We start from the raw sequence: 71,942 nt of genomic DNA on the forward strand, positions 1-71,942 counted from the left end.
GTCCCGCCGGGGCTCGGGTCCCGTTCTCGCTGTGGCCGCGGGGAGCCGGGGCTGCGTCGGGGCCGGGACCCCATCGGCACCGCCGCTCCCGCAGCGCCGCCTCCGGCCCCGCGGGCGGACACGGAGCCGCCCCGCAGCCCCCGCGGGATGCCGAGCCCCCCCGCCCCGGTAGCCCCGTGGCCACCGCGCTCCCCTGCGAGCAGCAGCGCCCGCCTCCCCCGCCCCGTGTCCGCATCCCCGGGGGAGCCCCGCCGGACGAGCGGGGCTGCGGCGCCGCGGCCGGGAGCGGCCGCTCCGCCGGGGCCGCTGCTCCCGCTCCGGCTGTGCCCGGTGCGGGGCTGGAGGAGCCGGAGCTCCGAAGGGCAGAGAGCACCTCCTGTCCTTGGCTCTGCGGGGCGGGAGCTGCCGTGCCCTGCCCGTGGCTCGCAGCGTGCCGAGCGCACGTCCCGGCACGGGCACCGGCGCACGGGACAGCGCTGGCACGGACACGGCTGAAGGGCTGCCCGCGGCTCCTCGGCCAGGGGCTGCTCCCCACAGGCACGCAGGGATGCTTCAGCCCGGACAGACGCCACCGACAGCCCACAGGGACCCCAGGGAACGGCTGGCATTACCTGGGAATGGAGGCACGGCCGTTTGCAGAGGGGCTCTGACAGCAATCCCTGTTTCTGACCTCCCACACAGCTGCCAGGTATGTTCCAGCCACCCCAAATCTCCTCCCTCTTTTCCAGCCGGAGGCTATCATTCACCAGCAGCATTTGAGCCAAGGCAATCTTCCTTCACAGGTACTAAATGCCAAGCAAGAGCCTTGGAGATGCCTTGAAATCAGAGGTTGGAGTGCAATTACGTTTGGAGATTTCCAGGGAGCCAGCTGGAGGTGCAGAAGGGATGGAAAACTCTCACAGGTGGGTCCCACTGGAGATGTGCTGCAGGCAGGGATGTGCATCCCTTTCCTGAGGGGAAAGGACATGCAGAGGCCACTGCCGAGGCTCTGAAAGGAGCTGAGCTTCTGCAGGAGAGATGTTCTGCCTCAGCACAGGCCGGGAGCTCATCCAGCCACTGCCTTGTCCTGCTTTAAAACATCAACTGGAGCCTGAGCTCCGGGGAGTGAAATCAGTTGAATTCCAGGGAACTCTGTCAAGTGATCCCAGACACATCCCTGGGGCTGGGGGATGAGGGTTTTAAATAGCAAGTTCTGTGGAATAGAGACCTGTCCTTGTCCTGATCCCACTGAGCTTCCCTGGAACCTCTGCTGGTTCCTGACACAGCTGGTGCTAAAGTGGCAGCTCTGCATGGGAATTTCCAATCTCCACGAGGCACTGTCAGGTTATTCCAGCAGGAATTCAGCAGGGAACCTGGGGCTGTGGGTATAATTCATCTGAACTAGCAAAGCTGATACTGAACCCCAAATCCAGGCACCATACAAAGAACAATCTTTGTGCTAAAGCCCCTGGGCTGGGAAATTTCAGCAGCCAAATGTATGGAATGATCTAAATCCCAGCAGGCAGCATCCCCCAGCGGGACAATCCAAGTGCCAGGGTGGGAGCTCTTGTCCTTCCCCTGCTGCTGGTGGGACAAATTCCCTTGGCACAGCTGGTGGGGCAGGAGCTGAGAGCAGGAGGGGCAGGAACAGGGATGGGAGATGAGGCTGCTGGAATGTCACCTGGAGCACCTGAACACGTTCTGTCCCTGCAGGAGCCAAAGCAGATCCCTCCTGGCCGGGCTGGAGGGCAGCTGCTGGATCTGCTCTGGGGGAAAACTCCCTGCCCCTGCCAGGAGCACTGGCTCTGCTCTTCCTCCAGCTTCTGAGCGGTGTCAGGGCCACCGTGAGGGAGTTCAAACCCGAAAAATCCCCACAGCCCACGGAGTGAATGATCCCAGGAGAGAAATGCAGCATTGAAATAAAAATCTTACAGCTCTGTCAAAAAGGCTGTGACAACACTGCAACGGGATTCCCAGGAACCTTCTGGTTTGCTCTCGGAATGCTCTTGGTTCTCTTTTATGTATTTTTAGTCCCTCAGTGGGCAGCTTGTAGGATTTATTCTGGGACTTAGAGGTTGAGCAGGGTTGGCTCAGGATTGACCTTCACCTCTGGTGCCTCTTTGTGCAAACACAACGTGGCCGGGCTGGGTGAACTCGTGACCTCAGCTTTCCCCTCCAAAATGTCCCTCACTAATTTCCCTGGGGTGAGCTGGGATTTTGGCCCAGACTGTCACTCCTCGCCTCCCCGTGCCCGCGCAGTGTCCGTTCTGTCCCCACGGTGCCCTGGGGACACCGGGGGGTCCCTTTGCCTTTCTCCTGCCCCTTTCCAGCCCGAGGCTCCTCTGCCCGTGTCCCACACAGCACAGGGGCACCGAAGGGGAAAGGCTCCAGAAAACATTTCTGCAATTCCTCAGCAATTATTTATTTATTTATTTATTTATTTACTTATTTATTTATTTACTTATTTAATCACATTCTTCTCCTCTTCCCCAGGGAGAAGAACATGAACTCACAGCCACCGAGGCCTGACGGGTTCCTGCAGCGAGAGCTCGGTGCATGTCCGCAGAGGTGAGTGCAGCACCTGAAAGGAAAAAGCACAGGGGAAAATGGGATTTATTTTGCTTCAAAGTTATTGCAAGTTCTTAAAGCCCAACCAACTTTTGCTCTTGCTTTTGGTCGGGTGGAGCAGGAGCAGTGGGCAGAGGTGGTGCCATCGATGTGGACGTGCCCGATGCTTTCTGGGGCAGAAAAAGGAGATTAAGCTCACCTTACATCAAGCAGGTATTTAAAAAGATTTATAGCTCTTCAAACGTAGCACCCTTTAATTACCATAATGTTTCTTCCATGATTTTAACTAATTCTCAGTGTATTTTATAAAACTTAAAATAACACCTCCTCCCCATAAAACAGACTCATCAAGCATTAGATAAAAAGTCCTTGTGCCAGTCTCAGGCTTCCACATCTAACAGGAGACCCTCCCCGTAAGCAAACAAAAAAAATCAAAATAACGTACCAAAACTAGTCCTTGCTAACACTAAAAATACAGCTCGACCGTATCCAAAAAAACCCCGATTTTATTTATTCCAAACACCAAATATTCTTAAAATTCTAAATCAATAACTCTTAAAAAAAAACCCCATCAAAACTTACTTCAAATATAGAAAAGCCTAACTGTATAGATAAATATTTGTCCAAGCCCACAAAAAATATAAAACAATCTAATCAATATCCTACATTTAACAAAACCCACTACACAAATTAGTACCATTTAAAATGTAACATAAATAAAAATCTATTACTGAGAAACATATTTCCCAATAAATAAAACCACCCTGTAAAGATATAAGTAATAATCTTAACTCAACAAGCTAAAATGTCTCCAAAACCAAAAGACTTAAAATACCTTCAATATTTATAAATAACAACATTCAATATGTTAAGTGTTAATAAAATCAAACAAAATTAAATGTCAATACATTTAAATAAATACATTAAGTTTCTTTTTATCTATTAAAATTAAGTTTATTATTCCTTACTATCAAAATTCATTCAATCTAAATTTAAATGTTATTTAATATAACCTATCCTAAGTTTCATTAAAAATCACTTCTCTAAACTATACAGTATATGGTTAATATTCTTAAAAAAAATAAAACAACTCAAATTAAAACAACTAAAAGAAAACACTACCAAACACCTATTCAGAAGTAAAAAAAATACAGTGTATTGTATCATCAATTTCATCAAAAATTCTGTTCTTCATTACAATCTCTACTCTTACATAAAATTTCTAATTCCTACTTTTTTTTTCTCTACTTTTACAGCTCTTAAAACAAGTTAACTCTCTAATCTCTACACTAACTCTATAATTTAACCTAAATTTATCTCATAGTTTTAAATATTTTTCAAGACTAAAAAAAATATATTTCATTAAAAACCTCCTCCAAACTGTTAATCTGATCACTTTCCTCAGTTATTATTACAAAATCACTTCAATATAAAACTCAACTACAACATTAATTTCTTTTTCTAAGTTTCACACTAAGTAATCGCTCTCTCATACATTTCCTCCACCTTCACACTCTCAATATCCAAATCCAAACTCACAATCCTGTCCATAACCACTTTCAAATCTTTAAAAAAAAGTTTACTATATTCAAATATATTCTAAAAACACTTCTAAAAAATCCAATTATTAAATAATGTGATTCATCTTTAATCCTAACATTTTTACTCTTAACTACTATTTTTAAAAACATTATATAAAAATATATTAAGTAACATACACCAATTAAAATTTAAACTATAACCTAACCCTATATCTACCTAAATAAAATAATTAACAGGAAACCCAAATATTTTCTACGTCAAAAATAAAATTCAAATAATTTTAACTTAACAATTTAACTTTATCAATATAACAAATAAACTTATTATTTTAAACTTAAAAAATCATTATCCACACATAATTATTTAACTTACTACTAATTTAACATTTATCAATTGTTAAAAACTCTAAAATAATGTACCATCTTTTAATACTTACTAATGATATAATTTCACCTATGTTACTAATTATAGATATTATCTAAGTAATTCCTAATTATTATTAATTTCTTCTTTACTACATACATTATTTTATTCTTATATTTCTTCATGCTTATAACTGAAAAATTATAACAACTTATACCATTATCTTGCAAGTCTATACAATTTTATAAAACAAAACTTAACAATACTTATTTCTTATATCAAAACATAAAGTTTACTTATATCTCAACAAGTACAAAAACCCAAGTAAATTTCAATAAGGAACATAAAACCAGATCACACAAAAAACACACTCACCACTCCACAAAACACCAATGTAAATACACAGATATATTACACTATGTAAATACAAATGTAGATTATGCAAGAATTGCAACTTACACCTGACGTCTTGTACTGCACCCACCAAAATATATAAACTTTAGGTTTCTTTATAAATATAAAAATCAATATTATAAAAATCTTATTTAATAACTTTCAAAGTATAAAATTCTATCAAATATTATACTTCTACTCTATTTACTTTATTTACTTTTAATTATATCACTTTACCAATTAACCAACCTAAAACAAACATTTAAGTAACTTTCACTAAAGTTTCAAGTTTAAATACTTTGTATTTATCTAGCACTTCTCAAAAAAATCCATTTTTTACCTACTTACTTAATATACCAATAAAAAACATTACAAATAATCCATATAATTAAAAAGCCCTTACATTATTAACTCTTAATATAAAAATAGTTACCAATTTAAAACAAAAACCTCATTTATCCAAGGCGGGAGATGGGCATGCAAGGCAGTGAAGTGCCAGGGAGTGGTAAGAGGCCAAGGCAAGTCTAGGGTTGGCTTTGTCAGGAAAGCCAAGGGAATAAAAGCTGGCGGGAAAACACCAGAAAATTGTGAGAAAGGAAGAAAAGGGGTGTTCCTCTGGGAAGGTGACACGGCTGACAGGCAGGCTGAGGCGCCTTCCATCAACACCTGCAGCACGGGCAAGAAACAGGAGGAGCTGGAAGCTGCTGTGCTGCAGGAAAGTTACGGCCTTTTGCATCTCTGGGATGTGGTGGGATGAATCCCATGACTGCAGTGTCACTACTGAGAGCTCCAGCCTGGTCAGAAGATACAGGGGAGGAAGGGGAGATGGAGGGATTGCCCTCTGCACCAAGAAGTGGATTCCACGTGAGGAGCCGTGTTTGAAGAACAGCCACGAGCAAGTCCAAAGCCTGTAGGCAAGAACCCGTGACCAAGGCAGCCAAGGAGCCCTGTGGATAGTATCTACTCCAGGCTGCCTGATGAAGGGGATCCTGCTGACAAAGGCTTCTTTCTAAAGCTACAGGAAGCATTGTGCTCGTTGGCTTTCGTCCTGCTGGAGGGCTTCAACCACTGCGCAGTGCAGATCCTTTCTTGACAGGTGACTGAAACAGAGTTCCAGTGACCTTCTCAGTTAAGGTCTGTCACATGCAAAGAAATGCTGCTTTTAGCATCACTAGAAATTAATGCCAGCTGTAGATATGACAAAACCACAAGTGTCTTGCCCACTGAAAATTTTGAAAGAAAGCAGACTGTCTTCAGCAAGATTTAGGATCAAATGCAAAGAGCCACATATCTCTTACCTGATTAATTTCATAGCCACGATTTCGTGTCTTTTGGCTCTTAACATGGATAGTCTTAAGCTGTACTTTGTCATCATTTGGTCAGCTCATGAGGTTTTTTAGTTTTAAAAAAGGCAGAGAAACTGCAACTATCTATCTTTGAGTAGAGGAGCACATACAAAATGTCAGGGTGAAAGATTACTCATACCAGTGTGAAAAACGCTAATCACTTGGTTTTTAAAAGTTTAAAAGTTTAATAATAATAAAATGGTTATAAAAATAATAATATCACTAGAGTACTAAAGTTTAGAGTTAGGACAATTACAAGACAATAAAAAAGTAAAGAATTACGGACGTCCGGATGTTCTCGGACATTAAGTTACGAAAAGCATGACTTGTGAATAAAGGAATCACCCTTAAACTAATATACTTGTTGCATATTTATATATCTTTTATGGTTACGAATGCATTCTATTTTAAACAAGAAACTCTGTTTGTTGTATGTTAATTGTTTCCTTTAATCCCCTGGCATCTTTGAGTCTGAGTAAGGCCTGAAGAAATTAACTTCTTCTGATAAAAGCCATAAATTCCTCTGCTTTGGAAGATTTAGGTGTTCTTTGAAGTAAGTATCTCATTCCTAAAAAAAAACTTCCCCACATACATAGTCTCTATTTTAACATTAGGTTAGAACCTAAAACTGTATTTAACACACTACTTAAGTGAATTAACACAGCATAACGTTCTAACATTACACATAGAATATTCATTATAGCCTTTGCGAAAAGCCAATCATAAAATATGCATTTTTCACACCAGCAAGGACAAGGAGGTATTGAAGGAGACTGTTGAAGGAGAGGTAAAGTCTTAAATGCTAAAACTGAAGACAGAGCATCACTAAGTTAAAGATTTGTCTATTTGCTTTTAAACTGATACAAAGCAAGACAAAGTAAATTATTATAACTACTTCAAATCTAGTTGAAAATGTGCTGAGGTGTGCATTAAGACCAAGGTGGAAGTTTACAAGTTACAAATGCTTAAGACAATTCTTGCTAGGGATAGATAGCATTGCATCAGGCAGTTTACTATTCCAACCATTCCTGAAAGATGTGCATCTCAAAAAGATATGGCATATGAATTCTTAAATTAGACCAATAATGACATGCACCCAAAAAAGAAAAACATTCTCTCTTCTCCCTTTCTTTTCTGCTTTCTTGTCATAGTGTGACTAAGGAGAAACTGAAAGAATCCATGAGTGACAGAGCTGATTCCAATCAGTCCTCCCCGATGGAGGGATCAAAGGCCAACTGTAGTGGACCAAACAGGGCTTTCCCCTTGGAAGTGTATTCCATCCCGTCGAGATCAGCACAAACACAAGGGATGAAACCGACTTCCCACGGCTGCCATCCAAGCTATGACACTGTAACTCAGTACCACCTGCACATTTTTTTTGCTTGAATCCTTAAAGTAATGATTCTCTCCATCTCCATCCCTTAAAATCCAATTCTGTCAGCTTTTCAGTGTTCAAAAATGAACTAGTTAAGATAGCACTGAGGAAAGAAAGAAGAAAATAAGCATATTTTATTGTGTAAGTAATTAGATTTGAGATGGAATTACTAAAAGGTAAGCATACATGGACCCCCCACACACACAGTTGTCTTTTTGCAGTTGCACTTAAGGATTGTACTTCAAATATGGTTACACAGATATCTTCCCCCCTCCACATTGACTGCCTCTTAATATTAGAACTAATCTGCCACAAAATTACATGAAATAAAACAGTGAGAAATATACTTGAGAATGACTGTTGTTTACGAAATGGGTAATTTATAGTATACAATTACTGATAAGGTAGAACAAGAGTTCAAAAACTGGACTGCATTACAAAGCACTTCTTCAAACATCAATTTTGGATTATTGCTGGAAGGTACTAACTGGTCTGTTATAGACTAATTTACAGACATTCATAAAATAGTGAAAAATGCATGCTTTAGAAACCTGGGACATTTCATGCCTTTGTGCTAGCAGAACATGAAAATGGAAGTGATTGGCATTTTTCAATGTAGGTTAGTAGCATTTAGAGTTTTTATTCTGGTGTACTAACTGATTCTTTGTATTTTTTCTCTTTTTCTTCAGGTGATTTTTCATCTTCAGGTTTAGTCCATGGAGGGCTGCGAAACTTCTGTAAAGGTAAAAATATGGTGTATAGAATACATATATACATAAACAGAAATAAAAAAGTCTGTTAAAATTGGAATTGTCCCTAGAAAAGGGTCCTGATCTCTAAGTGCAAAACCATACAAGTCTGATGCTACATACAGCTTCATATCACTGCATATTATATATATATATATAAACAACCACATAGGTATTTAATATTTAATTATTTTGGAAAACTCTCCTTACTCCTGCTTCCAGGGCTATACACATGACACTGTCAAATTAAGTAATTTGACTACCAGCTTTCCAAATATTTAATAGTTTGCAAATTGTTACCAGCCAGAAATAATTTTGAACAGATCAATTACAATCAGACACAGTCAAAGTCTGAATTAAGTAGTCTTCTCTTTTGAGACAGAACTTGGTGAAGAATGTGTAAGTCTACTTTAAGTAACTGAATCTCATGAGACCTTTTAGTAAAACCCCAAAAATTACTCTGGAAGAGAATACCTGAAAGCTTGTCTCTGTTTCTGCTGCTTCCAAACGAGATGTTGAATCATTACGATTCCCCAGACATGTCTTGGCCACCTGTCAATAGAAATGTCAGAGATAACTACTTCATATTTTTTCCAAAAATATTCAGTTTAAAAAAAAAAAAAAACAACAAAAAAAAACCCAACAACAACAGCAAAAAAAAACAACCCAATTTGGGTCTTCTTTTAAGCCTCCTTGATGAAATGGAACTAAGTTTTCATAGCTAAACTTATCCCAGACTCCCATCATCCCTGTAACAGTCTTCAACAATACAGTCTCGTGACAGCGAGTTTAACAACTTCATACTTACCCAGCTTTTTTTCTTCGTGTTTAAATCTCATCACCAATAGTGAAGTTTACTTCTACAGGTGGTCCTAGGGAACAGAAAATTAATTACAAGTGCCTTTTATGGGTGAGGAAATAGTAACAAACAGTAGAAAATCAGCATTACAGTTAGAACTTCTCTATTACTATTCTCTTGGCTATACTCTGGATCTCTTAGGTATAATAATCCCTGAATAGGAATATAAAGTCACTGAATGGAGAAGTCAGGTGACTCTCAAGGCAGAAAATCTTGCTGCATTACTTCCTGTCATTTTATTCAAGAAATAATGTCATATTCTTTGCCAATATGCTTTTTAATATCTGGGAAAGCAGAGTTGCACAGCATAAATAAAATTAATTACAAAGTGGATTTTTGAACTAAGGAGATCTTCAGGTATGAAACCAGAGATTTGCTCAACACTGGAAATTCTACTGTATTTAAATCCAAGTCCCTTCAGGAGTAGGGTTAAGGATGCAATAAGAAAAGGAGCTGAAAGATTAAATACAGTCAAATATTCATAATACTTGGTCATTGCTCTAAAATGAGTTCACATTGGAATTTCTCTACTTGTTTTGCTATTAAAAGTGACACATTTAAATGGAGTGAAAACGACAAGGTTTTTTTAAAGTTTTGAGTCATCAAGACTCTTTCCAGTGTAACAGTGGGAGGGGTTTAGTCATGTTTAAGCTACTGAAGGCAGCCTCTGAGATGATGCAGATGGATTTGATGTGGGGAACTCTTTCTCATATTTTCCCACTCTAGACAGTAGAAATAAAAATTGGATTCATGTAGGGAATAATCGAGGCAGTATTGATTAAAATAAAGTCTATTGATAAAGCACCTACTCCTTTTATGACAAAAAATCAAACATCAAACAAACATGTGGTTTATGTCTTAGATAAAGACTAAAAAGTCAGATGACAGGGTAGCAATTTTTCGTAGTCTTGAAATACTTCAAAACCTTATACGTGTGGTCCTGTCAAAACTTCCATTTAAATTATTTACTCTTAATCTAGATTTAAAAAAATTATTCCAAGCTGAATTATCCTCAGAAAAAATGAAGATTTAGGTGACTTCTAGGTGTGTGGCTTGAGGACAAAAGATACTCTAGGTCCAACAATCAATAGTATTGCAAAATGTGTAATAAAGAGGATAGAAATAATGCTAATTAAATATGATAATTTACATATCCAGAATTTTCTCTGACTGTACCTACTAGAACATGAAATCAGGTGACCTATTTCACCAACATCATTTATAGGAGATAGGAAGCAAAAACTATTAATTGCATTAGTAAAGCTAAAGGTCAACTTCTTAAGACATATGCAAAGGAAAAAGAAAAAAACAACCCCGGTCTGCTTTAGAGAAAATAAAAGTGAACAATAAAACAATGCTGTATGAGTGAGTAGTCTTGCAGTGTCTTCATAGGCCAGACAACAAAGGCTATCTTGATAGGAAAAGAGCAATAAAGATTAAGTCTGTATTATTTCACATTTGTTCACTCAGAGATCTTCTCCTTTTAGTAGCACACCATATGGATCACTGTTGGAGAAAGACAGGGACTTTTTCCTAAGGATGTCTTTATGATGTTAAAGCATAACATATTCATTATTGACTCCTTATCACTGTGAAACATTGTATATCATTACCAAATAAATTACAGCTTGAAAACAACAACAGTTCAATAGCCAGCACTGTAACCAGCTCCTGTGGACGAGGTGCAAACACACACACACAGAGGGCTGGGTTTAACAGAACACAAACTGAATCCCACACACATATGACCTCAGGCATATATATATATATATAAATACATACATATACATACACCCCCACCTGTGTGTATTTATGTGTTTTTATATGTCTATATCTACATGCATATATAAACACATAAATATGCAAACACGCATAACACATATATCTTTGTGTCCCTCAGCTAAAGATCAGCGGCAGAATATAAACTCAATGAACTAGAATACCTTTCACACCCTTAGGTGACAAAGAAAGCAAAATATTAAACTTCGGCTATTGTTGTTAGTTCCCTCTATGCCAAATAGTGGATTGTTTTGTATGTTTGTCCGTCAGATTTCCTCCCATGAGAGGTACAATCATTACCAATGGACAGAATGGGAGCTCAACATGGCAGAAACTATCAAAAAAGCAAAAACTATTTGCTGTGTTGCTTTCCTCAGCTTAGCGTGCAGCCCGATTAACAAATTATCTGTGTGTGAAATTATGGCTATAAAATCTGCATATTGATTGGTCACGTACACAAAATTTGGGAAGTTATGGTATTCAATTGTCCTAGTAAACAGCACTGCAAAGCTGGAGAGCTTCACAGCTGGATGTATAAATGACAAAGGTGGATAAACAAAGGGTGCATCTTTATTACTGTGAGAACCCCGGCCTTGCTCTGGGGTCTCATGTGGTGGTGAAATTCCTCCTCCAACCCGTGCTTCCAAAGAAAAACTCCGCAGGCTTTAGCTGTTCGGTCTCAAGGCAGTTTATCGCTAGTTATCTAACAGATTATGTTCTTGGACTGCGGCTGTTTGATCAGCGGCCTGGGTAGAGGCACACACACCCCCTGACATCCTCTCGATCTGCTGCCTTCTTCGTCTCCCTCTCCGCCCAGGGCTGCTGCTATCTTTTATAAGATATATTACGTATAACATGTTTACAATTATTCCCCAATACCTACTACCTAGTTGCCAAGTGTTTTTCTACTCTAAACCGATCTGTCAGTGCCAACATCACCAAGAACATGGAGGTAAGGAAAAAGAAGGAGGAAGAACAGGATCAGCCCACTTTCCTCCATCTTAGAACTTCTGACCCCCATCTACAAAGTGAAAACCCCCCTGTACAATACTAAAAAAATTTCCCCTCTACTTTGTAACTACTTTTACTATACTATCTAACCTTTTGTGATTGCTTGTTCCACCTCCAAAGTTGGCAATTCATTCCATGGCTCAAACTCAAAATCACAGCTGTTTTTCAGCTGTCTGCCAGGGTCTAGAATGCCTCTGACCAAGGCCTGGAACCTCTAAAAATGTCTGAGAGACATTTTGAGTTCCCACATATTAGAAAAATTTTAACACGCCAGTCAGAACTCAGCATGTCCAGTGGCTATTGAATCATGCAACTTTACCTGCGAACAGCTGAACAATGTAAATATAAGTATTTTCTACTGCATCAACTCAGCAAATCAGAACTGGCTTTATGGTCAAAAAAACATAACAATTTAAGGTCAAATAATCAATTCACAAGTGAACAGGAAATCAAGTTTAAATAAGTGGTATTATAACAGTTTTTGCAGTTAGAAAAATCATTCTGCTGCTCCTAAAGAGCATCATCCAGATTTAGTTGACCAGACATTGGAGTTTCAGTGTTCCTGTGCATCACTGCTCCTCTTGGCTTCATAGGGCACAAAAAGCAGATAGGGAGGTTGTTTGTAAAGCACGATGGGGGAGAAAGTACTGGGTTAATTCTGAAGAAAAGAAACCAGATACAGGAGAAAAGAATGGTGTGGTTAGATCAACTGACAAACTATTTATCTTAGTTGTCAGGTTAGGTTCGCAGTTTACTCAAAGACACGTTTTATCAGATTTGCTCATGAATTTGTTACAGATCTGTACTGGGAGCTGCTTTAATCACTGTTTAGAAGAAAGATACAGAACAAGAAGTATGTGAAATGTGCATATACCTTCTCAGAAGACACCTCTGCAGTTTTTCATACGCTTTTCCTGTTTTAGATCAGTGTGCTAAGGGGATGGTTAAACTCCGATGATGTAACTTCTTATGACCTTCCTCTTCCTAGTCCTCATTTACAGAATCAAATTTCCTTTAAGGATTTTATTTGCTTGAAATTTCGTTATAAAAATGGTTATTTTTTTTCTCTTATTACACCCTTTGGAAAACAATTGGAGAGTGCAATTTGATCAAAGCTCTGAAACAGATTTAAGAAAATAAAGCAAAATGCTGTAGTTGCTTAGAAATGTATACAATTTTGGCTCCAATACAGAATATCCTTTGTCGTTGAATGATTAATGAACATAGAGTGTTTTTTTACTGCAGGAAATTAAGGCGGTAAATAAAAAGCACTACCACTTCTATTTATCAGAGAAGATTCTGTAAGGACAAAGCAAAAAATCTAATAAGAGAACAAAGAATAATTTTATAAATTCTTTGATGTTGTAGCAATACCAAGCAGGTAGTTAAAAATGAGATGTTATATGCATAAGAATTATCTGACACGAAAAGGCAATTAAGTAAATTATGGTGTAAAAGCCAAAATCCCAAAAGCTTTTGGGAAGACAGAAAAGGGAAGGAATACAGGGGAAAAAGCTCTGCAGAACTCTGGTTCTGCACAGAGGCTTTCAGGAGTCAGACATAAGAAAGCATCTCCGGATAAGGCTAAGAAAAAGTAGTACTGACAAGATGCCTCTAATAAAGTACAAATAATAAAAAGAATGGAAACTTTTACAATACTGAAGGTAATTTGGAGGGGGGTTTTGATGAATTTCAGATGCTGTATCACAGGATATTCTACCTACTTCTGGCTATTGCTGGTCCTATGCCAAATTTCATTACAGATAAATATCAGCAGCGTCTAATTTCCAGATTTGCTACTCTGTATCCCATTTGCCAATAACTTTTCATTTTTTGTATTTCAGTATTTGTTCTAATGTAAACAACACTAATTACTCTGAACAGGCATAAACCCCATAAATACAAAATTGCAGAAAGATCACAAATATAAGATAGAGATGCTTAGCCGTACAGACTTAAAAATACCAGTTGGAACCAGCAACTAACCATTTTGCTTTATTTTTTGCCTCAGTATCTATAAGGTTGCATGTTCTTCTCTAGTTAGTCTTCACTACCTTAATTCTTTCTAAATAGAAATCACATTTTATTTATCAGAGACACAATAAAAGGACCTTTGTGAAGTTCTGAGAAAGGATTATTGAAATAATAGGTTTCTAAGCAATGCAGTTTCTAGTACATCTTCACTAATATTACTTTGAAATGCTGCATTACAACCTTAACCATCCAGCCTTAATCTTCCTTCATTTGAATGCAAGAAGCTGTAAAAACTTCAGAAAAAAATGACAGAGTCAAGTAATGAAAAAAACAATTAAAACTCTTCCTAAGTGTTGCATTTTCTCCAAGTGATACTGTTCACAGGTACAAATGGCAGCTTTGACTTACCAAAGAATTAGGATCCTTTGGGTATAAATTCCTTCCAGTACTTTCAGAACTTAAAGTGGTATTTCTAATGCCACTATATGTAGGCTAATTGTGGAAAGAAGATTTTTATTTCAGTTCTCAAAGCTAATAATTTGAATTCCTTGTGCCTTTCGTCTCTCTTTGTTAATCTGAGATGATGATGATGAAGAAGAAAAGGTTGCTAACCAATGTCATCACCTGCACTATTTTTATGGCCATCTTAGCCTATGTTAAGATGGACAGGGTGTCTGTCTGCTGATGGACTGAACAGTTAAAAATACAAGCTGTTAGAAGGACAAAAAACAACCACCTAAATAAGTAAACCACCATCTCACTAACTAAAACCTTGATTTTATGGAAAGGTGAATCTTTTAGGTGTCTTTGATTGCAATACTTGATGCAGAAATTAAATACTGGTTTGACTTTTGAAATATATTACCAGTTATTTTCTTTTCCTTTCTCTTTTAATGTATTCACTTCTGTATAAAAGACCTGTTTAAAATGTCTGATACAAGTATTTAGCCTAAGAGGAAGAAGAAGAGGAGAGAGGAGGAGAGAGTAAGAGGAAGAAAAAGAGAAGGGAGGAAGAAGAAGAAGAAAGAGGAGAGAGTGAGAAGAAAGAGGAGAGAGTGAGAAGAAAGAGGAGAGAGTGAGAAAAAAAAAATGAAGAGGAGAGAGTAAGAAGAAAACAGAGCAAGAAAAATAAGAGTCAGAGATAAAAAGAAAAACCAAAAAAGTCAGATTAGAAAGAGAAAGGCAGAGAAAGAGGAAAGAAAGGTGGGGTAAAGAGAAAAAGAGTGAAAGACAAACAGAAAAGGAAGCACTTGAAATGAAAGAGAAAAGCAAATAGAGAGACAAGAAAAAGAAGAAATAGAGCTGAAAACCTACAGGAAAACAAATGGAGAGACTGAACACAAGGTAGGGTTCAAGAGAGAAAGAAATAGAGAGTTAGACAAAAAAGTTAAAGTTGGACAGAAAAGGAAAAAGGGTCAGAGACAAAGACAATGATAGCAAGTGTTAGAAAGACAAAGGCTGACAAAGAAAAAAAAAAGAAGAAAACATAGTGAAACCTAGATTGAAAGAGACAGACATAGAGACATGGGGAAATACATGTAGAGGAATGGAAGAAAATAGGGTGAGAAGGAAATAGGGTTAGAGAAACATAGAGATGTGTTAGAAATGGAAACAAAGGAAAACACAGGCAGAGACAAAGAGTTACACATGGAAGGATAAAGTGAGGAATAGACTAAAGAGGAAAGTAAGAGGCAAAGGGAGAAAAAGGGTGAAAATGATAGGACTCAACCACACCAAAGAAAGACAGGAGATGAATGGTGGGCAGGGCAGAGGGTAAGAGGCATCATTATTAGGGCTGATTAATCTTTATTCCCTTAAACTTCAGCAATACACAGGGAAACAATGCATACAAATGCAAGTACAGAGACAAATACAACAAAGAATACATCATACCTAGGCACACAAGTACAAGTCCAATTTACATACAGCAAAATACATCAAAAGACAGGAACAACTGCAAAGACAGAACAATATAATGTACTACAAGCCAAATAGATATTGACACAATATAACCGTGTCTCCATTTCAGAAAAGTCCACAACGCTTTTATTGTTATGACGCACCCGGAACAAAAACGGCGCAAAACGCTCCGCCGACGTGCACGCCCCCTTCGCGTTACGCACAAACTCACATTCACGGCAACTCGCTCCAGAGACTCCCAAAAAATCCTCCTGCCTGATGAAAACCCCCCCTGAAAGGCAAAGGCCATACACACAAGGTTGTATCTGCTCCACACACAAACTCTCACAGACAGACACAGACAGTCACACTCTCACACATTCTTCTGCTGACACGCTGGCTGCCACCCTTACGTGAAACGCTGCACTGAAGAATATGCTTAAACGCTTCTTCTGACCGCAGGACCTCCATGTCAAATGGTAGATTCCAGGAAATTCTGTAGGCACCCGGGGACCTACGAGACAAGGGGAGGCGGTCAGTGACTGACTATCTGAGAGCTAGGAGCTATACCAACTCTGGGCCCATCAGTGTTGTACCCCAAACCCCGTAGAGAACAGATGAACGGCAAAGCTTTATAACTGCTCTACCTGAGCGTGACTACTTGCCCGGGCAAGGCAGCTCCGATCATAATTGCCACAACAGAGGTGCATACAACATAAGCCAACGTAGGTACATACAGTATAAGCACAAACAACATAAGCCAACGTAGGTACATACAGTATAAGCACAAACAACATAAGCCAACGTAGGTACATACAGTGTAAGCACAAACAATATAAGCTAACATAGGTAGGCGCAACATACGCACATACAATAGAAGCCGACACAGGTAGGTGCATCATAAGTGCATACAACGTAAGCTGACAGAGATACAAGATAAGTGAGGACTTGATATAATTCTCCAGAAGACTAATTTTTGAGCCCTATATCCTTTGAGAAGGCAGATGCTACGGAACTACTGTGGTCAGGTGATGAGGGGCTAATAAGCTCCGTACGGAAGTCCATGAGAAGGGCTACCAAAACTGAGAATGAAGACGGATGAGAACATCTCGTGTACATCGTCCGGACCCAAAAAGTAAATATGTAAAAATGCCAGAATAATTGATATCCGGGAAGGTACGTGAGCAAAATATGGCCAATACGGCACAAAATGATGTTGCTAAAGCATGGAGATGTAACAAAGGCCTATGACACAGACAACGTGACACGGACACAGACAACGTGACACGGACACAAGTGGAAACTGCCTGGCAATTTCACCTTATGGACCCAAGATTCCTAGCCCAAGATGAGCCATGGGCTGATGATGCCAAAGAAAAGAAAGCCCTAGGGCAGTAGCACTTGATGATGACATGCAACTCCTTTCAAGATGTTAGTGCCAAAGCACTTAAGAGGAAGCCTAAGAAGCTCAGTAGGCCTAGAGAAGGAAGAAATGACTACAGGGTGACTGTAGCTATAGCTCCAGACATGAAGGCAGGCTCCTATGGTGAAAAGATCCACGACAACGTCAAGAGTCAAAGAAGGCCGCCGATGCGAACGTCACGAGAACCAGAGAGGGATCGGAACTGCCCTGCCCGGCGAAGACTCTGTGGGGGGCTGAGGAGAAACCCTCTCCCTTTGCTCCCGAGGGGCCCGTCCCACTATGGGCCTATTCTCCAAGCTAACATCAAATAGCCTCCTGTGATAGTAAAGGTTTTCCCCCCATCTCCCACCTACTGGCCCCAGCACTTGGCTTTTGCAAGACAACCGGATGGAATCCAATGTCAGTTGGATGTGGACGGCGAGACGTTCTCTGCATCAGCTTCGGTGCTGCCGTTTCCAAACTTCAGCTACGCTCCTCCTCAGGGTACCTAAGACAAAACAGAAAATGCAACTAGTGCCCACGAAAAGAGGAATCCCCGAAACTCCGACACACCGCTGCCCCGGCTCACCTGAAGTCTTAATTTGACTCCACAAGCTGCCTGGAGGATACCTGAAAAACAAAAAGGTACACACTTAGCATGCTGCTGCATAAGGGTCACCTGTGAGTCACTGTGCCAAAATGCCAACTCACCCGCTCGCCTCTGTTCCTTCACACAGCTAGGGCAGCGACAGCACCTGCAAAAAAACAAAGCAAAACAACCCACACTGAGATACTGTGAAAACAACATCCCCCTGACCTGAAAAGCACACCCACCCAGACCTTATGCTTGCACCCACCTGGCCTTGGACATCCAGACATCCGGACCAGAGACATCTTGCAAGATGACTGCCTAAAATAAAACAAAGTAACCAAGAGTGGATGCTTACAATTGCACCAAAACCTGAAACCTGAGCAAGAACAACTCCTTCTGTCCACTGCTCACCTGGCACACAGGGCCTTGACTGCTGCTATCTGCCTGGACCTCCTAAAAATAAAGGCAAAGAACACTGCTCTAACACGGTCACCCTTTAGGCTTCCCCTGCAAATGCAAACAATGACTGACCTGATCATGGCAGCACCCTCACCCAGGACTGGGGCTCTCTGCCACAGATTTGAACTGTCTGCATCTGAAAGGAAGTTAGGACTAGTGTGAAATGGCTGAGGGAATGAAGCCCCTTGGCAAAGGCTGGGGTTAATATACCCTGATTGGGCCCGCCGCTCATTCCCGTGGCACCCAGGAAAAGGGAAGGGGCAAACCCCACCGAGTAGAAAAGCCCTCAGAGCAGCTGCAGCTGTTCGGCTCCTCTGGCTTGAATTCAAGGGGAATAAAGGGCTGGATATAGAAGGAAACTCTTCAGGGAAATGACAGCTCTTTTTTCTACAACTACTTGGAGCGAAAGGGCAAAAAAACTGGTAAGAAATAAAACTTTGTTTTTAGGCAGCATATCTAGATAAGTTGGGTAATTTGCTGTTAACTTACATAATTATTCCTCAGTGACTACTAAGTAGTGCTCAACATGAGACTAAGGGTGGAGAAAAATACTAATTATATGAACAGTCTAAGTCTTCTTCTTGGGGTTACTAATTAGGACTAACTACATTATAAATAAGAAAAATAATAGGCTCCTGGGCAGCATAAAGGTTAAGTATGTGCTAGGCTTGCCTTTCTCTGAGGTACTTAGTCCTAGGGCACAGAAAGAAGTGCCCTGAAAGGTAGTTTTAAATGCTGAAAAATCATTTTAAAAGAGCCTCCTTCAAGTGAATCCCTTAAAATGAGGAAATGGGGAATTTACCTCCACTGAAATGGATACCGTGGCAAATAAATGGCTTCTGCCCTTTCATTTAATCCCTTGAATACTGGGAAAAGAGAGGCTTTCCTCACTTTAAATCTCTCCAGTGATGAAGACAGAGGGATTTTCCCCTCAATCCAAACCCTTAAGAAAGAGAGATAGCTGGGCTTCCCCCTCAATTTAAGCCTTAGGACAACAAAAATGGTTACTCTTAATTCAAACCCATAAACGACACTGTCAAGGTTTTCCCCCTCTATTTAAACTGGAAAAAAATGGAATATGGGGATTCCCTGTCAATTAGCACCCCTAACAGCATAGAAAAGGCAGGGACTCTTTCAAATGAGACCATTAAAATTGCAGGGGAAGTGCGTTTCCTCATTATTTGAACGCAAGAAATGACGGAAAAGGAAGCTTTTTCCCATACTTGAAACCCCTTTTCTCTCCATAACCCCTCTTTTTTCTGGGAGTGCTGTGGAAGGTCTGGGGGTTCTAGGGGAGGACTGACATAATAAAAGGGGAAAGTTGAAAGCTCTCCCATGGAACCCCACATGCTGCCTGGCCTGCTCAGGTGCTGCCCCTTGGCAAGAGGGCTCTTCCCTTGGCATTTTCTCCAAGGGATGCTCCGTGCCTGGGTGGGTCCGGCTGCTCCCTGGTCCCTGCTGGATGTTCCGACCATAGCTCCTGGCAGGTGTGCCCAGGTAGCTGCACTGAAAGCAGCTGCTCACGCAGGGAGCTGCTACACCTAGGAGTGAGGGATGAGGTGAAGAAAGGTCCTGTGGGGTGTTCCCTCCCCTACACAGCCCCTTGCCAGACCCTTAAACAATGGGGTGCCAGATTTTCATTTCAAAGATAATTAACAGTCTTTCCCCTGGCCAAATAGGAATTGCGCTTCCAAAATTGCAAACAGCGAATGATTTCTCACAGACCACACCTGCCGACACCAGAAACTCCCGCAGCCCTTGGAGAGCAGCACGCCTTGAGTGAACAGACATCAACACACAGGGAGGGTGAGGTTGGTTTTACAGGGAAAAAGGGCAGAGGTCAGGTCACGAGGTCTGTGGCCCCAAGTGACTTTCAACATCTTTTCGTTCTGAATGGCACAGGATTAATCCTGGAGCAAAACTGCTGCCAGCAAGAGTTCTGCCTGCCCTGGAAGAGACAAGCACCTCCTCGAAACCAACATCAGGAAGTGTAGAGGGTGAGCCGTGTTTCACAGAGAATAGGGCCAGCAACAGAGTCCAAGAGCCAGGGGCCCCGAAAGAAGGGCCACCCCCTGAAAATCTGAATGAAGAAGGAGGTGTTGTGGACCCAAGCTGCCCTCATGTCGATGAGGAGTTGCCTTGAAGATCCCAAGTACAACTTGCAAATTGACATCAGGAACCAGGACTGGTGAGTTTTCTTTCCCATGGAAAAGGGCCAGAGTATGTGCCCAGGTGCCCCTGGCCCTCAGCTGGCCCCTGACTTCACAAAATCCAAATATCAAAGAACGTATCCCAGACCAAAGCTGTCCCCGCCTCAAACTTGTGCTGCCCTGAGAGTCCCAAGGGAGCCCTACAAACTGACATCAGGAACCTGGACTGGCGAGTTTTCTTTCCCAGGTAAAAGGACCGCTGTCTGTGCTCATGGCCCTGTGCCCACCACTGGGCCTCCTGAAATTCCGAATGGGATGCCAGATGCCTCCCACACCAAAGCTGCCCCTGGCTCTTGGCCTGGCTGCCCTTGCCGTGGTCCTGGGTGGCCCCGGGGTCTCAGTATGGAATATCCTGTGGCTCTGGGATGACATCAGCTCCCTTTGTCTCCTTTTCCATGGCAGATCGCTTCCAGGAGTCCCCGAGTCCTCCCAGCTGCCCCAGTTCCCTCCCAGTGTGCTACCCAATGTTCCCGCTTCCCTCCTGATTTTCCCAGTGTCCCTCCCAGTGTTCCCAGTGCAGGTACTGGACACAGTAGAAGTGGTTCTGTAACTGCTTTGAGCCTTTATTGCCACTATGGGAAGGCTCTGAGGGTTCTCGGGGAGGGCGGGAAGGGATGTGGGGGTCCCAGGGGTGCCACTCTGGGGGTTGGAGGTCCCAGATGGATTCCGGAAGGGGGGCATGGAGTGCTTGAGGGGGTCTCTCAATTGTCACACCGGGAGGGGCCCCAGCGGGTCTGGGGAGGCGGCCCAGGGTGTCCTGGGGGCCACTGGGGATTCTCAGGGATCCCTGGGGACTATTCAGGGGGTCCAAGAGAGTTCAAGGTGGATCCCTGGGGACTATTCAGGGGGTCCCAGAGAGTTCAAGGTGGATCCCTGGGGGATCGTTTTGGGGGGTCGCAGGGGTCAGGGGGATTTCCCAATGAAGATCTGGGGGGGAAGGGGGAGTCCTTCAGGGCCTGGCAGAAGGAGGACAACTAAGCATCACCAAACATGTTACGTCAATCTCCTGATACAATCTAGAGCCCAACTACACCCTGCATTACAAATTTCAAGTCCCCAGGACTTGTGCTATTACAGGCTATGCAGCAGGGCAGAGCAGTTGTGGGACAAATACGTGCAGACACCCGTGACACAGGACAGGGAGAGAGAGCTTTTGAGGAGAAGAAAGGACCGAGAGACCCAAAGAACACAGAGTGCACCAGAGACAAGTGACAGGACACACACCAGAACTGCTCTGCCCTGAGCACCTCAGCACTGTGATCAAAACAGACACTTTCCCTTTAGCTGGTCTAAGGAGACACTTCTTGCACATCCCCACCCCCAAAGCTGATCCTAAAGGCCCTCCCAGCACCCCGCTTTCACCCCCAATGTGGGCCTTAGCCCTCCACTTATCTCTCTGGCATCTGGGGATGAGAATCCATGTCGCGTGCCAATGGAGGCTGCCTCGCCTGCGGGGAATGTCCTATGGTCACCGGGCTGTGGTCCCGTGCTCAGCTACAATCGAGAACACCAAACATCACTGCATGATCTTAGCTGCACAATGGACAAAACCCAGCAATCCTGCTACTCACCATTCTCCAGAGAATGCTCGGGTCACACACTTTGGCCAGGCTCGGAGGCTGCCACCGTCATCGCAGGGTCTGCCTGGGTTAAGAAGAGACAAAGTGACTCGGCATTGCTGAAACACGAGTGGACCTTGGCTCCCCCTCCCTACCTCGGCGACTCACTGCAACTTCTCAGCCATTGCCAAAGGCAACCCTGATGCAATCTTGAAATACAAAATTTCAAGGCTTCATCACAGAGTCCTGCAATACTTCCCAAGAGCTCACAAGCACAGAAAATCCAGGCCATCAGCTGTTGGTGACAAGGGCTTGGCATACGCTGAGTGGATTCCCTAAAGCACACAAACAACAATGGATGCTTACAATTGCACCAAAACCTGAAACCTGAGCAAGAACAACTGCTTTTGTCCACTGCTCACCTGGCACACTTGGCCTTGACTGCTGCTAACTGCCTGGAGCTCCTAAAAATAAAGGCAAAGAACACAGCTGTAACACGGTCACCCTTTAAGCTGCCCCTGCAAATGCAAACAATGACTGACCTGATCATGGGAAAACCCTCACCCAGGACTGGGGCTCTCTGCCACTGATTGGAGTTGTCAGCACCTGAAAGGAAGTTAGGACTAGTGTCAAAAGGCTGCAGGACAACTTAACAGCACCAAACATATTATGTCAATCTCCCCATATAATCCAGAGCCCAACTACACCCTGCATTACAAATTTCAAGTCCCCAGGACTTGTGCTATTACAGGCTATGCAGCAGGGCAGAGCAGTTGTGGGACAAATACGTGCAGACACCCGTGACACAGGACAGGGAGAGAGAGCTTTTGAGGAGAAGAAAGGACCGAGAGACCCAAAGAACACAGAGTGCACCAGAGACAAGTGACAGGACACACACCAGAACTTCTCTGCCCTGCACACCTCAGCACTTTGATCAAAACAGACACTTTCCCTTTAGGTGGCCTTAGGAGACACTTCTTGGACATCCCCATCTCCAAAACTGACTCAAAAACCCCTCCTGGGGAGTCCCAACCCGGCACCTCTCTTCCATCCCCTCTGTGGGTGGTAGCCCTCCACTTATCTTGCACATATCTGGGGATGCAAATCCCCATCAGGTGCAGAACGAGGCCTCCTGCCTGTCTGGGAAGTTCCAGTTGTCACCAGGCTGTTATCTCTTGCTCTGCCAAGAGAAAGAAAACCAAATGTCAGTGCACTACCTTAACAGCACATGGGGCAGAACCTGACAATTCTGCTACTCACCGTCTCCCAAGAAGTATCGGGCCACACACCTCAGGCACGCTTGGATTCTGACACAGTCATCTCAAGGCACACCTAGGTTAAGGGCAGACAAGGTGACATGGCATTGCTGCAACTTAAGTGTACCCTCGCTCCTCTTCCCTGCCTCACCGCAACTCCTTGCCCATTCCTGTGGGTTACCAGGAGGGGACCTTGAAATGCAAAATTGGAAGGCTCTGTCACAGGGTCCTGTAATGCTTCTGGCAAGACCACACGTGCATGAAACCCGGTCCATCAGCCAGGTGGAGACAGAGGTATGAGTACTCTGAGTGGATTCCCTAAAGCACACAAACAACAGTGGATGCTTATAGTTCCACCAAAAACTAAAAGCTGAGCAAAAACAACTGCTTTGGTCCACTGCTCACCTAGCACAATGGGCCTTGACTGCTGCTATCTGCCTGGACCTTCTAAAAATAAAGGCAAAGAACACTGCTGTAACACGGTCACCATTTAGGCTGCTCCTGCAAGTGCAAACAATGACTGACCTGATCATGGCAACACCCTCACCCAGGACTGGGGCTCTCTGCCACTGATTGGAGTTGTCAGCACCTGAAAGGAAGTTAGGACTAGTGTCAAATGGCTGCAGGACAACTTAACAGCACCAAACATGTTATGTCAATCTCCTCATACAATCTAGAGCCCAACTACACCCTGCAAATTACAAATTCCAAGTCCCCAGGACTTGTGCTATTACAGGCTGTGCAGCAGGGCAGAGCAGCTGTGGGAAAAATATGTGCAGACACCCGTGACACAGGACAGGATGTGACAAACCAGGGGACAGGACAGGGAGAGAGAGCTCTTGATGAGAAGAATATCTGCAAGGACCGAGAGACCCAAACAACACAGAGGACACCAGAGACATGTGACAGGACACACATCAGAACTGCTCTGCCCTGCATGCCTCAGCACTAAGATCAAAACAGACACTTTTCACCTTTAGATGGTCTAAGGAGACACTTCTTGGACATCCCCAATTCCAAACTGACTGAAAAACCCCTCCTGGGGAGTCCCAACCTGGCACCTCGCTTATCACGCCTCTCTGTGGGTCATAACCCTCCACTTATCTTGCACATATCTGGGGATGCAAATCCCTGTTGGGTGCAGAAGAACACCATCTCCCTGTCTGGTAAGTTCCAGCTGTCACCTCTTGGTCTGCCAAGGGAAAGAAAACTAAACATCAGTGCACAATCTGAACAGCACATCGGCCAAAACCTGGTAAATCTGCTACTCACCATCCTCCTCAGAATGCCCGGGTTCTTGGCCCTCACGCTTTGGGCGTGCTTGGATTCTGACACCGTCATCGCAGGGGACACCTGGGTTAAGGGCAGACAAGGTGACATGGCATTGCTGAAACACCAGTGGAATCTCATTCCTCCCCGACTCACCGCAACACCTTGGCCGTTCCTCAGGGCTACCAGGATGGGACCTTGAAATGCAGGATTGGAAGGCTCCATCACAGGGTCCTGCAATGCTTCCAGCGAGATCCAAAGTGCATGAAACCTGGTCCATCAGCCAGTTAGTAACGGAGGTATGCACACTCCGAGTTGATTCCCTAAAGCACACAATCAAGAATGAATGCTTAGAATTGCACCAAAAATTGAGACCTGAGCAAAACCAACTGTTTCTGTCCACTGCTCACCTGGCACACTTGGCCTTGACTGCTGCTACCTGTCTGGACCTCCTAAAAATAAAGGCAAAGAACACTGCTGTAACACAGTCACCATTTAGGCTGCCCCTGCAAATGCAAACAATGACTGACCTGATCATGGGAAAATCCTCACACAAGACTGGGGCTCTCTGCCACTGATTGGAGTTGTCAGCAACTTGAAAGGAAGTTAGGACTAGTGTCAAATGGCTGCAGGACAAATAAGCATCACAAAACATATTAAGGCAATCTCCTGATACAATCTAGAGCCCAACTACACCCTGCATTACAAATTTCAAGTCCCCAGGACTTGTGCTATTACAGGCTATGCAGCGGGGCAGAGCAGTTGTGGGACAGATACGTGCAGACACCCATGACACAGGACAGGGAGAGAGAGCTTTTGAGGAGAAGAAAGGACCGAGAGACCCAAAGAACACAGAGTGCACCAGAGACAAGTGACAGGACACACACCAGAACTGCTCTGCCCTGAGCACCTCAGCACTTTGATCAAAACAGACACTTTCCCTTTAGGTGGCCTTAGGAGACACTTCTTAGATATCCCCATCTCCAAAACTGACTCAAAAACCCCTCCTGGGGAGTCCCAACCCGGCACCTCTCTTCCATCCCCTCTGTGGGTGGTAGCCCTCCACTTATCTTGCACATATCAGGGGATACAAATCCCCATCAGGTGCAGAATGAGGCCTCCTGCCTGTCTGGGAAGTTCCAGTTGTCACCAGGTTGTTATCTCTTGCTCTGCCAAGAGAAAGAATGTGGGAACCCCAGCCTTGTTTTGGGGCCACATGTGGTGGTGAAATTCCTCCTCCAACCCGTGCTTCCAAAGAAAAACTCCGCAGGCTTAGCTGTTCGGTCTCAAGGCAGTTTATTGCTAGTTATCTAACAGATTATGTTCTTGGACTGCAGCTATTTGATCAGTGGCCTGGGTAGAGGCACACACACACACTGACATCCTCTCTATCTGCTGTCTTCTTCGTCTCTCCCTCCGCCCAGGGTTGCTGCTATCTTTTATAAGATATATTACGTATAACATGTTTACAATTATTCCCCAATACCTACTACCTACGTTGCCAAGTGTTTTTCTACTCTAAACCAATCTATGAGTGCCAACATCACCAAGAACATGGAGGTAAGGAAGAAGAAGGAAGAAGGATGGGATCAGCCCACTTTCCTCCATCTTAGAACTTCTGACCCTCATGTACAAAGTGAAAACCCCCCTGTACATGTGCTAAAACCCCCCTGTACAATACTAAAAAAATTTCCCCTCTACTTTGTGACTACTTATACTATACTATCTAACCTTTTGTGATTGCTTGTTCCACCTCCAAAGTTGGTAATTCATTCCATGGCTCAAACTCAAAATCACAGTTGTTTTTCAGCTGTCTGCCAGGGTCTAGAATGCTTCTGACCAAGGCCTGGAACCTCTAAAAATGTCTGAGAGACATTTTGAGTTCCCACATCTCCCCTCCCTGTTTGAACCAGAAACACCTGCTTTGCCATGTTGTTCAAGGCTCTTTGAATGCACATGAAAATGCATGGCAGAACAAGTAGAACTACAAATGCTATAAGAATATATAACACTATTTTTAAAAGTTTTTCCACAATGGTGAAAGATTAAAAAAGCCAATGAAATCATTTCACCAGAATCTTGTTTCTTTTTTCTCAATTTGCTGATACTACTTTGCATTTGTTTCATATTTTCATGAATAGATTTTGAATGATCAAGCAAGTTCATGCAGCATGTCCCCTCAAATTTTTCACATCTGTGCCCATGTGACAGCAGCAAATAACCAACTGCTGCCTTGTTCTGAAGCACCGCTTGTCTTGCACTGCTGATATTTGTTAACATGTCACTCAGTGCAGATGAAATGGCACGATTATGTTTATTCAATCCAGCATGCTATGTGGTCCAATTGTGTCAAGGTCACCCCCAACGCTGTTTTTGGGGTGAGAAAATTGCAACTGCAATTCTCCGAGCCTTGTCCCAAATACAGACATCATTATCACAATTTGGCTATATTGTTCAAAGGACCTTTTCTCTTTCCTGTGTGTCTGCTCCTTTAAAGTTTTCAAATCAGGTGTTATCAATGAGAACTCCTCAATGCTGCATGGACTGCTTTTGACTTTTGCAGGGATAGCAGGCCAAATTCTGTCCCCGCAAATGAAAAAACACTCCCTTCGGTAAAGTGGCTGGGTGTTGAAGGGATAGTTTGCTTGTCACTTTGGTGTGATTGCACCAGGCATTTCTATGAAAGAACTGATTTGGAATGATATCTACTATCTGATTATCTATCTTTGCCACTCTCAATGGATTGAATTCGGTACCAAATCCCATTTTTGTCGATCCAAAAATTTGCCAACTTTGGAGGTTCAAAGTGAGCCACAGGAAGGAACAGTGTCCAGACACGCCATCCCTCCATAGGATCCGAAAAGGACTTCAGAACCTTTTTGGAAGGGTGTCCCCTGGAATTGGACATTCCTTCACTGGCACACCTACCAAGCATGTCAAAAATTGTTTCCCCAGTTCTGAATGGGTCAGGCAAATGCTGTCCAGACCCGCTGCCTTTGCCAAAGTCTCCCACACCTTTTCCCTTGGTTGTCTCATGGGAAAGCCTGTCCCATTGCCCAAGGCAACAAGCAAAGGAATGAAGCACATGAACACTATCTGTCTGAACCCCATGTCCATGTCCCCAACCTCTGTGAGAAACCCCGCAATGCAGCAACATCCAAACAACACTTGATTCCCCAGAAAAACCCCAAGTCTCTGAGTTCCCAATCGTTGTCTGACGAGACGTCTGCAGCGTTGCTGTCCATCTTTGTCTGCGTGCTTGCTTCTCTGCTTCTCTGGTCCACGTTCACTGGCATCTGTACCCGATGAGGTTTCACGTGCCTTGCCGACACCCACTTCGATCCTCGTTCTATAGAAACACAAACAAAACCCTTGCCCCAAGTTATTAATGTAAATGAACTTTCAATTTGTCCTGACTCTGGGTTTTTGACCAAAACTGAAGAATTTTCCCTTAGCACTGCTCGTGCACTGTTTGTAAAATGTCTGACAATTCACATACAAAACTTTGTTCAACTGCATGTGAGATGTTGCTCCTGTCTCCTCCTTTTCTGTTTATCCAAATGGATTTCAAGGTATGATATATTCTGTGGTTTCTCCTGTATGTCATGATCCAAAAATTGCTCCTGAAAATGTGTGAACTGAAACATAAATGTGAAAACATATCAACTGAAACACAAATGTTTTCAAGCTTCTCAAAAAATGCATATTTTGTGACATCAGTTTGCCACAGCTGAAGACTTTTTTCAAACCTCTCAAATTGGTCACTCCTGTAAATACAGGACGCTGTACAAACTGACACTCTGACAAGCGTTGATGATTTCCTTTGCCTGACCTTTAGAAAGCGAAAGGATTCCATCAATGTTTGTATACTTTTGTGAAAAAATGCATTGCTCAATTTTTCTTGCTCAAAAATGTCTGGCAGTGTTTGTGAGATGGACACTGTGAATCTGTCTACATGAACATTTACTTTTACTAAAAACCTCAGAAATGAAGAATGCATTCTGATGTGCATAACAAAATATTTATGTTCTCTGTCTATCAGGATTATTTTCATACATAATAGATACGAATATAAAACTTCATTGTCCGTATGTTTTAAAAGTGATTCCTCTAATTGTTTGGCCACATTTGCAATATACACTGAATCTGTGATCAGATTGATGGCTTCTGAAATAACTGAAAAACCCTGACTATTACTACTAATTTTACAATTTGTGGTGAGTCTTTTACCATTTTTTACATCTGATTCCCATTTCTCTATTTTTGGAATTTTCCATGTGATTTGTGAGTTTTCCTTGAACTATCAGTAAACACTGTCATCTTTTCTATTAATTCTTAACTTATTTTTGATTTTTCTCTAAAACTTATTTTTGCATTTAACGTATTGTGAGCTAAAAAATGAACTGTGCAAACTTCTGGGTATTCTAACAACGTGATTGAAAAATCTTGTGACTTTGGATTGTCCACTCAAAATATTTTTTCTTTCTTTAAATGTAAATGAATGATTAGGAAATCTCTGCCTGACATTGTCAGCAATCCAGTGTTTGCCTTAACAATGATCTGAGCCATTATCTCTATAAGAACACTTTTTGAGGGCCTGTAAGATAAAAACAAAGATCTATTTTAAACTTTATGAAAACATTACCACGATCCTTGCTCAAAGTTATTAACTTGACTGATTTTTTCAATTTGATCCGTCCAGTGTCTGGCACTCTCCTCATATTTTCCTCGACAATCAGTGAAATCAAATCTACAAAAGAACAATCTCAAAAGATTAAAATATACAAAATTTTCATTACTTATTCCAGCCTTATTTCAGGCACTTCTTCACTTCTTTTCTCTCTTTACACCTTTTTTCTTTTTTCTCTCTTTCTCTTCTTCTCTTTTGAAACAAGAAGGTTAAAATATAAAACATAATATAGAACAAGACAAAATATCGTAATAATAAAATGCAGAAAACCTATCAAAATCAATAACGATTCAAAAGAGTTCAAAAGAAAGATTCTAAATAACATATATAAAATTGAACAAAGCATAATTATCAGAAACATTGTGCCAGTGGTTCAGAGTCTGCAAACAGCTGAACATTTGTTTCAGTGAAAATTGACATTCCCTTCCCGGGCAGGGCTGACAAGTCTCACCCCAAAGCTGTGTCAGCTGTCAAATTTGTAGGATCGAATTGATGGATCAAAATGATCTATACAACATTCATTTTTGTGCAAAAACCTCTGAATTTTGCTGGCAAACTCATCCGTCCAAGTTAAAATCAGGGCCTGGCCAAAACCCAAACTTTAAATTGGAGTGATGCTCTTTATCATACTATCTTAAACAAAGCTTATACTAACATTACATATATGATACCTAAAACATAACTTATTATAACATTTTCATATAAAATAAACACTCAAAGTTCAAACTGATAAATTGATCAAATGACACGAGGATTCATTCTTCTTGAAACTCCTTTGAAGGAAACAGATGTTTTTTCAATTGAAAGAAACCATAAAATAAACATTGATAAAACATTGTCAGAATGCTTCAGGCATTTGTCTCTGAGATTTTCTGAAAAACATTCAAGAATGTTAAAAAATAGAAATGCAATGATTCCACTCACAAGAAATATAAAAACAAACCAGAGTTCACCTAGAAAAATGCACAACATAGTTAAAATCCAAAATGAAACTTCAGAATGACATGTAACCTGGATGAGATTACAAAAACAACAATAAAACATACGAAAATTCGCTATGAAAGAACAAAGCACAGAACTTCACCTGATAACATGATAAAATTTCTTAACAATAACATTTATAAAACACTTAAATAGTTAAACACAAAAGAAAGAATTTGGAAACAAACACTCTTTGTATCATTACACAAAGAAATAACAAAATAAACAAGTGATCATTAAACAATGAAATCGATCTCAGAAAAACTCAGAATAAATTTCTCCAAGACTCTTATACACTGATAAACTTACAATAAAACAGAAAAGACTAAAATAAAACCAAAAATCCGATAGACTGTTTTCCCTTTAACTTAATATTCATTATCATCTCATAAACTCTTTCAGTCAAAACCTTATTATTCTTAAAGAAAAACAACTAAACTTTGTTAATTAAACAAACTTAACCTTTGAAAAACTTAAAATAATTTTTTGAATTAAACACTACTTAAACTTAACATATAAAATATTGGTAAAAAATCCCTAAATTATATTAACTTTATGAAACCTATATATATATATATATCAAATTAACAATATATAAATTCATTATCAATTAAATGCTTATAAACTTAACTTTTCAGGGCCCAAACTAAGATAAACTTAAAGTGATATACTCTAATTAAACAATACTTAAACTTAACTTAAACTATATATAAAATTTAATTCTATTATTAATAAAATGCTAAAATACAACTTAACTTAAACCTTAACATAATAAATTACTAAAGTTTCATGCTATTCAATTCTCTATCTCAATTCTCATTATACTATCTCTTTTTCACATTATGTTCTATAAACAATATCACTTCACCACACCGGATGGGTGCATGTGCTGATCAATTCTGTCACCTAACTAAAAAATCTGGGGTTAGCATTTAGAAACATTGGAGAAGTTTGAAGAAGGTCCTTATAATTTCAAGTGGCGACTTAGCTGTATCTTATTTTTTGGGTGAATGTTGGAATTCCAGCTCATCATTGCTGTGGGACATTTGGTGTAATAGATGTGATTGCAAAAAGTTATTTACTTTGACTGCTGTGGTTTCTGGGCTGTGCCGTGTATTTGTTGTTAATGTTTTGATGTGCACTGCAGTGGAAAAAGCCTCGGCATCTGTCACACCGCAGCTCTGCTGTGGAAAGGCAGCAACCGAGGAGATCCCTGCCTTGGCTCTGCCCAGTCCCCGCTTGCACGAGCCCGAGCGGAGCGCAGGGGAGCAGTTCTGGCACAGTCACACCCCGCTTCTGCCCGCATTGGGGTGACTGTGTCTCTCTCCTGCTCTCAGCTCTCGCTCACACCCAGTGTCGGCTGCGCTGGACCCATTCCTGCAATCTGTCCCTCTCTGACACTTCTGCGTTCGCTTTAACTTCTGCAAACACAGAGTGCATCCTGGATTCACCCATCTCTGTCTGTGTCGCCATGGGAACGAGAGAAGGAACACCAGCCCCGACTGCACCCCGCCGCGCCGACCCCGGCCACGGCCGTGGGCTCGGGAATGTCCCCTCTCACGCCCGACTGAACCTGGCACCATTCCAGTCCAAGTCTGGGTCGTCCCGCCCGGCCCCGGTGTCTGTCCCTGCTCAGCGTGGTTCGGCGCTCTGCTGACGTCATCAGCGCGCGACCGCCGCTCCCCGCTGCGCCCCGCGCCGCGCCCCGCGCTCGGGATTCCCCCCCCGCGCGGTCACCGCGCAGCCTGTGGGCACTTGGCTGGCTGGCGGCCGCCGCCGCCGCTGACGCTGTCAGTGCCCGTGCCGCGCTCGAGATGCGAAAGACCCCGCGCCACGGTTCCATGCACTTCGCTCTCCAATATGTACTTCCGACAATTGATTTACATTCGCAAACCCCGTACTAATTCCTGATAAACTTTCAGTCTAACATTTCTTCTAACAACCGATCTATGTGTAACTAATTTTTGATGCAATAACTATTCTGTTCTGGCCGTCTGAAACTCACAGGGGTAGCTGTGGGTTTGTGCTGGCTGTTGCCATGGGAACCGCGACGGACCCGTGCCCTGAGTCATCCTGGCCACGCTCCGTCCCTGCCTGTGTCACCCCGGGGGTGAGGACGCTCCTGCTCTGGTCCCGGCCGTGCTTTCGCCTCGCTCCGGCTCGCAGCGCCCGGTTCAGAGCCACTGCCATCCCTCCCCAGGCTGACGCAATCACACTCTCTGTTCCCATTCCGGTCCCGATGTTTCCCATCTCGCTTTGCCCCTCTCCTGACTGTCCCAGCACCCACAGCCCGCGCGCACCGGCCCCGCCCCGCCTGCGCCCGTCCCACGCGTTCCAGATGCGAGAAATTCCTTGCACCCGTGGCTGTCAGGCTTTGCTCGACCTTCACGCGCGTGCCCGCCGCCTGAGCTGCAGCAAGGGACGCCTCTCGCTGTCCCTCTGCTATTTCCTCAGCGGGACTGGCTGCCGCGATCCGGGAGCTGCCCCCGCCTCTTGGGTGGCCGCTCTTGCGGCTTCACGGATTCTCGACACCGAACGCGCCACGGGACGCTCGGGACACCTGGCCGCTGCACCCGCGCCCCTGCCGCCCCGTGTCTGCGCTGTTCCCGCTGTCCCCTCTCGCCTGCACCGCGGGCTGTTTTGAACTCCCAGCCCGAGCAGCCACGAGAGATTTCTCCTCTCCCCTCCTCTTCCCTCTCTGCTCTGCACTCCCTCTGCACCCTCCCCCACCGGAGACGCCGCCGCCGCCGCTGCCCCTCTCACCGCAGGTTTGGACTCGAGCAGTGCTGGTCCCTTCCCCCACCGGGGGCTGCGGCTGTGCTTGGCTTATCTCTCTGTCTGGGGGATTTGCATTGGAGGAGCTCAGGGATTGAGGTTCGAGGGAAACTGAGGAACAGTGGGAAGCCGGACACACAGGGCATGATGACAGACCATCCCCTGATTGTCCATGGAAGGCAGTCCTGCTTTCCCTGGATCTGTGGTGAGGAAAACCGCCCCAAGCTGCTGGCTGGACGATCTTCCCCCTTTGTGCTCTCATAAAAACCCCAGCTGTCCGGCTGGACGTGCCGTGCTGTAGAGCTGGCTATAATATTGTCCTTGTTAAAAACAAAAGTTTTGCGGCAGTCTTATCTTTTTGTCCTTTTGTGGCTCAGTAATAAAGTTACTTATTGATCTTTTGCCAAAAATTCAATCCCAAGAAAAATATATATCTGTGTGCGAGTGACTACACCGCACCTATGATAACAAAGCTTTCATTTCATTTGGGCTGTCTCTACCTGATGGGTAGAAGTTTCGCCCTATAGGGCTAAAAAAAAGTCTTTGGTGTGTCCTTGGGAAAAATTCCTTCCCTCCCCATGTTCTTAATTTCAACCATTCTCACCAAAAGCTGAGTCAGCATGAAGTCAGTCCGGAGATGGCACTGTCCATTGTCCAGCAGGTCACAGGCGAGGAATCCCAGGCGCGCTTCTGGTTTCTCTCCTCCTGGCTGTCCTCCAGACGAAATGCCTTGGTGAAGGTCGAGTTCTTATCTTGAGCTTTCCGCTCCCTCTCTTCTTGAAAATGCGGAGAGTGTGTACTGCTCTTCTTTTTTTTTTTTTTCTTCTTTCTTTTTCTGCCGATGAAGGTTGGAGGTTGTTTGATGTTTCTTTTTCTTCTTTTTGTTGATGCCCGACCAGGGACGCCAGATGTGGGAACCCCAGCCTTGTTTTGGGGCCACATGTGGTGGTGAAATTCCTCCTCCAACCCGTGCTTCCAAAGAAAAACTCCGCAGGCTTAGCTGTTCGGTCTCAAGGCAGTTTATTGCTAGTTATCTAACAGATTATGTTCTTGGACTGCAGCTATTTGATCAGTGGCCTGGGTAGAGGCACACACACACACTGACATCCTCTCTATCTGCTGTCTTCTTCGTCTCTCCCTCCGCCCAGGGTTGCTGCTATCTTTTATAAGATATATTACGTATAACATGTTTACAATTATTCCCCAATACCTACTACCTACGTTGCCAAGTGTTTTTCTACTCTAAACCAATCTATGAGTGCCAACATCACCAAGAACATGGAGGTAAGGAAGAAGAAGGAAGAAGGATGGGATCAGCCCACTTTCCTCCATCTTAGAACTTCTGACCCTCATGTACAAAGTGAAAACCCCCCTGTACATGTGCTAAAACCCCCCTGTACAATACTAAAAAAATTTCCCCTCTACTTTGTGACTACTTATACTATACTATCTAACCTTTTGTGATTGCTTGTTCCACCTCCAAAGTTGGTAATTCATTCCATGGCTCAAACTCAAAATCACAGTTGTTTTTCAGCTGTCTGCCAGGGTCTAGAATGCTTCTGACCAAGGCCTGGAACCTCTAAAAATGTCTGAGAGACATTTTGAGTTCCCACAAAAGAAAACCAAATGTCAGTGCACTACCTTAACAGCACATGGGGCAGAACCTGACAATTCTGCTACTCACCGTCTCCCAAGAAGTCTTGGGCCACACACCTCAGGCGTACTTGGATTCTGACACAGTCATCTCAAGGCACACCTAGGTTAAGGGCAGACAAGGTGACATGGCACTGCTGCAACTTAAGTGTACCCTCGCTCCTCTTCCCTGCCTCACCGCAACTCCTTGCCCATTCCTGTGGGTTACCAGGAGGGGACCTTGAAATGCAAAATTGGAAGGCTCTGTCACAGGGTCCTGTAATGCTTCTGGCAAGACCACACGTGCATGAAACCCGGTCCATCAGCCAGGTGGAGACAGAGGTATGAGTACTCTGAGTGGATTCCCTAAAGCACACAAACAACAGTGGATGCTTATAGTTCCACCAAAAACTAAAAGCTGAGCAAAAACAACTGCTTTGGTCCACTGCTCACCTAGCACAATGGGCCTTGACTGCTGCTATCTGCCTGGACCTTCTAAAAATAAAGGCAAAGAACACTGCTGTAACACGGTCACCATTTAGGCTGCTCCTGCAAGTGCAAACAATGACTGACCTGATCATGGCAACACCCTCACCCAGGACTGGGGCTCTCTGCCACTGATTGGAGTTGTCAGCACCTGAAAGGAAGTTAGGACTAGTGTCAAATGGCTGCAGGACAACTTAACAGCACCAAACATGTTATGTCAATCTCCCCATATAATCCAGAGCCCAACTACACCCTGCATTACAAATTTCAAGTCCCCAGGACTTGTGCTATTACAGGCTATGCAGCAGGGCAGAGCAGTTGTGGGACAGATACGTGCAGACACCCATGACACAGGACAGGGAGAGACAGCTTTTGAGGAGAAGAAAGGACCGAGAGACCCAAAGAACACAGAGTGCACCAGAGACAAGTGACAGGACACACACCAGAACTGCTCTGCCCTGAGCACCTCAGCACTGTGATCAAAACAGACACTTTTTGCCTTTAGATGGCCTTAGGAGATGCTTCTTGCACATCCCCACTCCCAAAGCTCATTCGAAAGGCCCTCCCAGCACCCCACTTTCACCCCCACTGTGGGCCTTAGCCCTCCACTTATCTCTCTGGCATCTGGGGATGAGAATCCACGTCGCGTGCCAATGGAGGCTGCCTCGCCTGCGGGGAATGTCCTATGGTCACCGGGCTGTGGTCCCGTGCTCAGCTACAATCGAGAACACCAAACATCACTGCACGATCTCAGCCGCACAGCAGCCACAACTCAGCAATTCTGCTGCTCACCATTATTCTCCTGAGAACGCCGGGCTCCTCGGGCCGCACGCTTCGCCCACGCTCTCCTGGCAGGGTCTGCCTGGCTGAAGAGCAGGCGAGGTGAGGTGGCGTTCCCAAAACTCGAGTGGACCCTGGTCCCCCTCACTAGTAGTTCCCCCACTTACAGCAACTCCTCGGCCGCTCCTGAGGCTCCCTGGTGCCACCTTCAAGTGACAAAGATCAAGGCTTCGTCGTAGAGCCGCGTGCCGCTCCCCGAATTCCCAGGAGAGCGAAGGAGCGGCTCTGCGGCCGCTTGCAGGGGGGACTCGCTGGTACACGAGTGGACTGCCTAACACACACAAACATGAATGGATAATGAGAGACACTACAACTGCAGGCACACAAATTCATAAATAAATAAACTAATGAAATGCAAAAATTCTACCAAAATATTAATTTTATTTACCCAGTATCCAAATTGCCAAATAGATTAACAGAGACACCCTGTCCTATCCCCTCAATTACACCTCTAAAATCTATGCCAAACAAATCCTGAAAACTAAGAAAACCCTGCCTGTATTGAAATAAAAACAAAAAAAAGTCTTGTAAACGTTATAAATTCGTTAACCTAACACATCAGAACCATAAAAATATTAAACCTTTATGAACACCAGTATGCACTACCCTCGTTTCAACGTATAAAAGTAAAGCTATCCCTACTACTACCTAACACAAATATCACAAAATATAGCAGTAAGAAAAGAAAAAAAAAATAATCCTCACTATAACTAGAATATAAATTTTTTATTTTAAGCCAAAAAAATTCATACATTCTAAATAGGAACTTCCTCAAAATCAAGTATTTCAATAAACCCAAAAAACTCTAACATATTTCAAATAACTACAAAAAGGCTAAAAAACATAAAACAATCAAGCAACCCACCACAACTATCTAAAACTATCTACAATAAACCTTCTTTAAAAAAACCCAACAAATACTCCTTACCACCTCAACAATACATCACCAGCGACACCAAACAACTCAAAATACTCTAACTCCCATCCAAAAAATGCCCTATCAACTGAAACACTAAAACTCATCTAAAACACCCGCTTACCCTTCAATAACCTCCTCTAACTTACACACAAATCTAAAACCAATAAGAATTAACTATAAACTATCATACCTTAAAGAACTCCACCATTAAACACTACCGTACCAGACTTACTATAAATCAAAAACCCCAAAAAAACACACCACTGTTAACATCACCAAAACATTTTTCTCTATTCCTCTAACAACCAAATACAAACCTCGATTTACCTTCACTTGAAAAACATACAATACATCTACAACCAACTGCCCCAAAAATAAGAACACAGTCCTACCATCCAGCATAAATTCATCCAAATGAAACTTAAAAAAATAAAGCTCCAAAACATCTGTAATAATCCAGCAACATTAGATGAAAAGTATAACAAAAATACTTTTAAAATCATCCAAATTCTTCTAAAAGACTATTACACCACAAAAAAAAAAAAAAAAAAAAAAAAAAAAGCAAAATCAAAAAGCATCAAAGTCCCACCAATTTCATCAAAAACAGCCAGAATGGCTCCACGAGCCAACAAAAAAAAACCCCAACCTACAAGAAAATGCCAAACCACCTCAGAAACAAACAATAAAACACAGCCCCTCTTACCATGGTATTATTTTACTACTATGATTAAAATACACATTCTATACAAAAATGTCCTCTACCCTGCCATCAATGCCACATAAAGCAAATAAATTAACTGTTATCATACAGGACATCCATATAAAAAAATCTCAATCGCCCTAAAACCTTAAAAATAATTAAAAATTAACCCCAAAATGAAAACTTTAACAAAAGAAACCCAAAAACAAACAACAGAGACTAAAAATACACCACCATAGAACTAACTACCAGCAAAAACAACCCCACACTACACTCTTTTCACTAACAGTTGTCAGTGAGACACATCACAAAAATGAAACAAAAATAAAAATCAGCCCTAGAGAAACCCACAAAACAAATCACAAAACCCACTAGAAAAAGAAGTCCAACCAACTTACTAAACTTCAAACCATACAACAGACCCTGAAAGCTGCTAAAAATTAAAACCGTACCTCTACACTAACTCAAAGAGTAACCAGTATTCTGCTAAGTTAGCTTTAAAAATCAAAGTAATAAAGGAGATTAACAAAAACCTAAACCACTAGACAATAAAAAGAGAAGCACCCACATAAATAACTACCTAAAAAAATCCACTGTATAAATACACAAGTTCCTAAAAAAAACACTAATAAAAAGCAACCAACAAATACATCAAACTGAAACAAAAACCCAAATAAATACAGTAACAACAACAAAAAATTATTCCTAACTCAATAAACCCATAATGCCTCAAACCATCAAAATACAAATACCACAGCAGAGCTTCACAGGGGGAGCGGCCGCCCATTCTCTTCCCTCTCGCAGCCCAGCACGGCACCGCTCGGGGTGCCGCGGCGAGGGGAGTGCCTGCCGCGTCACAACAAGAAATAAACACGTCACCAAAAGAGAAATGTAACCACAAACAATAAGTCCCAAATTACCGGTAACAATAAAACGTCCAGAACAATTAAACAAACCAAATGAATAAAACCTCTATCGGAAAATTTAAAAAATGCAATTACCAAGATTAAAAAAAAACCTCACTAATTCACTACAGCACACTACCTCAAGCCCACCAAAACTAACACTACATACTCATGCTAATAAAAGCCACCACAACCTAATTAAAAACCAACCCTGTACTTCATGCTACGACCCATAAAAATCAGTGTAAAACCTTAAAAAAACATATCCTTTAAGAAGATAACTACAATCATATTTTCACAATATGAAAATAATCAAAACAAAACAAACATCCAACATATCGCACAAAAAAAAAAAAAAATCCAACAACAAACTCAATCCAATAAAACCCTTGTCACAGCACCTGAACCAAGAACCGTAACAACCAACAAGTACACCGTGACCGTTCTCATACACCAACTACGAACAAAAGAAAACGACCCAAAAAATTCCTCAGGAGCGCCTCAAAAGCAGCGCAGCGAGGGAGGCTGGAAGATGCGGAGCCGCGCTCCCGGCCCCGGGCGCAGCGCGGCTCCGGCAGGAAAGCGGCTCCTCCGGCAGGCAGAGGCGGCGCCGCGCCGGCAGACCCCCGCCCGCTGCCCCCGGCCCGGCGGGGCCGGCACCGGGCCCGGGGGGCCCCGGCGGCGCCCGAGCCCCGCGCCCGGAGCGGACGGAGCGGCGGCACCGGCCGGCACCGGCCCCGCCCGCGCCGCCTCCCCCGCCCGCCGGCCCGGCCAAAGCTCCGCTCGGCTCCGCACGGCTCGCACCGGCGCGGCTCCGGCGGGCCCGCGGCAGCCCAGCCGCGCCCAGCTCCCCTTCCGCCCCGGCCAGCCCCGGCACTGCCGGCAGGGCTCCGCGCCGCACCCTTCGCTGCCGGGCCGGGGGCAGAAGAAGCGCCCCGAATGCAGCGGCACAGCCCGACCCCCGCCCTGCCAGCGCTGCCACGGCTGCAGCTCCCTTCCTCTGCAGCCCCGACTCTGACGCCACGCTCCGGCGCTCACCTCACCCCAACAAGGGAAAAGAAATGTAGGCTTCCCTTCAATCGCGTCCTCTAGAAGAGAAGAAAAGAAGCGCCTTGCCTCAAACCATGGCAAAAGGGGGCTTTTTACCTCAGTCCAAACCCCTTAAAAGGGGGGACAACAGGACTGCCCCCTCCAATTCAACCTCAGGATGACGAAATTTCAAAGGGAAAGGGGAAAAATCCCCACTACAAAGGCGCACCGGCTCACCTCCTTGGCTGCTGCTTCTCGACACAAAGATTTGTCCCTCGGCCCCTCCTTTGAGCAATCCTCCACGTATCCAGGTGGGGATCCAGGTGGGGATCCAGGTGATCCCCCGGACCCTGTCCGAAGCGCTCACCGTCCTTCCAGGAGACAGCCCCGGGAGCCCCCCAAAAACTCCTCTCCTCCAGCAGCTCCGTGCAAAAGAGATGTGAGGAAAACCCCCTAAATCAGCCACCGAAGGAGCCGCGCCCTCCTCATCATCCTCACAGCTCACACCTGCCGCTTTTGCCACTCTCCAACAGCGTCTCTCCATCTCCAGCACGCATCCCAGTTCTCACAGACACAGATCCAACAGAAATCTGCTACGGGTGTCCGATTTCCTTAATCCATCTGGTTACACAATTAAAAAATATATATATACCAAACATCCTGATCCAGTCTCAGTCACAAGCCCAGCCCCAGCATCCATGTCAGAGGCATAAAAGGGATGTGGCAGCAAGAACCCCACAGTCCCTGTGCCAGCCCTTCGGATCCTATGGAGTGTGCAGCCCCCTTTCCCAGCCCTGCAGTGATTACAGCAGCCACCCTACAAATCCCCTTTCCCAGCCCCAGTGATTTCAGCTCTTCACCCACAAGCTTTATTTAACTGCCAGCTCTCTTCTTTAGCTCCAGCTGTGCCTTTCTCCATCTTCAGCGTGCAGGATCTTGGCCTTGGCTCCAGCTCTGCAACACTTCAGCTCGTGCCCCAGGGTGTCTAAGCCCACCCCACCATCAATATCCCAGTTCTGAAGTGATTTCAGCTGCCACCCACCAATGCCCAGCCACTGTGCCTAGCCTATATTATTTCAATTCAAAGCCCAGAACCCCGCTCTCAGCAATAGAATTCTTTTTCCATTTTCAGACACAATCCCAGCCTCACAGTGACTTTGCCCCCAGCCCCACAGGTGCCGTCGCAGACCGAGAACATATCCCTGCATTGCCGGGATTTTCAGGCGCAATCTTAGAGCCCCCACGTGCGCACTACACATCCTGTTCTAGTTTCAGTCACAAGCCCAGCCCCAGCATCCATGTCAGAGGCATAAAAGGGATGTGGCAGCAAGAACCCCACAGTCCCTGTGCCAGCCCTTCGGATCCTATGGAGTGTGCAGCCCCCTTTCCCAGCCCTGCAGTGATTACAGCAGCCGCCCTACAAATCCCCTTTCCCAGCCCCAGTGATTTCAGCTCTTCACCCACAAGCTTTATTTCACTGCCATCTCTTCCGTTTCACTTCCTCCTCAACACCTTCCCAGCAGTGCTACGTAACACTGCTTCTGGCTCTCAGGGCAGGATCTTTGCTTTTGCTTTAGCTCTGTATGGTTTCAGTTCAGCTCTTGAGCCCATATTCCTGCCCCATCCTAACCATCCCTCCCCCAGTAACTGCTCTACACTCTCTATCAGAGCCCTTGAAGCAATTTCAGCTCCAGCCATGCAATTCCCATCCCAGCTCCATATTCCCTATCCCAGCTGCACAGGGGTTTTACCCCGAACCCTACCACATTTCTGTGTCCTCCGGCTCTGCTGCCTCAGCTCCAGCTCCTCAGCTTCCTACTGCCTGCATCTAAAAGCTGCTCCTGCTTCTCACTGCTGCTTGGAGCTGTTGATAAGGGCAGAAATCAGTTACTGTCATAATGTCAATGCCTCTTGCAGCTATCCCACCCACCCTAATGGGATCCCAACTTTAGGGACCCCTGAGCCCTGAAGCCAAACATCTACCTTCCCCCACAGCCTGGGTTTCAGCCGAGCACCTCCCCAAAGGCCCCCTCACCTCCCCCAGGCAGCCCCAGGGGCTGGGAATAGCCACCGGGCCCCTGCTCCCACATCCCAATAGGTGCCCTTGTGCTGCTGCGTGGGCCCTGGAACCCTCCGAGCCCCCACATCCTCAGCCTCTGCTTGGTTCCACGGGGCAGGGGCTGGGAACCCCCAGGCATCTCCTGCAGGCCCTGCACTGCAGCTCCATGCCCCTCTCCCAGGGCATTTATCCAACTCCAGCCCCAGCATTTCCACTGCTCCACATTGTTTTGGGCTTGACTCGTGCCAAAGTCCTTATTCCACACCCTGAGCCTTTATGTCTCCGGTGACCTCACAACCCGTGATTCAGCCCCAGCCGCACAACCCTTACTAAATCAAAATCGGAAAAAGAAAACAAACAGAAACAAATTAAACTTAATAAAACGAACAAAACAATGAAGTAATGCAATATAGATAAAATTATTAAGTAAAATCAAAATCAAATAGTAAGAAAGCAAACAACCGGCTTTATTCCCAGTATTCTCAATGTTACTGTAAATCCAGAAAGCGCGAAAGGGCTACTCCCCAGTGACAGCAGCCGGTCCCCCCTGCGCCACGCCAGGCCCCGCACCAGCCTCTGGCCGCCCGAGCCGGGCAGGGCGCGGCGCAAACAACTGGACACCGCCGGCCCCCGGACGCCGCCGCAGGCAGACGCGGGAGTCGCGTGCGTGCTCACCAGCGCTCCTCGGATCGGCAGCCGCGGGGGACCCGTCCCGGCGCAGCGGCGCTCCTCCTCGGAACGCGCTTCCGCAGCTCCCGTCGCCTCCAGCCCCGCCGCCGAACTGACGCCCCCGCCTCCCCCACGCACGCTACTTATGCCTCAGAGCCGGGCCAGCCAGCCAATCACAACCCGAGGCAGCGCCGGCCCCACCAATCCGAGCCCACCCATTCCCGCCGCGCTCGGCTCGCGACCACCCCGCGCTCCCCTCACGCGCCGCTCCCGCCGCCGCCATTGCAGGGGCCGGGTCCGCCCGCTCCCCGCCGTCAGCCCGTTTCCCTGGGAGAAATCCCGGCCGGCGCCTGACGGGGAGCTCCCGCCCGCCCTTCCCGGCCCCAGCGCCTGCCGAGGTTGCGGCAGCAGGGATAGCGCTCCGCCGGCTCCCAAAGCGGCGCCGGGAGCGGCGCCTCAAGCGCACGGGGGAGCGGGGCCAGGCTGAGGAGTCGGGCCGCGACTGAGCGGGCCGAAATCGCAGGAACCGCGCCCGGATTGGAAGGGCGGCCGGGATTGGACAGGGCGGAGAAAGGCGGGCCGGGATTGGCGGGGCTCGGGAGCTGCGCGGCCGGGCCCGTGGCAGCATGGGGCGGAGCCCGCGCTGCTCGAAGGGCCCGCGGGCGCCCCGGGTCCCGCTCGGAGACCCCCTGTCCCCTTCTCGGCCCGTGCTCGTGCCCGGCTCCCGGCGAAAAGGGCCCCGCAGAGCCCGAACTGCAGCCGCCCGTCGGCACTCGGGGCAGGGGAGAGGCGCAGCCCGGCATTGGTTCCGGGCGGCAAAGGCGGACTCCGCGCTAGCAGCTCGGACCGGGGAGCGGCGGCGACGCGGCGGGGAGGCGGCTCGGTGGCGGGGAGTGGGGAGGGCGCGCAAAAACAGTGAAGTGCCCGCGTCCCCCTGCCCGCCCTCCGCCTGTTGCGAGCCCGCTGCTCACCCTCTTTCTCCCCACACAGTCGTCGGATGCTATAGAGGGGACAATAATATTGACGTTCACATTCATAGATCAGCTTTTTGCAGCACAAGTATTTCGATATGGTACAACTTACTTTTAACTGCTTTGTATAGTATAATTTTTATAATAAAACCCCTACCTACTACCAAATAGAAAATAAAAATCCCCTTTATTCTAAACTATATTTAATTACTTCTATATTTCTATTTTTGATTTTTACAAGTACTTATCTATCACAACATATTGAGGTACTATATTTCGATATATAATATTTATGACACGTAATGTGTTATAATAAGACACATACAGTAAAATACGCATCACGTACTGTATTGATTCCTATTGTTTTGTAGTATTCATATATCCACACATATTAATTATACATTTCTAGATGGATATTTATATTATATAAACATATAAAATACTCTACAGCAAACAATATAATACCTAATAGTAATGGATAGCATTATTTATGTTACATGTTTAATTTATATGTTTGCCGTTTATATTTAAAATTGAAGTTTTATATTCCCATTTTCATGTTTATGCATTTGTTTTGTTTCATTAGAGTTCTAGTTAAAACACTGCAGTTATAATCTAATTCCTAAAAATAAAATGCCAAAACAAACAGCATCAAATTCCCACCAGTACCGTCCAACAAATTCAGAAAGGCTCCACCAGCCAGCCAACTACCAGCAAAAAAACCCGCACTACACTCCTTTTACTAGCAGCTCTTATCACGTCACAAAAACGAAACAAATATTTTTAAAAAGACAGATAGAAACCCACACAGCAAATCACAAAAACCACTAAAAAGAAAAGAGCGGGTGGGTGGCGAATGAGGGGAGGGAGTCACGCTGGGTGCCGTCCCGCAGAGGGACCCAAAGCTGCCCCAAAATTCCCAGGGAGGGGTGTGTGTAGAATACCAAAACCTGGCAAGTGTTTCGTTTTTATAGCTATTGGTAAAGAACAGGAATCTATGGCTAAACTCATTTGGAAAGAAGCCCTCTCTCTATCCACTCATTTGTACCCACGAATGTAGGAAACTCTGACTGGGGACGGGCAGTAGTTTTGAAAATCATGCCCTAGCGTTTTTCTCTAGGAACGAACCAAGCGAGTGCCCTGAAACCAGCGGAGCAAGGGGCTGAAGGGAACAGAAAGGGCTCCCGGCACCTTTTGCCTCCGTTCTCAGCTATTCCCCAAAACGTGTCGCAGTCCTGGAAGAGGCGTTTGCCATGCAGCCTGCCAAAATAAAGACCTGTCAAATCCTAGCTCTGCCTTTTGTTTAACGTGTTCTTACTTCCTATTTATGTCATCACAGAAAGCAAGGAAGGAAGAAATGTGACTGGTTCCCACTATTGCTCCGTGCAGGCATTTTTAAAGGCTGCTGTACTTCTATCCTCTTTTTCCCCTCCAAGCTTGACTTTTCCCCTCCTTTTTCGAGGTCTGCTGCTTTGGGTGTCCCAAGGAGGGCTGAGTTCCTCGGCAGGGGTCTTAGGAATTGGTGCTGATTCTGCTTTTTGCGAAGGTGTATCAAAGTGTGCCAGCAAAAGGACTGTTTTCTCCAGGGGAAAGCTTTCTCTCAATGACCATCAATGCATGTACGTGCTTTAATCGTGTACCCAGATGGATTAAGAAAAGACAACACCCGTAGCAGATTTCCAATGGATCAGTGTCTGTGAGAAGTGGGCTGTGTGCTGGAGATGGAGAGACGCTGTTGGAGGGTGGCAACAGCGGCAGGTGTGAGCTGATGTGAGGATGATGAGGGCTCAGAGCAGCCCCAGGTGTGAGCTGTGAGGATGAGGAGGAGGGGCGGCTCCTGCCGGGGGGAGGTTATTTTAGGGCGAGGGTTTGTCTTTGCTGGCTTTTGCACGGAGCTGCTGGAGGAGAGGAGTTTTTGGGGGGCTCCCGGGGCTGTCTCCTGGAAGGACGGTGGGCGCTTCGGACAGGGTCCGGGGAATCCCCTGGATACACACTTGGGCACGTGAAGCATTGCTCAAAGGAGGAGCTGAGGGACAAACCTTTGTGCCGAGAAGCAGCAGCCGAGCAGGTGAGCCGGTGCGCTTTTATAACGGGGACTTTTCCCCTTTCCCTTTGAAATTTCGTCATCCTGAGGTTGAATTGGAGGGGGCAGTCCTGTTGTTCCCCCTTTTAAGGGGTTTGGACTGAGGTAAAAAGCCCCCTTTTGCCATCGTTTGAGGCAAGCCGCTTCTTTTCTTCTCTTCTAGAGGACGCGATTGAAGGGGAGCCCACATTTCTTTTCCCTTGTTGGGGTGAGGTGAGCGCCGGAGCGTGGCGTCAGAGTCGGGGCTGCAGAGGAAGGGAGCTGCAGCCGTGGCAGCGCTGGCAGGGCGGGGGTCGGGCTGTGCCGCTGCATTCGGGGCGCTTCTTCTGCCCCCGGCCCGGCAGCGAAGGGTGCGGCGCGGAGCCCTGCCGGCAGTGCCGGGGCTGGCCGGGGCGGAAGGGGAGCTGGGCGCGGCTGGGCTGCCGCGGGCCCGCCGGAGCCGCGCCGGTGCGAGCCGTGCGGAGCCGAGCGGAGCTTTGGCCGGGCCGGCGGGCGGGGGAGGCGGCGCGGGCGGGGCCGGTGCCGGCCGGTGCCGCCGCTCCGTCCGCTCCGGGCGCGGGGCTCGGGCGCCGCCGGGGCCCCCCGGGCCCGGTGCCGGCCCCGCCGGGCCGGGGGCAGCGGGCGAGGGTCTCCCGGCGCGGCGCCGCCTCTGCCTGCCGGAGGAGCCGCTTTCCTGCCGGAGCCGCGCTGCGCCCGGGGCCGGGAGCGCGGCTCCGCATCTTCCAGCCTCCCTCGCTGCGCTGCTTTTGAGGCGCTCCTGAGGAGCTCCTGGGATCGGTGGCTTTTGATCGGCGTCGCTGTAGGAGAAGGGCCCCGGGCGCTTCTTGGTTGTTACCGTTCTTGCTTCGGCTGCTCGTGGCAAGGTTTTTGTTTTTGGGTTGAGTGTTGTTGTTGGATTTATTTTTGATCGGTTCTTAGGTTTTTTAAGGATGCGTTTCTAAAGGTTTACACTGGTTTTTATGGGTCGGAGCATGGAGTAGAGGGTCGTTTTTCAATTCGGTTGTGGAGGCTTTTATTAGCGCGAGGGCGTAGTATTTGTTTTGCTGGGCTTGAGGGAGTGCCCTGGAGTTAATCGGTGAGGTTTTTTTTAATATTGATGAATGCATTCTTGTTTATTACACTATAGGGGTTTCATTCGTTTGGCTTATTTGATTGCCGTGTATGTTTCATTGTTGCAGAGAACTTGGGAGATATTGTTTGTGGTTACATATCTCTTTTGGCGACGTGTTTCTTTCTAGGTGGTATTTGTGTTTTGATGGTTTGAGGCAATTTTTGTTTCTTGAGTTAGGAATACTTATTTTGTTTTTGTTAATTTAATTCTTTTTGTTGTTGTTGTTTGATGTGTTTGGTTGTTGTTTTTATTTGTTTTATTTTTGGGAGCATGGGCATTTCCATGGTGGATCTCTTTAGGTGTTTATTTTATTTGGGGGGTGAATTTTTTGTTTCTTCGTGGTTCCCATATTTTTATATCTGTAATTATTTGGTGGGTTTTTTTAGTTAATTTTATAGAGCATTGGGTTCTCTTTATGAGTTAAAGTAGTGGTAGAGTTTTGGTTATTATTTTTTTTAGAATCGTTGGGAGTCTCTTGTATGGTTTGGAGTATGGTAAGTTAGTTGGCTTTTTTTTTTTTCCTTTAGAGTGGTTTTTGTGATTTGCTGTGTGGGTGTCTATAGGGTTTTTAAAATGTTTGTTTCGTTTTTGTGACGTGATAAGAGCTGCTAGTGAAAGGAGTGTAGTGCGGGTTTTTTTTTGCTGGTAGTTGTTTGGCTGGTGGAGCCTTTCTGAATTTTTTGGACGGTACTGGTGGGAATTTGATGCTGTTTGTTTTGGCATTTTATTTTTAGGAATTCGATTATAACTGCAGTGTTTTAACTATAACTCTAATGAAATAGAACACATGCATAAACATGATAATGGGAATATGAAACTTCAATTTTAAATGTAAATGGAAAACATATACATTAAACATGTAACATAAATAATGCTGTCCATTACAATTAGGTATAACCTTGTTTGATATGGAGTATTTTATATGTTTATATGCATATAAATATCGATTATAAACATAAATGTCCATACAGAAATGTATAATTAATACATGTGGATATATGAATATTACAAAACAATAGGAATCAATACAGTACCTAATGCGTATTTTACTGTATGTGTCTTATTATAACGCATTTCATGTCATAAATACTGTATATCGAAATATAGTACCTCAATATGTTGTGATAGAATAGATGAGTACTTGTAAAAATCAAAAATAGAAGTATAGAAATATTTAAATATAATTTAGAATAAAGGGGATTTTTATTTTCGATTTGGTAGTAGGTAGGGGTTTTATTATTAAAATTATGACTAGAAATAAAATAAAATTAGAAGTCTTTGTATAGAAATATATCCTAAATACGTTAAGATCTATATGAAAATTCAAAGGTAAGTAAATATAAGTATTAGCAGTGTGTACAAAATAGAATTTAAAAAATAATTTATCTATCTCGCTACCTTATTATATATATATATATAAAATATATTTATAAATACATCTATATAAAGTAGAAGTTCAAATGTGACTATAATGATGAAAAAAATATAAAAATATTCGAAAATCGTTTAAAAAAAAGGGCTTTTTTTGTTTTTATTTGGTTGGAGGCAGGGCTTTAATGGAAAAGATATGAATATACATTTTAGTTTGATATCATTCTAAATATGGAAATATATAATCAATGTCTACAGGTGTATATATAAAAACATAAAAGTGAAATAAAAATTAGAATAGGAATAAATGTTAAGAAATTTAAAAAATACGATTATACGTCAATATCCATTACCAATCCGACTGTGAGTATAAATCTGAAAAATATAAAACCAAGCCTTGTTGAAATGCAGTTTAAGAGGAAAGCTTTTTTCTTTCGGTTCCTATCGGGTCGCAGGCAGGCTTTTTGTTCCGTTCTTTCCCGCGCGGACGCTTTGGGGCGTTCGCTGCCGAGGCCGTGCCGGCGGGGACGGCGCGGTGCTGCCGCCGTGTGGGCAGAGAGCGGTACTGCAGCCCGCCGCCCGCGGCCGCCATCTTGGGAGTGGCGTGGCGCGGCCTCGCTTGACCTTCTCGAGAGGGCGCGAAAACGAGGACGTTGAAATTCGAGGACCCGTGTCTGTTTTTTACACTGCCTGAATTGCGCGCAACGCCGGCGCCCCCCGACGGGATTTTCCGCGGCGGTTCTGGTGCCGTGCACACGGGCTGTGGGGTCAGCAGCACCGCGAGCGTGCGGGTTTTTGGCGGGAGCCGACAGGCATGGGCGAAAAACGCCTCTCTCCGTCAAGGTCCCCACGGGCCGCCATCGTGTCGCGGACCCTCTGGACAAGTGCTGCCGCCTTGTGGTCACAGGGCGGTACTGCAGCCCCCCAGCCGGAGCCCGGCCGAAGCGGCGGGAGGGGCGAGGGGCGGGAGCGAGCGGCGAGCGGGGCGGTGTCTGTGAGTGAGGGGAGGGCTGGAGGCGGCTCCGCGGGCCGAGGGCGGCCGGGGCCGGTGCCGGCGGGCGGCGGAGGCGCGGTCGCAGCGCTCCCGGGCCGCGGCCGAGCGGCATCGGAGCAGGGCTGCGCCGCCTTTCCCGGCCCCGCGCCCCTCTCCAGACGCCGGGAGCGGCCGCGTGCCGGAAAATGCCGCCGGGGCGGCGGAGCGGGGCCCTGGCTCTGCCCGCCCCTCCTGCCGCCCTCCCTGGAATGGTTCGAGGCGTTATGGGTTTATTGAGGTAGAAACATTTATCTTGTTGTTACTAATTTAAGGGGTTTTTTTTTGTTGGTGTTTTTTTGTTGTTGGTTGGTTGGTTGGTTTTATCTTCGGTTTTGTTTTGTTTTGGGTTTTTTTGGGGGGGGAATCTAGAAAGATACCTTGTGTTCCTGGAATGTTGCATTCTACCTCTGTTGTTTTCCCAGTTAGTCTGGATCCTCTGCTTACGTTTTTCCCTTCACTTATTAGATTTCGTGGATATGCTGGCTGTTCTGATGGAGGGCAGTGATGGCTTAGATCAAGAAGTTGGGTTCTCTTTAAATGAAGATGTGATTATCCAAACAGTTCCCTGCAGTGCTGTTGCCCCTGCTGCATTAGCAGCCAGGAATATGCTGTTGCTTCAGTCTGAAAATGGAACAGGTACTGGGTTTTTTCTTATGTTTTGTGTCATTTCCAGCAATGGAGTGAAAGTAGGAGAAGGAGAAGATTTTAATTGCATTCATCCATACAGATGTCTTTTGTGGACCCATTTGGGCTAGTTGACTAAATCTGGCATAAAAGATAGCACAGAGATTTTAACTGTTGAAAAACTCTGAGCAGGAAGTGTTCCCACAGTGCAAGAATCCTTTGAGTCAGGGTGCTTTAATACTGTAATTCATAAGTTGTCTAGAGGAGGAATAGAAGAAAGTTAAACTAAGCTACCTTTTCAGGAAGAAGAACTAAACCTCATTAGAAGTCTGTATGGACACTCATTCTGCAAATTAAAGGAGCAGGAAGGAAGGCAATTGATGGTGCTTCAATTCTCCATCAGAGGCCTAAGACAAATGTCTCTTAACAGATTTCTTAATTCAGTTAGTGTATTTTCATTTCCCTGAATGACTCCAGGTAGACAAAGGCACAAGGGAATAGTGGGTTTTGAATAGCCCAGGATACTGCAGGTGGAGGTCCTCAGGAGGTGGCACGTGCTTTTTGGCTGTTGCCACAAACCATGGAGCTTTGAGCCATCCCAGGTGCCAGCAGCACCCTGAGCAGTGCTTACCAGCACCTGGCACTGGTAAACATTCCTGGCACAAAGGATTTTCTCTCTGTGGCCGAGCTGTGTCCGTGCAGGTAGCAGGGACAGCCATGCCATGGTCAGGGTTGCTGCTGCAGCACGTCCCATTCTGTCCTGGTAGGATTCGCTGAGCGCTAGTCACAAGAAGAGTGTCTAAAGTGATTTCTAAGAGAAAAGCTGCACGGGGTCAAACACGATCTTTCCTGTGGTTTTTGTAGCCAGATCACCGTCGGTTCCCAGCACTGAACCAGGGCAGGGTGTGCCGTAGCTTGGCTCGTCCCTGAACGGGTGCCACCGTGCCTCTCCCTTCTTTACTGCCCAAAGCTTTGTGTCCAGGCACAAGGGGAGTAGAGAAGCTTCCTGCCAGGAGATTGAGAGGCAGCCCGTGTGCTCATTCTTCTGTTCCATGAGCCTTTCCTGGCAGAGACGGGGCTGCATGGCGCTCCCTGCATTTGCAGCACTGGTACTTGCTGATAGCACAGCTTCTTCTCCCATCCTCTTGCTGGCTGCGAGGTCCTGTTACCTTCCCTCATGTTACCTTCTGGCTCTTTTCATCCCTAACTGAATTTAGTTTTCCCTTGGGAGTGATCCCTGGGCTTCTGGTGCTTGCCCGTTTCTCTCTGCATGCTGTATAATTTTATTGTTCTGGGAAGACTTAAGTTTCCGCTTAAGCTAACAGGGTGATCAAAAAAATGTATATAAAATGTCTTAGCTTTGGCCTTCTCTGCCGCAGGTGCACTGCGAAGGGAAAGAATTGTGAAAGGTATGGAGCTGCCTTCTCTGGCGTACCACCAAGCCCCCATCCCCAGGCTTCTGCTCTCCTGCTCTCTGGTTTCCAGTGCAGAATCAGCTGCCCACGGGTGCAGCGTGGTGACAGTGCACTGGTGGCACAACTGCTCTGTGGTGTATTTCTTCCAGAAATAAAAAGGGCTAATTTCTTGTAATTTGCCAAAGAGAGGGGAATGATGGAATGAGTCTCTTGGAGGCATCTTTTCTCCCGTGGTCAGTAGACACTGTTACTTGCCTTCTGTCAGTAATTTCACAGTCTTACCCTTCATTTTGTTGCAGATGCAGAAGAAACAGCTATGTAACAAGGTGCTATGTGACGCGTGCTGTGAAATTCATTAACTTGCCGCTACCTGATTATTGCAAGCAATGGAAAGGTAAAGAGATAATGGTGTTAGTAGAGCAGGGCTCGGATCACATTATTTGATTTAAACCATTATCTGTTGTGAATCTTCTGTTACCAGTGAGCTACACGGCAGTGGCAGCAAAACTTGTGTAGCACACGGGTACGGTGATGTGCCAGATTGTGCCAGCTGTGTGGGCAGCTCTGCCCAGTGCCCCCAGTTGTGGCTTTGGCATGATCCCCAAGTGGCTGGCCATGGCTGTGCTTTGGCTGAGAATGGCCATCCACCAAGAAGAGGGTGGAAGCTGTGGCAGGTACCCAGAGAGGGAACGTGCTCTTGAGAGTGGCTCCAGAGGCCTCTGGTTTGAAGTCATTAGGCAGAGCCTTGTGCTTTGATGCTTTTCTGATCCACAGTCAAAGCAAAAAGCAAGGGTACTTCCTCTGACAAGAGGAAGAGCCATCATTTAGCCTGGCTGAAATCTGTCAGAAAAGTGCTTTGCAAAATGCGGTTGTACTTGGAGTGGCTATTGCATAAAACAGATGAAATTTTGCTTGAGGAAGAACTCAGAACTGTCAGCTGCTTGTGCTACTGGACACCAGATATCCCTAAGCCTCCTTCATTGCTAGACAAGAGTCTTCTTGCATGAGCACTGCATAAACACAGTGAAGGCATGGTCTCTGCACTACAGATTGTGCAGCCTGATACATGAGAGTAGATGTATCTGGATGGACAAACGGGGAATGGCAAGAAACAAGGAGAGAAATATCACAAAAGTGATTTTATGACTGTTAAAATAATAATATATCAATGACCTGAGTGGTCAGAAGTCCCCTAGAGGCTTCCTTGTTGTCTTGTCGGTTGATTGTTGGGCTCCAAGAAAAAAATACTTCCCTCATTCCTTCTGTATCACTCATCAGCCTTGTTTAGGTGAAGAGAAGAAAGCCTTGGAACAAGCAGTGAGACATTTCTCTTGTTTCTCCTCTGAACACATGAGAGCAGACGTCCAGGCAGTATGAAGTTAATGCAGGTCTGCTAAAGCCCTTGTGCAGTAAAGATGGAATTGGGCAATAGTTGATGATTGGCTGTACAGCGTGTGCATCTGTCTCTTCAAAGGCAGATGGAGGACTGCAGATCTCCATCCAGAATGTGACCCACAGTGTAACCGGGAGCATATGCTGTGCCATTGGTGATGCATGTGGCAAGGACTAGTAGCCCATTTGTCTGCAGCTTGTCCCCATATGATTTCTTGCATGCCCCGTGGCAGGGCTGGTCTGTGTTACTCAGGTTCCAGAAGGCTGCGATGCAGTGAGAGTGGCATAACAAGTAGTTCTGACCTGTAAGGGCACTGGTTCCCAAATGCCTCCCAAGCAAGGCTGCTGCTCTCTCTTTGGCTATGCCAAGCAGCACATCTTGCTGCATATGTGGTCACCAGGGTGTGCAGATTGCACTGCACCAAAAGTCTCCGCCACCAGTGTTGGCTGAATAATGTATTTTCACAACAGATATTATTCTGCATCTGCCTTGTGACTTTTAATTTCCGTTTTCTCTGGCAGCTTTTGGGCAATGTTTGTTATCCAGTATGTGCCAGATTATCACCATTGCCTGAGTGTTTCTTTTTGTCAGATTGAGTTTTCCTTTTCTCCAAGGAATTTGCGGCTTTTAAGCAGAAAATAGTTACATTTCTTAGCTGTTTGCCTGTGTGGTTAAAACAGGGCAATGCATGAGGCCAGGACCTCGCTTTGCTTTCAGAACTGATCCTGTCAATGCTTCCTGGCAGTGTTTCCTTTCTCACAGCACCAGGTCAGGACTGTTTCAGCATTTTGCTGGTAGTCAAGGGTGAGTCCAGCCATCCAGGTTGCCCCTGCTGTCCCCATATGGAGGATGCTCCAGCAGACTGAGGTCAGAGTGTGTTATGTGGCCGTGAGCTGAGCCATACACAGTCACTTCTTGTCTCTGGGCAGAGGACTTTGCTCCTCTGTTCCATTAAGTTACCAAGAGTGATCGTAGCTGAAGTTAATTTGTTAAATAATCCAGAAGTTTGCCTTTTCCTCCTTTCTTTCCTGAGTTCAGAAGTTGGTAACCTAAGCACCCAGCCGTGCTGTGCATCCCTTAGTGCTGTGTCTGTTACTGGCAGGGCTTGGGGCTTGGGTCCGGAAGATCTGGTTTGTTTGTTCCCCTGGGTCTGGAGGAATACAGATTTTATTTATTTTGGTTTTTTTTTTTTTTTTTCCTTTAAAAGCTATCCAGCAGTTTGTCGGTTGAAGCAGAAGACAATCCTTTGCACCGATACGTACTCATGTGCACATGCTGATCAGCTGAGGTGTTAATGCTCAAGGTGAGTGCTCCAGCATTTAATCAATGACCAGTCATTGATTTAGCACATCCACAAGTTTCAGGAAGTAGTTCCTCCATTGCATCCAGCTTTTAGAGTACCTTTAGACACTAGAGATACTTTTTAATGTGTGCCTAAAATTCTCTATCCTAATTCAGTCAGACTGCCCAATGATACAGCCGAACTGTCAGCAGCTTAAATAGTTTTCATGGCTGTCATTGTGGTTGGGGAATTGCTTCATGTCTGGGTTTCTTGCCAGAGCCTGAGGAAAGGAAGTAGCCAAGACCAGGTGAGAAGCGGTGTAAGGTAGGCGATTAATTTCTGGATTCCTTTGCCACTCACAGAGCAGCTGCTAATGGGCTGGGCTTGGGGAGTCTGGTTTACAGGCACTTGGAAGTGCTGATACCATCTGGTGAAATGTTAGGTGTCTTTTTAAGAGAAAAAAATGAAAGTGTTTCTGTTACAACGCTGAATAAAGAGCCTGGGCGCAGCAGTGACTGCCTAGTAGCAGAGGGACAGAGGCTGCCTGCAGGCAGGTTTGTATCCTCCATAGAGCTGGAGCAATGGCAGGATTACTTTGCCTGCACGTTCACTGCTTTGAGGGAGAAACAGGGTGGGAGAAATTAATGTAATAGGGAACAGAAGCACAGACTTGAGACTGTGCTTATTTCGTTGCCGTGGTGAAATAAAGCAGGGACATTTGATGATTTTTTTAAAATGTATTTATTTAAAGAAAAAAATGTGGCAAATCTTATCAGAAGAGTTTAGGTTTCTGGCAGCTTTACAAGTCTGGTACCCTGTGCCTACGTACAGTATTAATAATGGCTTTGCAGTATTTTTGGTTAAAATTTACGTTCATTAAAAATTCTTCAAAGCACTCCGTAATTGGTGGGCAGCATATGAAAGGTTTATGAACATTGAACATGTTTTACAGTTACCTTTGAGAAGGACCCTTTACATCCGTGAATGCCTGCCTGAGGTGGCCTCTGCTTTAGGACTTTAAAGCTTAAAGAAATCCTATATACAGAAGAAATTCGTCCCTGTTACGGTGGCGAGGCCCTAGCAGAGGTTGCCCAGAGAAGCTGAGGCAGCCCCACCCGTGGAATTGTCCAAGGCCAGGTTGGATGGGGTTTGGAACAACCTGCTCTAGTGGAAGGTGTCCCTGCAGGGGATGGGATGAGAAAAGCTTTGGGGTCCCTTCCAACCCAAACCATTCTCTGATTCTACGATTGTACATGTTGAAAAAGGAGGCTGTGGCCTTATGTGCTTAGGTACAAACCTCCCACCGATTCTTCTGAACATACCTGTTTAGTCATTTATTCTTTCCTTTGTGCTTTCACAAGAAGCCCTTGTGCCCTTCAAAATCTCCGTAGGAGTTTGTGGTCAGTTTCCAGAATAAACAGGGATGGAAACCCGAGCAGTTTGGTGCATCCCTACTTGCTGCTGGAATGATTGTGCCTTTGACTGACGGGGTTTTGTTCCTAAACACAAGAAAAGTTTTATTCCAGTGCCACACTCAAGCGTAGCAGTGGGGCCGTGTGCGTGGCTGACCCAGCAGATGGGGCAGAGTCTTCATAAAGTAAATATATAGTAGCAGTCCTTAAGGATGTGGCCCTTCTGGGAGTGCTTGCATGTTTACGTATCAAAACCATTTACAGAGAGGGACCTTTTAATGCAGTCAAACTGCTACGGAAAAATTTTGGTTTCAAGACCATTTAATTAAGGTTAATGAAGTCTGGGACTTGGGCACTGTATCTCGTGCAGAAACGCACGTCTCTGTTCTTGATAGATGTCTTCCATTTGCAACAGTAGTTACATACTGGGGACTCAAATCCCCATTGTCCCCATGCCTTCAGAGTAGGGCAGGCTCTTGTCTTAATTTTACATTATAATCCTTTCCAAATGGAGACATAATGACATAATTCATTGTTGCATTTTGAAACAGTGTGGTCAGCGTGAGGATTTGATCGAGCAGTTCCACTCTTCCAAAAGTACTAAGGTGCTTGCAGATATTTGATATTGAGCTATTTTGGCTCTCAATTGCAATATGAATAGGTCAGGCAAGGCCTTTGAAAGGAACTTAATAGATACATCTCACAGTCACAGAGAAGCAGGAAACTCTTCTGCTAAAATGAGCCTGGGTTTGTGAAAGGTCGCAGTTAACCTTTTAAAGTAAGTTTTTGCAGGTCTGCAGAGCAAATACTGCATTTTTAATGGGTATGGGTAGAATCTCTGTTTTACTGATAATGCTCCAAGTTTTATTTTTTCTCCAAATTGTAACAGAGCTTCTTGTAAGCTAAGCAGCCAGCCTTAAGGCTTTTGCTTTATTGCTTCACAGTGAATTACTGAAATAGCAAGGCATTGAGCAGTAAGTACAAGAAGCAGCATAAGCTGCCAAAATAGCAGCAAAATACTTTATTACTGTTGTTATTATTATTATTATTACTATTGGTGACTTTTAAGTGCTGTCATCATTTTTTCAGAGACTGTTGTGACACAAATAGCCACCCAAGTTGGCTTAACTTAAAAGTTCATTTTGTTTGCCTCTATAAGCACCAATCACATAGAAATTTGGGGAAGGGTCTAAAAAGGACTTCATATAGATACCGGTGTAGGTGGGTGTACAGATGTCTGTACATATTTAGCTATCTATTTATCTATCTTTACATACAGATACATGAAACATTTATAATAACTATACTTTCCTCCATTCCTAAGCTGCTCCCAGAAGTGCTTTTCTGCTGAATTTGGTGTTGCACATGTGACACGGGGGATGGGTTAGAAACCTCTGGTGGGGAGACAGGAGTTCAAATGCAGTCTTGGGCCTGGCATCTAAACCAAAACAAGCTTCTTCCAGGCTCCTAAAGCTTGCTCTGAGCCAACAGACACTTCTCTAGGCTACGTGGGCTGGGGTTCTCAGTAAATAAGTGACAGTGTCATTGCATCATATGGAAAGTTTAGATTGGGAAAGCTGAAATTGTCCTCGCTAAACGTTGGCATGTCCTTGTATTTGATAACATAGAGGCCCAGAGGATGTTTGTCATTGAGTGTCACAGCAGGAAGGAATGCAGGAAAAACCCCTCTTTGGTGGGGTCAGGACAGGATCTGCACCCTGTTATGCTCCTGCCCTGACAGAAGCTCAGCAAGCTCCTGTTGCTCCGTCAGGCCCCTGCAGGAAAGCTTTGAACGATGGTCAATGCAGGAGAGATGTCACAGGTGATGGAGCGTGTTTGTGCCAAGGCACAGTGCAGAAGTGAGCCCTGGCTCCAGTGAATGCCACGTATTTTTATGAGTTTTCAGTGTGTTTTCAAAAGTATCCCTTGGAATGCAGAACTGAGGATTAAAACTAATAGCTGGCTGTGTCAATACTGAGTGGTTTTACTCTGTAATGGTAGAATTCAGTGGCCTCTTCACTTCAAAGGTGTCAACTGAAAGGTGTTGTGATGAAAAAGAGGTGGAGATGAACAGTGCTTTGAGAGAGCAGAAATGAAGGTTGCGGGCAATACTGAAGAAGAAGCAGATGCAGGTGGTGAGGGAGTTGGATTTTTGCGAGAAGAGAGTGTTTCTCAGGAGCAGAGAGCCAGCGGGCTCTCCGGGGACAGCAGTGCTGGGGATGAGGTGAGTCTGTGCCCTGCACAGTTCCCTGGCCCCGTGATGGAGAGTTGTCCCAGTGGCTGTAGCTTGGGGGCCGAGTCTCCATCCTCTCAGCTTACCATGGGAGCCTATCCCAGCCCAGCAGAGCTCCTGGAAATCTCCCTGTATTCCTGCTTTTAGACTCTGGTCTTTGGTTTGGTCTGGGCAGTGCCCGGTGCTTTGCTCAGGGACCGTCCAGCCTTGCCCTGTATTTGCACTGCTGACCCCAGCATTTGCCACACTCTTCCCCGGGCTTTGATTGTGTTTCTGGACTCAAAGCTGTGCTTCTGACACTCGGTTTCCTTTGGCCTCGCTATGTGTTAGCTCAGTCTTTTGCTACCAGCCTGCTTCCCTGCTCAAGATTTCAATTGCTGGAGAGATGTGCAGACTCCCTGTAGAGCGTAGATTGGAGAAGCTCAGAAGCCATCTGAGGGCCTCCCCCAGAAATAAGCCAAGGGTTTGGTGCCTGTTTAGCTTCTCCGTGTTTGGCAAGTTCAGCTGTGCAGCCTGCCCTACAAGCAGGCATTTAAGCTAGATCATACTCAGAAGTCTCTCTTAGGCAGAGATAAATAATTGCTTCTACACTCAAGTCTCCCACCTCAGCCTGGGAACACAAGATGTGGGGCAGAATCAGTGAGGAGGGACCCAACACCAACTGCCTGAAACGCACGATATACCCTCAGAGAATGCAGCTGCAGTGGCTGAGGGGATCTTTGAGGTCCAGGAAATGAAATGTCTTAGGAACAGGCTATCAGACTGTCCCTCTGGAATTGCAGCTAAATTTAGGTTGCAGATTATCAGAGCATCCATTTGCTCTCTCCCTGGCCATGGCAATGCCTGCACAATTCCACAGCACATTCAAGAGGATGTTAGCAACTTGCTCAGTCTGAGGATCATCTGTTTCCTACCGATGGGTCTTTGCCCACCCTCTCCTTGCTGGAGGGCATGAGGAGCCCTCAGTCTCAAGGAGCTCTTGCCTTTTTTGGCCCTGTGGAAACCACAGGAGAGAGTGGAGCTCTTGCTGAAATTGGATCCAGTATATTACAGGAGTGATGACTTCCAAAAGTGTCCTAAGGTGGTACAAGTCAGCATGCTGGCACCCTCAGTCTCTGCCCTCATTATTTCTGACAAACACTGTTCTGTTTCCTCAATTATTCTTGTATTTGGAGAAAAAGAGTGTTCATAGCCTTGTTCTAAGGACACGGTGCAGGGATAAAGATAAGTTTCAAACCATTACGTAAGAATATATAACATAACCCCAAACGTAAGAAACACAGTGGATCATATAGTGCCTCCACACACCTTCTTCCCTCAAGGAACTTTAAATGTTTTAAGAGTCATAAGCATATTTAATTACTGGGGAATGTTTGCGCACAGTTTCTTGCAAAGGAGGAAAGAAGAGGACTGCTAGGATCCTTCCCGCTGGAGGTTTTGCGTGGTTAGTGCCTTCTGCTCTGATGGAAGGCCTTGGTATAGAGGATTCCTCTGGCGGAATCCTCTGGTATGCTGGCAATTAATTAACTTTTCCTACCTTGCACACATGGAGATAGCGAACAAAAATCCTCCTCTATTTGTGTCAGAAGGTTATTGAGAGACTGGGTTCGAGAGAGTGACTGCCTAAGAGAAATTCTCCTAGCAGCCACCTCAGAAAGCCTCAAGAAGGAAGCAGCCTTGGCTTCAGTGTTCCCACTTGTCCAGCACAGGCACCTGGCGTGGGTTGGCTTCACCTTCTCACAGGCACGGTGAGGGGCACTGCCTGTCCTGGGGCGCTGGGGCACTGCAGCCCAGCACATCCAATTGACTTTTACATTTCCAGCTCTTAGGAGTGAGTTCTTCAAAGTCACAGCTCTAGCAGCAGCAGGAGAAAAATCTAGAGGCTTTCATGAGCAGCACTTAGGCTCTTCAGAAAACAGAGTCCAAGGCCACTTCACTAGGACTACTCTGGAGAAGGACAGAAAAGAGAAATTCAGCCTAGCCTCACCCCCACGACTTTGATTACCAGCTGAGGTAGGGTTAAATGAGTATTTAAAGAGGTTGGGTTCACTGACACCTGCTGGGATGCATTACCTCTTGTTAGGATGAACTAAGAGTTCTGCTGAGCTGAAGTAAAAGGCTTATATTTGTCCTCTTTGGGATGAAGGGGCTCTCAGTTGGCTTCAGTTCTTGTAAGTTGCCCTGATGATGCTGTAATGGAACAGGCTGACCTGTGGTTTAGAGCTTGCTGAATTAAATTAGTCACAGGTGACAAATGCAGTGTCCACAGAAGTCCCTCTCTGCCTGCTGAGCTGCAGCTCTACTTTGGAGGGTAATGAGTAAGTAAGGAATAAACGCATTTTGACTTTCAGGGTTCGAGCTGCACTTCCAGCTTTTTTAATTAAATAAAACATTATAAACTCAGCAGGCTTGCTCTGAAGACCCTGAAAATCACAAAATCATTAAGGTTGAAAGGGACCCACCAGTGGAGTCATCTTGTACAATGTCCCTGCTCAAGCAGGAGGAAAATGTCTGAAATCAGAGTTCAGTTCCCTATTGCAACAGTGGTAGGGTGGAATTTTGTCTCTTTTTCGAGTTTATGTTAAAAGGTGTAGGCAGCTGTGATGGAAAATTGTAAAACTGGACGTCTTGCTGACCAAGCCCAGTGTTCCTTGACTTTAAATGCTGCACAGATATGAGACTACCTAAGTTTGTGATCCTCCTGCTAGTAATCCGAGTGCAAGTGTGTCAGGGATATGGAAGTCCTAGAGACCAAGCACTGAGTCATTACAAAGGAGAAATACATGTCAAAGAGAATCGTGCAGGTTCTTGCCAAAATGTATTTATTAAGAGATGGACCCTGAATTTTTCAAATCCTGCTGTAGGGCAGTGTCACTTGGGCTTTGCCCTAAGGTGGAATTCTGTGTATGCCAGGTATTCCTCTTTATTCCTCCCACTGTTAGGATAAACTGTGGCATTTTGTGTCCTAATCCAAGAATCAAAAGCTGTTCTTTCCCTGGCTGGGACGGGTTCCTCAGTCCTATGAGGGTAATACAGAGCAACAGACAGCACTCAAAGCTCCTGTCATATGGCACTGCAGGGTGCACATTGTGCAAGCAAAAGGAAGAACTGGAGACTATAGGAGATCAACCTAATGAACAGCTCCTGAGCTCTGCGGAGAAGTGATACAGCTCCCTGGAGCACTGCTGGAAGTAGCAGAATAATTGGCTGCAAATAATGCTGTCCAAATGGAGGGCTTTTCTGTCACAGAAATGGAGAAAATGACTTTCATTATTCAGTTAGCTCCTGGCACGCTGGTTTCAGTGGTGCTTTTGACGCAATCTGAGCCTCCAAGGTGTGGTACCAGAAGAGGTGTTGCCAGCTTCTCCTAAGGCCACCATACAGACATGCGAGTATGTGAAAGTAACTGATAGCTCTAGCTCTAGTTCTGGTTAGAGATGTAGGGAATGCCCCTTTACTATGATAATATGCTGTAAGAGCATCTTCAAAAGGAAGGTGTCAGAAATTCTTTAGTGTTATTTTTGTGCTGTGGTCTGCAGAGGTGTAGCTGTCATTCCAGAACTATTTTTGTTTTGATGGTTTGAGGCATTGTGGGTTTGAGTCAGGAATAATTTTTTGTTAAGTTTATTTGTGATATTTAAAAACCCAGCTCCACGTGGCAGCTCATATTTCCAAGTGCTTTATTTAACAGGAAGCTGGTTTGTTCCTTCTTGTGAGTAGGATCGTTGGCTTTGCATGGGCAAAGCCACTCCGGAATTTCAGGCTAAGAAAAGAGTTAGGGAACTCTTTTCAAACATAGTCCTGGAGAGGTAGCAAGCAGCTTGGCTTGGTGATCCTGTGGGGAAATAGAAGAATATCTGTTCTGATTTTTGTCTTCTCTTTCTTCCACAGCTGATTCTGTATCCCTGACTTCCCTTCACGTCAGGGACACGTGGCTTGGAGTACAGGAGCTGGATTTGTCACTTAGCTGCGGCAGGTTGGTGCAGGTAACGAATTACAGGTGACTTGGAAACTGGGGAACAAAGGGAAGGATCTGTTATGTCTCTTAGCAAAAAAATTGGCTCCATCAGGGCATTAATTCAGGGGACTGACACTTCACCTTTAACGTTCTGCCCTGCTCCATCCTCATCGCCGTGAGCCATGAGAGCCTCCTGAGCTGTTCTCCTATAGACCTACCTTGTCTGGTCAAAAAAAAAAAATCAGTATTTTATTACTGGGTGCAAACTCAGGGGGAAGATTTTATTCAACATCTCTCAGTGGGACGTTAAAGCTCCAATTTCCCTTTTCTGGAACACTTTGAGAGACAATATTACTTCTGTAATTTTTATTACAGGCATTTTTATCTTTTTGAAGAACCAAAAAGACTGCATGCGTGTGCCCTTCATATCCATCCTCTGTCTAATACAGGACAGGAGAAGAAGGCTGCAGAGCTTCCTACACTGGGGTGTAAGTAGCCAGTATGAATAGAAGACTGGGCTAGGGAATTAGGACGGTTTGCTTGGGTTTAAAAAGCTTGAATGGCACTTCAGGACATTTATGTCAGACATGGTTTGTTTTTATTACCCTTTTTTTAATTAAAAAAAAAAACCCACACACAGAAAAAAACCACAAACCAAACCAAAACAAAACCCTAATCCATCCCTGCTGCTGCGATGTGGGACCAAAACCCGCGTTCCCAGCGCTCGGAACAGGTGAGAGGTGGAACTAAAGCCCAAAGGATTTTCTGCTCAGTGACTGTAGCTGAGTTTTACTGGGAGCTCTCTGGGAAATCTGGCACATCGTTCGGGGATGTGGCCGTGAGGGGAGCGGAGCCCAGCTGCAAACAGGCAGTGCCGGAGCGAGAACCTCTGCAATGCAAACCGGGCTTTCTTCCGTGGAATCCCGGCTGTGTGCTGCCCCAGGGCCTTTGTACAAATAGCGTCACCGGAGCTGCACGTTCCTTGTGATGTGGATGGGATTTAGGGGGGGTTCAATAAAAAGGAGACGCAAAATGAGGGAATTGCTTTTACGTGTAACTATTCTTGTCCTAGAGGAGCCATCAGCTCTGTCCCGAGAGCTGAGTTACGAGTGTGTGTGTTGAAAGAGCCGCAAGCCTTTAGGGGCTGCAGTTTGTGTGCCCTGTGCTGAGGTGCCCTGAGGAAATGTGTGAGCCGGAGGGAGCCGGGGCCGGGCGGAGGGAGCCGAGCTGTGGGAATGGGCGAATGGAGGCGGGTGCGGGCGGGACGAGGCGAGCGTGGGCGAAAGGGGCCGAGGAGGCGAGCGGAGCCGAGCTCTGCCGAGTTCAGCCGAGGCGAGCCGAGCTTTGCCGAAGAGGCGAATGGAGGCGAATGCGGCCGGAAATAGCCGAGCGTGGCCGACAGTAGCCGAAGCTGGCCGAGGAGCCGAGTGCAGCCGAACGGAGCCGAGCTCTGCCGAGCGCAGCAGCCCGGGCAGGGGGGGCGCCGGGGCGCCGGGAGGATCCCCTCCTGTCCCTCTCTCTCCCGCTCCATCCTCCTGCCCGTATTCCCCTGAGTGTACCCTCTCTTTCCCCCGTTTCCGTGTCCCCCCCAAACCCGGCTCCTTCCTGTCCTGTCCTGTCCCTGCCCCGCTGCTCCGTTCCATTCCCCCTCTCTCCCTTCTCTGTGCCCCGTCCCTCTTGCTGCCCTGCCGGCCTTTCCCTTCCCCGCCCGCTTTCCTCCGCAGCCCGACCTCCCTCCCCGCCCTTTCGCATGTCCCGCTCTCCCTCCTCTCTTCCCGTCGCCCCTTCGCTTCTTTCCCCCGCAGCCGCGGGGCTCGGGGCGCCGGAGAATAAAGCCCCGAGGGCCGGAGCCCGGCGCCCCCCGGGCCTTGCGGGAGTCCCCGCACGGGGCCGGGGCTCTCGGCGGATCCCCCGCGCCGCTCGGACCCCGCCCCGGCGCTGCCGGACCTGCGGCTCCGCCGGCATCGCGCTGCGAGCGGCCCCCGCTCCGTGCCGTGCCGGCCGTGCCGCGTCCCCGCCGCCTCTGCCGCTCCCTGTTTCTGCCCCTGGCCCGCGACAGCCAGGCGGGGCAGGAGCTTCGAGCCTTCTGGGGGCTGTCCCCCCTTTCTTGTTGCGGCGGAGTCCCTTTCTGGGGGATGGAGGTGTGGGAAGGGCTGGAAGGGAGTGCTGGGCTGCTGTCCGGGGCAGTTGGATTCGCCCTGTGCCTTCTTCGGGGGTCAGGGTTAGGGGCTGAAGCCTCGGGGCTCTGATGGCATTTGGGGCACCCCAAGGTCCCCAGGAGAGGGACGCACACTGCGGTGGAGGAGCGGGTGGGTGGCGAATGAGGGGAGGGGGTCACGCTGGGTGCCGTCCCGCAGAGGGACCCAAAGCTGCCCCAAAATTCCCAGGGAGGGGTGTGTGTAGAATACCAAAACCTGGCAAGTGTTTCGTTTTTATAGCTATTGGTAAAGAACAGGAATCTATGGCTAAACTCATTTGGAAAGAAGCCCTCTCTCTATCCACTCATTTGTACCCACGAATGTAGGAAACTCTGACTGGGGACGGGCAGTAGTTTTGAAAATCATGCCCTAGCGTTTTTCTCTAGGAACGAACCAAGCGAGTGCCCTGAAACCAGCGGAGCAAGGGGCTGAAGGGAACAGAAAGGGCTCCCGGCACCTTTTGCCTCCGTTCTCAGCTATTCCCCAAAACGTGTCGCAGTCCTGGAAGAGGCGTTTGCCATGCAGCCTGCCAAAATAAAGACCTGTCAAATCCTAGCTCTGCCTTTTGTTTAACGTGTTCTTACTTCCTATTTATGTCATCACAGAAAGCAAGGAAGGAAGAAATGTGACTGGTTCCCACTATTGCTCCGTGCAGGCATTTTTAAAGGCTGCTGTACTTCTATCCTCTTTTTCCCCTCCAAGCTTGACTTTTCCCCTCCTTTTTCGAGGTCTGCTGCTTTGGGTGTCCCAAGGAGGGCTGAGTTCCTCGGCAGGGGTCTTAGGAATTGGTGCTGATTCTGCTTTTTGCGAAGGTGTATCAAAGTGTGCCAGCAAAAGGACTGTTTTCTCCAGGGGAAAGCTTTCTCTCAATGACCATCAATGCATGTACGTGCTTTAATCGTGTACCCAGATGGATTAAGAAAAGACAACACCCGTAGCAGATTTCCAATGGATCAGTGTCTGTGAGAAGTGGGCTGTGTGCTGGAGATGGAGAGACGCTGTTGGAGGGTGGCAACAGCGGCAGGTGTGAGCTGATGTGAGGATGATGAGGGCTCAGAGCAGCCCCAGGTGTGAGCTGTGAGGATGAGGAGGAGGGGCGGCTCCTGCCGGGGGGAGGTTATTTTAGGGCGAGGGTTTGTCTTTGCTGGCTTTTGCACGGAGCTGCTGGAGGAGAGGAGTTTTTGGGGGGCTCCCGGGGCTGTCTCCTGGAAGGACGGTGGGCGCTTCGGACAGGGTCCGGGGGATCACCTGGATACATACTTGGGCACGTGAAGCATTGCTCAAAGGAGGAGCTGAGGGACAAACCTTTGTGCCGAGAAGCAGCAGCCGAGCAGGTGAGCCGGTGCGCTTTTATAACGGGGACTTTTCCCCTTTCCCTTTGAAATTTCGTCATCCTGAGGTTGAATTGGAGGGGGCAGTCCTGTTGTCCCCCCTTTTAAGGGGTTTGGACTGAGGTAAAAAGTCCCCTTTTGCCATCGTTTGAGGCAAGGCGCTTCTTTTCTTCTCTTCTAGAGGACGCGATTGAAGGGAAGCCCACATTTCTTTTCCCTTGTTGGGGTGAGGTGAGCGCCGGAGCGTGGCGTCAGAGTCGGGGCTGCAGAGGAAGGGAGCTGCAGCCGTGGCAGCGCTGGCAGGGCGGGGGTCGGGCTGTGCCGCTGCATTCGGGGCGCTTCTTCTGCCCCCGGCCCGGCAGCGAAGGGTGCGGCGCGGAGCCCTGCCGGCAGTGCCGGGGCTGGCCGGGGCGGAAGGGGAGCTGGGCGCGGCTGGGCTGCCGCGGGCCCGCCGGAGCCGCGCCGGTGCGAGCCGTGCGGAGCCGAGCGGAGCTTTGGCCGGGCCGGCGGGCGGGGGAGGCGGCGCGGGCGGGGCCGGTGCCGGCCGGTGCCGCCGCTCCGTCCGCTCCGGGCGCGGGGCTCGGGCGCCGCCGGGGCCCCCCGGGCCCGGTGCCGGCCCCGCCGGGCCGGGGGCAGCGGGCGGGGGTCTGCCGGCGCGGCGCCGCCTCTGCCTGCCGGAGGAGCCGCTTTCCTGCCGGAGCCGCGCTGCGCCCGGGGCCGGGAGCGCGGCTCCGCATCTTCCAGCCTCCCTCGCTGCGCTGCTTTTGAGGCGCTCCTGAGGAGCTCCTGGGATCGGTGGCTTTTGATCGGCGTCGCTGTAGGAGAAGGGCCCCGGGCGCTTCTTGGTTGTTACCGTTCTTGCTTCGGCTGCTCGTGGCAAGGTTTTTGTTTTTGGGTTGAGTGTTGTTGTTGGATTTATTTTTGATCGGTTCATATGTTTTTAAAGGATATGTTTTTAAAGGCTTCCAATGTTTTTTCTGGGTCGTAGCATGTAGTAGAGGGTAGGTTTTTAATACGGTTGTGGAGGCTTTTATTAGCGCGAGTGCGTAGTATTTGTTTTGGTGGGCTTGAGGGGAGTGTCCTGGAGTTAATCGGTGAGGTTTTTTTAATATTGATGATTGCATTCTTGTTTATTATATTATAGGGATTTCGTTCATTTGGCTTATTTGGTTGCCGTGTATGTTTTATTGTTGGAGAGAATTTGGGAAATATTGTTTGTGGTTACATTGCTCTTTTGGCGACGTGTTTTTTTTTTCTAGGTGGTATTTGTGTTTTGATGGTTTGAGGCAATTTTTGTTTCTTGAGTTAGGAATACCTATTTTGTTGTTGTTAATTTAATTTTTTTTTTTTTGTAGTTTGATGTATTTGGTTGTTGGTTTTTTTAATTAGTTTTATTTTTGGGAACATGGGCATTTCCGTGGTGGATCTCTTTAGGTATTTATTTTATTTGGTGGTGATTTTTTTGTTTCTTCGTGGTTCCGATTTTTTAATATCTGTAATGATTTGGTGGGGTTTTTTAGTTAATTTTATAGAGCATTGGGTTCTCTTTACGAGTTAGCGTAGTGGTAGAGTTTTGGTTATTATTTTTTTTAGAAACGTTGGGGGTCTCTTGTATGGTTTTGGAGTATGGTAAGTTAGTTGGCGTTTTCTTTTCTTTTTAGTGGTTTTTGTGATTTGCTGTGTGGGTTTCTATCTGTCTTTTTTAAAATGTTTGTTTCGTTTTTGTGACGTGATAAGAGCTGCTAGTAAAAGGAGTGTAGTGCGGGTTTTTTTGCTGGTAGTTGGCTGGCTGGTGGAGCCTTTCTGAATTTGTTGGACGGTACTGGTGGGAATTTGATGCTGTTTGTTTTGGCATTTTATTTTTAGGAATTCGATTATAACTGCAGTGTTTTAACTAGAACTCTAATGAAACAAAACAAATGCATAAACATGAAAATGGGAATATAAAACTTCAATTTTAAATATAAACGGCAAACCTATAAATTAAACATGTAACATAAATAATGCTATCCATTACTATTAGGTATTATATTGTTTGCTGTAGAGTATTTTATATGTTTATATAATATAAATATCCATCTAGAAATGTATAATTAATATGTGTGGATATATGAATACTACAAAACAATAGGAATCAATACAGTACGTAATGCGTATTTTACTGTATGTGTCTTATTATAACACATTACGTGTCATAAATACTATATATCGAAATATAGTACCTCAATATGTTGTGATAGATAAGTACTTGTAAAAATCAAAAATAGAAATATAGAAATAATTAAATATAGTTTAGAATAAAGGGGATTTTTATTTTCTATTTGGTAGTAGGTAGGGGTTTTATTATAAAAATTATACTATACAAAGCAGTTAAAAGTAAGTTGTACCATATCGAAATACTTGTGCTGCAAAAAGCTGATCTATGAATGTGAACGTCAATATTATTGTCCCCTCTATAGCATCCGACGACTGTGTGGGGAGAAAGAGGGTGAGCAGCGGGCTCGCAACAGGCGGAGGGCGGGCAGGGGGACGCGGGCACTTCACTGTTTTTGCGCGCCCTCCCCACTCCCCGCCACCGAGCCGCCTCCCCGCCGCGTCGCCGCCGCTCCCCGATCCGAGCTGCTAGCGCGGAGTCCGCCTTTGCCGCCCGGAACCAATGCCGGGCTGCGCCTCTCCCCTGCCCCGAGTGCCGACGGGCGGCTGCAGTTCGGGCTCTGCGGGGCCCTTTTCGCCGGGAGCCGGGCACGAGCACGGGCCGAGAAGGGGACAGGGGGTCTCCGAGCGGGACCCGGGGCGCCCGCGGGCCCTTCGAGCAGCGCGGGCTCCGCCCCATGCTGCCACGGGCCCGGCCGCGCAGCTCCCGAGCCCCGCCAATCCCGGCCCGCCTTTCTCCGCCCTGTCCAATCCCGGCCGCCCTTCCAATCCGGGCGCGGTTCCTGCGATTTCGGCCCGCTCAGTCGCGGCCCGACTCCTCAGCCTGGCCCCGCTCCCCCGTGCGCTTGAGGCGCCGCTCCCGGCGCCGCTTTGGGAGCCGGCGGAGCGCTATCCCTGCTGCCGCAACCTCGGCAGGCGCTGGGGCCGGGAAGGGCGGGCGGGAGCTCCCCGTCAGGCGCCGGCCGGGATTTCTCCCAGGGAAACGGGCTGACGGCGGGGAGCGGGCGGACCCGGCCCCTGCAATGGCGGCGGCGGGAGCGGCGCGTGAGGGGAGCGCGGGGTGGTCGCGAGCCGAGCGCGGCGGGAATGGGCGGGCTCGGATTGGTGGGGCCGGCGCTGCCTCGGGTTGTGATTGGCTGGCTGGCCCGGCTCTGAGGCATAAGTAGCGTGCGTGGGGGAGGCGGGGGCGTCAGTTCGGCGGCGGGGCTGGAGGCGACGGGAGCTGCGGAAGCGCGTTCCGAGGAGGAGCGCCGCTGCGCCGGGACGGGTCCCCCGCGGCTGCCGATCCGAGGAGCGCTGGTGAGCACGCACGCGACTCCCGCGTCTGCCTGCGGCGGCGTCCGGGGGCCGGCGGTGTCCAGTTGTTTGCGCCGCGCCCTGCCCGGCTCGGGCGGCCAGAGGCTGGTGCGGGGCCTGGCGTGGCGCAGGGGGGACCGGCTGCTGTCACTGGGGAGTAGCCCTTTCGCGCTTTCTGGATTTAAAGTAACATTGAGAATACTGGGAATAAAGCCGGTTGTTTGCTTTCTTACTATTTGATTTTGATTTTACTTAATAATTTTATCTATATTGCATTACTTCATTGTTTTGTTCGTTTTATTAAGTTTAATTTGTTTCTGTTTGTTTTCTTTTTCCGATTTTGATTTAGTAAGGGTTGTGCGGCTGGGGCTGAATCACGGGTTGTGAGGTCACCGGAGACATAAAGGCTCAGGGTGTGGAATAAGGACTTTGGCACGAGTCAAGCCCAAAACAATGTGGAGCAGTGGAAATGCTGGGGCTGGAGTTGGATAAATGCCCTGGGAGAGGGGCATGGAGCTGCAGTGCAGGGCCTGCAGGAGATGCCTGGGGGTTCCCAGCCCCTGCCCCGTGGTACCAAGCAGAGGCTGAGGATGTGGGGGCTCGGAGGGTTCCAGGGCCCACGCAGCAGCACAAGGGCACCTATTGGGATGTGGGAGCAGGGGCCCGGTGGCTATTCCCAGCCCCTGGGGCTGCCTGGGGGAGGTGAGGGGGCCTTTGGGGAGGTGCTCGGCTGAAACCCAGGCTGTGGGGGAAGGTAGATGTTTGGCTTCAGGGCTCAAGGGTCCCTAAAGTTGGGATCCCATTAGGGTGGGTGGGATAGCTGCAAGAGGCATTGACATTATGACAGTAACTGATTTCTACCCTTATCAACAGCTCCAAGCAGCAGTGAGAAGCAGGAGCAGCTTTTAGATGCAGGCAGTAGGAAGCTGAGGAGCTGGAGCTGAGGCAGCAGAGCCGGAGGACACAGAAATGTGGTAGGGTTCGGGGTAAAACCCCTGTGCAGCTGGGATAGGGAATATGGAGCTGGGATGGGAATTGCATGGCTGGAGCTGAAATTGCTTCAAGGGCTCTGATAGAGAGTGTAGAGCAGTTACTGGGGGAGGGATGGTTAGGATGGGGCAGGAATATGGGCTCAAGAGCTGAACTGAAACCATACAGAGCTAAAGCAAAAGCAAAGATCCTGCCCTGAGAGCCAGAAGCAGTGTTACGTAGCACTGCTGGGAAGGTGTTGAGGAGGAAGTGAAACGGAAGAGATGGCAGTGAAATAAAGCTTGTGGGTGAAGAGCTGAAATCACTGGGGCTGGGAAAGGGGATTTGTAGGGCGGCTGCTGTAATCACTGCAGGGCTGGGAAAGGGGGCTGCACACTCCATAGGATCCGAAGGGCTGGCACAGGGACTGTGGGGTTCTTGCTGCCACATCCCTTTTATGCCTCTGACATGGATGCTGGGGCTGGGCTTGTGACTGAAACTAGAACAGGATGTGTAGTGCGCACGTGGGGGCTCTAACATTGCGCCTGAAAATCCCGGCAATGCAGTGATATGTTCTCGGTCTGCAACGGCACCTGTGGGGCTGGGGGCAAAGTCACTGTGGGGCTGGCAAATGGACTGTGGGGCTGGGATTGTGTCTGAAAATTGTAAAAGAACTCTATTGCTGAGAGCGGGGTTCTGGGCTTTGAATTGAAATAATACAGGGTAGGCACAGTGGCTGGGCATTTTTGGGTAGGAGCTGAAATCACTGCAGGACTGGGATATTGATTCTGGGGTGGGCTTAGACACCCTGGGGCACGAGCTGAAGTGTTGCAGAGCTGCAGCCAAGGCCAAGATCCTGCACGCTGAAGATGGAGAAAGGCACAGCTGGAGCTAACGAAGAGAGCTGGCAGTTAAATAAAGCTTGTGGGTGAAGAGCTGAAATCACTGGGGCTGGGAAAGGGGATTTGTAGGGCGGCTGCTGTAATCACTGCAGGGCTGGGAAAGGGGGCTGCACACTCCATAGGATCCGAAGGGCTGGCACAGGGACTGTGGGGTTCTTGCTGCCACATCCCTTTTATGCCTCTGACATGGATGCTGGGGCTGGGCTTGTGACTGAAACTAGAACAGGATGTGTAGTGCGCACGTGGGGGCTCTAAGATTGCGCCTGAAAATCCCGGCAATGCAGTGATATGTTCTCGGTCTGCGACGGCACCTGTGGGGCTGGGGGCAAAGTCACTGTGAGGCTGGGATTGTGTCTGAAAATGGAAAAAGAATTCTATTGCTGAGAGCGGGGTTCTGGGCTTTGAATTGAAATAATACAGCGTAGGCACAGTGGCTGGGCATTGGTGGGTGGCAGCTGAAATCACTTCAGAACTGGGATATTGATTCTGGGGTGGGCTTAGACACCCTGCGGCACGAGCTGAAGTGTTGCAGAGCTGGAGCCAAGGCCAAGATCCTGCACGCTGAAGATGGAGAAAGGCACAGCTGGAGCTAACGAAGAGAGCTGGCAGTTAAATAAAGCTTGTGGGTGAAGAGCTGAAATCACTGGGGCTGGGAAAGGGGATTTGTAGGGCGGCTGCTGTAATCACTGCAGGGCTGGGAAAGGGGGCTGCACACTCCATAGGATCTGAAGGGCTGGCACAGGGACTGTGGGGTTCTTGCTGCCACATCCCTTTTATGCCTCTGACATGGATGCTGGGGCTGGGCTTGTGACTGAAACTAGAACAGGATGTGTAGTGCGCACGTGGGGGCTCTAAGATTGCGCCTGAAAATCCCGGCAATGCAGGGATATGTTCTCGGTCTGCGACGGCACCTGTGGGGCTGGGGGCAAAGTCACTGTGAGGCTGGGATTGTGTCTGAAAATGGAAAAAGAATTCTATTGCTGAGAGCGGGGTTCTGGGCTTTGAATTGAAATGATACAGGCTAGGCACAGTGGGTGGGCATTGGTGGGTGGCAGCTGAAATCACTTCAGAACTGGGATATTGATTCTGGGGTGGGCTTAGACACCCTGGGGCACGAGCTGAAGTGTTGCAGAGCTGGAGCCAAGGCCAAGATCCTGCACGCTGAAGATGGAGAAAGGCACAGCTGGAGCTAAAGAAGAGAGCTGGCAGTTAAATAAAGCTTGTGGGTGAAGAGCTGAAATCACTGGGGCTGGGAAAGGGGATTTGTAGGGTGGCTGCTGTAATAAGTGCAGGGCTGGGAAAGGGGGCTGCACACTCCATAGGATCCGAAGGGCTGGCACAGGGACTGTGGGGTTCTTGCTGCCACATCCCTTTTATGCCTCTGACATGGATGCTGGGGCTGGGCTTGTGACTGAAACTAGAACAGGATGTGTAGTGCACACGTGGGGGCTCTAAGATTGCGCCTGAAAATCCCGGCAATGCAGTGATATGTTCTCGGTCTGCGACGGCACCTGTGGGGCTGGGGGCAAAGTCACTGTGAGGCTGGGATTGTGTCTGAAAATGGAAAAAGAATTCTATTGCTGAAAGCGGGGTTCTGGGCTTTGAATTGAAATAATATAGGCTAGGCACAGTGGCTGGGCATTGGTGGGTGGCAGCTGAAATCACTTCGGAACTGGGATATTGATTCTGGGGTGGGCTTAGACACCCTGCGGCACGAGCTGAAGTGTTGCAGAGCTGGAGCCAAGGCCAAGATCCTGCACGCTGAAGATGGAGAAAGGCACAGCTGGAGCTAACGAAGAGAGCTGGCAGTTAAATAAAGCTTGTGGGTGAAGAGCTGAAATCACTGGGGCTGGGAAAGGGGATTTGTAGGGCGGCTGCTGTAATCACTGCAGGGCTGGGAAAGGGGGCTGCACACTCCATAGGATCCGAAGGGCTGG

At 46.6% G+C, this 71,942-nt stretch overlaps 3 long non-coding RNA genes across 3 annotated transcripts; 1 reads left to right on the forward strand and 2 right to left on the reverse strand.

The window, feature by feature from the left end:
- Positions 1–18,414: 18,414 nt before the first annotated feature.
- LOC144248570 (uncharacterized) lies at positions 18,415–20,347 on the forward strand. The gene is made up of 3 exons (XR_013341851.1): positions 18,415–18,712; positions 19,970–20,101; positions 20,193–20,347. It is a non-coding gene; the product is annotated as an uncharacterized LOC144248570 (long non-coding RNA).
- A 1,896-nt stretch (positions 20,348–22,243) lies between these two features.
- On the reverse strand, positions 22,244–22,698 carry LOC144248571 (uncharacterized). Its single transcript, XR_013341852.1, has 3 exons — positions 22,602–22,698; positions 22,482–22,523; positions 22,244–22,394 (listed from the first exon to the last, which is right to left on the reverse strand). It is a non-coding gene; the product is annotated as an uncharacterized LOC144248571 (long non-coding RNA).
- A 2,189-nt stretch (positions 22,699–24,887) lies between these two features.
- LOC144248572 (uncharacterized) lies at positions 24,888–25,176 on the reverse strand. Its single transcript, XR_013341853.1, has 3 exons — positions 25,115–25,176; positions 24,995–25,036; positions 24,888–24,907 (listed from the first exon to the last, which is right to left on the reverse strand). It is a non-coding gene; the product is annotated as an uncharacterized LOC144248572 (long non-coding RNA).
- Between the last annotated feature and the right edge of the window lie 46,766 nt (positions 25,177–71,942).

This window comes from Lonchura striata, unplaced genomic scaffold (genome assembly GCF_046129695.1).
Source record: "Lonchura striata isolate bLonStr1 unplaced genomic scaffold, bLonStr1.mat Scaffold_185, whole genome shotgun sequence".
Lineage (NCBI taxonomy): Eukaryota > Metazoa > Chordata > Aves > Passeriformes > Estrildidae > Lonchura > Lonchura striata.